Source organism: Calonectris borealis, chromosome 17 (genome assembly GCF_964195595.1).
Source record: "Calonectris borealis chromosome 17, bCalBor7.hap1.2, whole genome shotgun sequence".
Classification (NCBI taxonomy): domain Eukaryota; kingdom Metazoa; phylum Chordata; class Aves; order Procellariiformes; family Procellariidae; genus Calonectris; species Calonectris borealis.
This window is the reverse complement of record NC_134328.1, coordinates 1,441,836-1,509,107: the sequence shown is the minus strand read 5'-3', so window position 1 is coordinate 1,509,107 and position 67,272 is coordinate 1,441,836. Positions and strand designations below refer to the sequence as shown.

At 58.4% G+C, this 67,272-nt stretch overlaps 2 protein-coding genes across 9 annotated transcripts; both read left to right on the top strand.

The window, feature by feature from the left end:
- Positions 1 to 27,285: 27,285 nt before the first annotated feature.
- On the top strand, positions 27,286 to 55,926 carry EPB41L1 (erythrocyte membrane protein band 4.1 like 1). Of its 5 annotated transcripts, XM_075166070.1 has the most exons (22): positions 27,330 to 27,369; positions 28,106 to 28,270; positions 31,147 to 31,251; positions 31,327 to 31,369; positions 32,048 to 32,123; positions 32,410 to 32,628; positions 32,734 to 32,821; positions 33,133 to 33,285; positions 34,075 to 34,172; positions 34,324 to 34,499; positions 34,927 to 35,075; positions 35,666 to 35,701; positions 37,701 to 37,892; positions 39,267 to 39,365; positions 48,779 to 49,177; positions 50,587 to 50,697; positions 51,108 to 51,188; positions 51,371 to 51,433; positions 52,347 to 52,442; positions 53,445 to 53,525; positions 54,472 to 54,588; positions 55,786 to 55,926. In XM_075166070.1, the coding sequence occupies exons 2-22, from the start codon at positions 28,115 to 28,117 to the stop codon at positions 55,792 to 55,794; spliced, it is 2,547 nt and encodes an 848-aa protein (XP_075022171.1). In that variant the 5' UTR covers positions 27,330 to 27,369; positions 28,106 to 28,114; the 3' UTR covers positions 55,795 to 55,926. The 5 variants fall into 5 exon arrangements, with proteins under 5 accessions (XP_075022172.1, XP_075022171.1, XP_075022174.1 ...); XM_075166071.1 differs by lacking the exons at positions 35,666 to 35,701; positions 39,267 to 39,365 and having other exon boundaries at positions 27,286 to 27,369; XM_075166074.1 differs by lacking the exons at positions 27,330 to 27,369; positions 28,106 to 28,270; positions 31,147 to 31,251; ... (9 more) ...; positions 37,701 to 37,892; positions 39,267 to 39,365 and adding exons at positions 45,737 to 46,927; positions 47,484 to 47,591.
- Positions 55,927 to 59,637: 3,711 nt separating this feature from the next.
- AAR2 (AAR2 splicing factor) lies at positions 59,638 to 66,564 on the top strand. 4 transcript variants are annotated; one of them, XM_075166236.1, is made up of 4 exons: positions 59,638 to 60,490; positions 62,001 to 62,230; positions 65,331 to 66,272; positions 66,374 to 66,564. In XM_075166236.1, exons 1-3 carry the CDS (start codon positions 59,734 to 59,736, stop codon positions 65,496 to 65,498), a joined length of 1,155 nt encoding a protein of 384 aa, XP_075022337.1. In that variant the 5' UTR covers positions 59,638 to 59,733; the 3' UTR covers positions 65,499 to 66,272; positions 66,374 to 66,564. The 4 variants fall into 4 exon arrangements, with proteins under 4 accessions (XP_075022337.1, XP_075022339.1, XP_075022336.1 ...); XM_075166238.1 differs by lacking the exon at positions 66,374 to 66,564 and adding an exon at positions 63,547 to 63,714 and having other exon boundaries at positions 59,652 to 60,490; positions 65,331 to 65,420; XM_075166235.1 differs by having other exon boundaries at positions 59,652 to 60,490; positions 65,331 to 66,564.
- The last annotated feature ends 708 nt before the right edge of the window (positions 66,565 to 67,272 follow it).

Below are 67,272 nucleotides of genomic sequence, written 5' to 3'. Positions count from 1 at the left end.
CTGTGGTCTTGCCCCACCTTAGACATGCGGCGCTGTCTGCTCGGGCGGCAGGAGATGGGGCTTTCCTTGGAAGAGGCAGCTTTGTGCTCCGATGGCCGTGCGCTCGCCCAAGTCCTCGGCAGGTCTCGGCGTGGCGGAGAGCTCTGTTCCCACGTGATGTACCACCCTCGCCACTGGTTTTGGCCAAAGGTGTGAAGGGCTGGGATGGGCTCCTGCCTTGCTAAACTGGTGATCCCACCAGGGCTGGGCAGAAAGGAAGAGCTGTCCGCTCTTAGATCCCTGCGGAGGAGGGCTTGCCACACGGGACTGGTGTTTCAGCAGCTTTTTTGGCACAGCAGGACCCAAGGGATGCGAGGCTGTCGGCCGTGTCTGAGCAGGCGCAGTGTGGGGTGGGGATCTGCAGGACTTGCTCCCAAGCGTGGATGCAGAGGCTGGACCACGTGCAGGAGAGCACCTGGCCCTGGCGTGGGTATGCTCCGGGGCATCATCTTCCAACAGACGGGTGCTGGTGGTGGCACCTCTCTGGGCTTCTTCCAGTCTGGCTCCCCCACAGCCCTGGCTGTTCTCGCCTTTATTCTGGGACAGAGGCTTTTGATTTTCCTTTCTTGGCTTTCCTCCCTGTTGCTGAAGGGGTTAAACAGTGTTTGGGCCACTTCCCATCCTCAGCAGCTACAAGAGCTGGTGCTGAGAGCTGCTTGGTGGGAGGCCAACAGGTTCTGTGGGGCATGATCTGCTCCCTTCATTGCAGCTTGCCAGGCTCAGCCCCATCCAGGGTGCAGGTCCGGGGTGCGGGGGCTCGCCTGCCTCCCCGGTGCCTCCCCAGGGGCTGGGTGCTTGTCATGCCTCTGTGTACAGCATCTCTGAGAGGGTCCTCAGCATGGCTGGTATTTTCTCTACTGTGGCATTGTCCAGGGACCTCTGGAAAGGGCCAGTTCTTCATGGAGCCCCATGCTGCCCTGGGACTCAGGTCTTGGCTTGAGTCCTTCCCCACCTGCAAGGAAGGCAGGATGCTTGGTAGGGCGATGGGGAAGCTGGTGGGGCACCGGAGGGAGCTTTGCGCTGCGGTGAGGAGCTTTCGGAGCTTCTGAGGCCACCAAATGTGCTGGATGGAGAGTGAGGTTGTGTCTCCTTGCCACTGGTGTCAACTGGAGGATGCTTGTCCTGCTCCCAAGTGCATGTCGTGGCCCAGGCCATTCGAGGCAGCCAGCATTGAGACAGCGTCCGTCACTCCACATGCGGCTGCTGCACAGGTCCCACTTTCCTCCAGCCAAAAGCCCAGCGGCACCCAGTAAACCCCATGGCGGTGGTGGTTGGCGGGGTGAGTGGGAGTGCTGCCGCTCCCCGTGACCCTGGTGTGATGCTTCTTGTTCCTCACCGCAAAGTTATGTTTTAATGATGAATTTTGGATGGGAAGGGCAGGAGGGCGAGGGAAGGAGAGGGCTGCCGTAATCCTGCTATGGATTCAGCATGGCTTTTGCTGCGCGAGACCGCTCGGCTTCAAGTAAGAAGGCGCTGGTACCCAGGTTGCCGGGGAGACGGAGACGTTCAGATGTGGCAGATGCTGCGGCCTTGCCGGGCGGATTGCCGTCCCACCCCTTCGCTGCCACCAGTGACAGCCCCAGTGGCTGTCCCTGATGCTGTTGCAGGGGACGCAGTGCTGAGCAGTGTGTGTGCTGCCTCGTCCCCAGGGGCGTTGGTGATGGAGCCCCCATGCCGGTGGCTCCTGGTGGCTGTGGCCACACCAGTGCCCTGGATGGATGCCTCGAAGTCAGGGCAGGCTGGGGAGAGCTGGACGAACGTGGGTGCTTCTGGCATGGATCAGGGGCCCACGCTCCAGAGCCACCTCCAAGTGGGTCCCTTGTGCCGTCCCCGGTGGGGTGATGCTGGTTGGGGGTGAGAGGCTGTCTGGGGTGGCAGGTGGCCTTGCTGCCGCTCGGCTCGTCCACCTGGTGACCGAGATGGGCAGCCCCATCTCTTGGAAAGTCTAGACTTTTCTCCTCTTCTAGAAGGCACCCATCATGGGCCACCTTCAGGGCCCTGAGGAGTGACCAGTGACCGGCGAGCAGAGGCACGCAGTGCCGTGCCAGCCGGGGGGTGGGTGCAGCGTGTTGGTGCTGTCAAGGCTACAGCCCTGCCTGTGTCCCTACATGGCCGTCACCCATCCAACGCCTCTTCTAGGCAAGACCACCGTGCCTTCTTCCTGCACACCCAGCCCTGGGCATCCTCCGGCAGCTGCCTGCGCCGTTCCCCCCAGGCACCTTCCTCCCGGCTGCGGGACGGGTGTCCTGCCTACCGTCCGGAGGCCACAGCGGGAAGCGGTGAACCCATCGGGGACGGCTGCCGCCTATAAGAGGCATCGCTGTCTTCTTCCCCTTATGCTGCGGTGAGAGCGCTGGAGCCTCATGCTCGTGGCAGCCGTGGCGTTGCTGCTCCTTGCCCGGCAGCCCTGCTGCCAGCTGGGCTGTGTGGGACAGAGGGGTCAGGCTGGGAAGGACCTGGCTGAGCCCGGATCCGCCTGGGAGCTGCCACTGGCTTTGTGTTCCCAGTCCTGGCTGAGGCTGCCCCGGTTTAGCTGGAAACATACCCTGTGCCCCATGCCACCGCCCGGAACACCATCCTGGGCCTTGAAAAGCAAGTCCTGTGGCGACATGGCACCCCAGAAAGAATTGAGTCAGACAACGGGACTCACTTCCGAAACACCCTCATAGACACCTGGGCCAAAGAGCACGGCATTGAGTGGGTCTGTCACATCCCCTACCACGCACCAGCCTCCGGGAAAATCGAACGATACAACGGGCTGCTAAAGACTACGCTGAGAGCAATGGGTGGTGGGACATTCAAGCATTGGGATACACATTTAGCAAAAGCCACCTGGTTAGTCAACACCAGGGGATCTGCCAATCGAGCTGGCCCTGCCCAATCAAGGCTCTTACATACTGTAGAGGGGGATAAAGTCCCTGTCGTGCACACAAGAAATATGCTGGGGAAGACAGTCTGGGTTACTCCTGCCTCTGGCAAGGGAAAACCCATCCGTGGGATTGCTTTTGCTCAAGGACCTGGGTGCACTTAGAATCATAGAATCATAGAATCATACAGGTTGGAAAAGACCTCTAAGATCATCGTGTCCAACCGTCCAATCACTTGGTGGGTGATGCGAAAGGATGGGGAGGTCCGGAGCCGTGTGCCGGGGAGTGCTGCCGCCTCTGCCAGCCACTTGAGTCCAGGACCTCCTGGACACAAACTTCTCCCTGGGGTTGTGCCACGGTGGGGACAGCTCGGCTGCGGCGATGGGGTCCCTGCTCCCTGCGGTCAGGCTGGCCACAGCACCCTCCTGTGCTGGGAGCAGGGTTTTGTGCCCGGGGTGCCGGGATTGGGACATTCCTCTCCGAGCAGGAGGCACTGGTGGTTACCACGGGCTCTGCCCACCTTGGGGCTCTGCCCTTGGGTGCGGTGGGGAGGAGAGGCTTCATTCAGGTTTGCTTTTTTCCCCCCCTTTTTTTTTTTTTTTTTTTTAAACTTCTCCTCCAGCCCTTCCTTCTGTTGTCATTTAATTGTCCAAGTTCCCTGAATACCCGTCACCTGCCCGGGGGTAGAATTTGAGACACATCAAAGCTAGATGAGCTTCTGCAGGCGCTAAGCGTACATCCTCTGGGAGCTGGAGAGAGATTAAACAGCCGAGAACAACAACTGCTCAGGATTGTCCAAGAGGTAAAATGGAAGGGTCGGGGGAGAGCAAGGGAAAACCAGCAATATTTGCTTACCAGAAAATGTCTGCCTCGTGCCGGGGAGGCCAGCTGGCGTGGTGGGTCCCCCCTGGGGTGAGGCTGGAGGATGCTGGATGGGGGAACACCAGGCTGGAGCAGTTCTGCAGTGGGAGCTGGGGGTCTCCGTGCATCTCTCCCAGTTTTGACCCTGGCATGGGTTTGTACAGCTGTTCGTCAGGATTATGTCTGTGCATCAGCTAAATGACTCTGATCCCTGCCACCCCTCTGGCAGGGTTGGCATCTGGTCGTGTGGAAGTGGAGGAGTGGTGCCAAGGATGCAAAGGGTCAAAATTTAGTGGCAAACTTGGTGTCGTACCTGGGCTGGGTTCCCGCGTGGGGTCTGCGGGGACAGCGTGGGCAGATGTGAGTCCGGGCAGAGGGAGCGGACCCGCGCCCACCCAGCTGCCTGCGTGCAGTGGGGCTCTGCTGCCTGCGACTGGCGGAGACCTGCCCGCGCCTGAGGGGTGAATCAGACATCAACTTTCAGTTGAAGAGGGGAAAAAAAAAAAAAGGAATTTTAAGCTTTGTATTTGGGAATAATACAGAGCAAATGGAATAAATCCCAAGCGGTGGCATTGTTTGTAGTCTCAGGACCAGATCAAGCCAGTGCTTGGAGGGCTGTCAGCGGCTCCGTCTCTAGCAGAAGCCGGCGGCCTGCGTGCGTGCGGGAGCATGGCGTGGGCCGTAGCAGGGCAGCCTGCTGTGGCTCCTGGTTGCTGCCCTGGCCCTGCTGGTGCCTTTGACCCGTCTTCTGTGCCTTATTGAACCTGCATTCAAACAAGAATGGGTTTTTTTGGGGGGGTTGTTTATTTATTTTAAAAAACCTATAGTAGTAGTCATTTTGTTGCATAAAGTATCTCCCTCCCATACCTTAAAAAAACCCAAACAACCCACCTAAGATTTTCTACTCCGCCTCACTGAAAAACCTTTGGTTTTGGTGATGCTGGTGAACGAGCTGGGCGTGGGATGCCGGGCCACGCCAGCCGGTAGCATCTCCCCTGCCATCTGGCATGGCCCTGGGTGGGGGTGCAAGGGAAGGTGGGGACCTTTGGGAGAGCAGCCTCTGGAGACCCAACTGCAGGTATCTTGGGCTACTTTAATGCACGGGGCCATTGCCTCCTGCAGTGCCAAGCTGCAAGGAGGCTGTTACTGTAGGGTTGAAAGCTCGTGGAAGCCCCTCAGCTTTTTTTAATGAGACTTTGGGGCAACGTGCTTGCAGTCGCATTGATTTCTTGCAGCACTGACGATTAATCAGATTTTCAGATGCCAAGTGGAAGGAAAAGCTTGGTTTGCTCTCTAGCTCTGACCCAGGATAGTTTAAGGGGATAGTTTAAGGAAGCCCCAGAAGGTGTATTTTCCAGTCTTGATTTTTCCATGGTTAATATAGCAATTTTCTGCTCCTCTTTCCAGCCAGCTAATCTGTCCTCACTCAGAAGAGAGATGAACAGCAGCATAAATTGCAGGCAGTGTCCGAAAAGATGTTTGCAAGAACAATTCTCTTCCTTGAGCTCCAGCTCCTGCCTGTTTCACTTGATGATCTGCTGCTTTTCTTCCTGAGAACTTGTAGCATTTTCTTCCCTGCAAAGGAATTTTGAGATGTTTGGGGGGATTTTCCTGAGTATGTTGGCCTCTCTTAGTTGGGAAGCAACAGCGATGCTGAGGCTTGTGATTTGCCCTTTGCAGCTTGGGGACTTGCTAGGAGGGAGCCAAGCTGTGAAGGATGATGCTGACCAGAGCACAGGGGGGCTCAGACCCGGCGGTGTCCCCGGGAAAGGAGGTTGTGTGGTGCCGTGGGAGATGCTCGTTCCCGGTCAGCCGGGCTGGCTGCTTGAGATGGGCTGAGTCGGCGTGAAGTCGTTTCCATTTGTCCTTTTCCTTTCCCTATCTAGCATTTATCAGCTTCTGGAGGCAGCAACTGGACTTGGGGTGGGAGGTCTGTCTCATCTAAAAGCGTTGCTTTCCTGTAGGCCTTGGGTCCGAGGCGAGGCTGGGGGCTGAGACGTGGGGGCCGATGGGGTGCAGGGACGGACTGCAGCGGGGCACGGCCCCGGCACAGCCAGGCCCCGGCGCTTCAGCGGGGAGGGGGAAGCTGGCGGATACCAGGTGGAGGTTTCTGGTCTCACCTCTGCTGCCAGAGCTGTTGCAGAGAGCTGGAGCTGCTGGCAGGGACGTGCGGGCGAGGTGGCTCCTGCGGGATGCTGGTCGCTAAGCAACCGCCAGAGGTGGAGCTTTCTGGGTACCATCCCCAGCGCCGCTGCCTGTCTGCTCCGGCATTGCCCGCATCCTCCCCAGGCAGCACAGTGGGAGGTCCTGCTGGCTGCACCACGCTGTCCCGGCGCAGGAGGGCACCCCAGGGTGTCTCTGGGCATCGCTGAACCCTGATTTGGGATTCCTCTGCCCAAGATCACTGACACCCCCACCCTGGGGAAGGAAGTTGTCTGGAAGCTCTGTTGACCGTTTTGTTTGGGGCTTCCGCCTCAGTGCTGCTTCCCTGCCTGGTTCTGCCATTTTGCACCGAAGCAGGGCAAAAAGCGGGCAGCCCCAAGGCTCCTGCACCCTGGGGCTCACGTGCAGCCCCTGGGCTGGGCTGGGCGCTCTGGATGCGGGGTGGGCTGGCTGTGAAACGCTGGGGGAGCCCCTTTCCCCTCTGGGACAGTTGTGCCAATGGAGCCTGGGTGCCTTTGGTCCTGCTGGGGTGGTGGCTGTGTCGAGACAGGGGCGGTCAGGGTGGTGCGGGAAGGCTGGTGGTGCAGGAGGGTTTGGGGAGGTGTCGGTGGCTGCACTGCTCAGGTGTCCCTGTTCAGGGCTGTCCCTCAGGGCGACTGCAGCCCTGCCTGGGTAAGGCCTTGGGTCCCTTTTCTTTACCACCTTCCCAAGGCCGGGTGTTTGTAAGGTGCTTGGAAAGTCTTTGGATCAAATGACACCCCGCAGCGTGGGAAGGAGCTGTGTCGATGGCTGCTCGGGGGCGGGAGGATGGGGAGGTTTCTCTGGGTGGGGGCTTAAACCCTTCAGTGCATCCTCAGGGCTGGTTCGCCATGTGCCATCGCATTGAGGGATCTTGCGTGCTGAATGTTAAGCAACCTGCTTTCTCCCCTGCCCTCTCCTGCAATATTCCTGCCCACAGCCAGTGCTTCTTGCTGGACCTTTGCTGGGAGAGCTGAACGCCCCGGGTGCACCGTCGTGTCATAAATCTCCCGTCTCCCCACTCCGAGTGTGCTCCAAACTCTGCTGACAGTGCAAGCGTGCCTTTTAAAAGGTATGCGTTCGCCTGGAAGAGGCACATTCCTGGCTTTACAGGGCTGCCTGACGTGACAGAGGGGGCAAGCTGGGCAGCCTTCGGTTTTGCAAGAAGCATTAATGAACTTCCACACCCCCCTGGGCTCTTCCCTGGAGCAGCGGGCAGGATGCGGGCAGCCAGCGGAGGTGATGCAGGACAGGGGTGCTGGTGGCTGGACGGTTTCTGGCACAGGGGCTGCCTGGTTCGCCGCTGGATCCTGGTGCGAGGGTCTGTCCTCGCTGCGCCCTTTGCTCCCGAGTGGCTGAGCTGCCGCGCTGCCGGTGGGAGCCTGTGCTCGGGGCTGGGCGTGGGCTGAGCTTTGGGATCCCTGTACGCCTGCGGGCTGGTGTGGCTGCACTGGCACGAAGGTGCTGCACGGCGTCCCCGGGCTGGGAGGGGACCGGCGAGCCGTTCCCTGCCGAGACATGCCCCTGTCCCGGAGAGCCAGCAACGGTGCTGGCGTGGTGCAGCCTTGCCACCAGGCTCTCCCCCGAGGAGGCAGCGAGGCGGCCATCGCCGCCTGCCCGCATCTGCCTGCTGAGCCGCTTTGGAGGTGCTTTGGGGTGGGCGTGCAGCAGGGAAGGCTCTCGGGGAGCAGCGGCAGTGGCTCTGCCTGGGAGCAGGGGATGGTTTTCAGCCGGCTGGTGACAGGTAGGCATTTCTGCTGGTGCTACCGAGCGGCTGTCATCAGGGGAGGGAGCTGAAGTGTGAGGGAGTCGGGCTGAAACCGGAGAGCTCTGGAATAGCATCGGCCCTTTGGCAGCTCCAAAGGCTGCGGAGCTGCTGCCCTGGCCGGGCTGGGCATGTGCAGGCAGGGCCCTGGCGTGGCCGAGGACATCGATTGGACTTGGCTTTTGGAGGGGAAGACGGGTGAGGCTGGAGGGACTCGTGGAAAGCAAAAAAATCCCCAGCGCGCTAAGCAGGCGGGTTGGGGGCTGCCAGGAAGAGGATGCTGCAGCGTCTGGGCTCAGCGGTGGCACGTGGCATGCCGTGGCTGGTGCTGCTCGTCCCATCAGACGAGCCCAGTTCTCACGTGGGCTTCCAGGAGCAGGGAGAGCAAACCTGGGGATGAGGGGTGGCTGGGGGTTGCAGTCTGCGCCGGCTCTTTCATCTCGCTGATGGGTGGTGTCTGGGCTGCGCTTTCATCTGGAGAAGCGCAGGGTGTTTTTGCAAGGGCTGAATCACCGCTCTCCTGACCCACCGGTTGAGAGATCTGCGTTTGCATGTTAATGACATTGTGTGGAAGACGTTTCTTGGCTTCCTGAGCTGTCTGCTGCGAGGGGTCACAGCAATTTATTCCTGAACTTATTTATTCAGCTGGGAGGTGTCACTCGAAAGGGTAGGAGTGAAACCTTGTTTAAAATGGCCCGAAATTGCCCAGGTCTTGCAAAATGACCGTGTGCCGCCGTGCACGGCGGGAGCAGGGCAGCAGGGAGGAGGACGTGCTGCTTTTGCATCCTGGCAGGCTTGGAGGAGGAGGCGCCTCAGCCCCGTCCCCCCCGCCGGGGACGCAGAGGTCGCGCTCCTCTTCCCTGGTTTTTCCTGGTGCCAAAAGGGCTGGGGCCAAAGCACGGAGGGAGCAAGCTGGAAGGAGGGTTTGGTCTCTCGGGACGGACTCTGCCCCGGCTGCTCTCGACGCTGGCAGCTGAGCCGCGGAGGCGGTGAGTTGCCATCGCTGCCTAACTCAAGGCTGACTTGGGGGACAGCCCTGCCCTCTCCCTGTGAGCTCGGTGGCTTCTTAACTTTGCCTTTTTTTTTTTTCCCCCCCCTAACTTTCTCGTGATTCATTTTTGACCCATGGCACGATGCCTTTGGAGCCGCAGGGGAGCTGAGCCCGGCTTCCAGAGTGTAGTTTGGTGAAATAAGCTCAGGCTGCTTTATTAACCCTGGAGCAGGGGGATGCCTCCGTGGGCAGCAGGTCGCTGCCCATCTCCCGAAGGCGATGCCAGTGGAGGACGGTGCGGTTTGTGGCGGGGGAGGCACTTTTCTGCCTGTCAGCTGTGTTTGCAAAAGCCCAGCATCCTGCTCCGGGGTCAAATGTCTCCGCGCTGCCTGGCTCACGCATGATGAGCGAGCAGATGTCCGGGCTCTTGGCAACTGCTGACATAATATAAATACATAATTGCCCAAACACAGATTCAACATGTGTCAATTAAGTCTGAGCTTGCTGCAGGAGAGCAGCTTTGCCAGCCCCGTTTGGAGAGGTGGGAGAGCCCCACACCGTGGGCTCCTTCCATGTGGTGGATCCCAAAGCTTGTGGAGGTGTTACACAGGATCGCTGCCCTCACGTGAGTGTGTTGCCACAGGATCATCTCATCCTTGCTGCCTTTACTGTCATATTTTTCCCCACTTGACCCAATTCATCGCTTGGCAGCTCCAGCCTGGCCGTCGTGCACCCTGTGGATGAAGAGCCACTGTCTGCTTCTCATCGTGGTGCTCAGTAGCTGCTTCAGCCCTGGGTTTGACTCCTTTTCCCCAGCTCAGCATCCCTCAGGAACTCCAGGTCAGGTCAGTGGTTGCAGAGCACGCCAACTCAACAGCCCAAGCTTGCCAGGCTTGCTTGGGGCTGGAAAGCAACCACCTCTCCTGACAAAGGTGTCTGTAGTAGCCATCAAAGCCCTACGCTGATTTAAGGCCCGCTGATAGGGCAGGCTTGGGCCTGTCTTCAGGAAGGGACTGGTCCAGACAGCCTTGATGAGACCTTCCTGCCCTCCGTCGCCAGGCAGGCTCTGAGCTAGACCTGTCATCTCTGCTGGAGGGACGGGAGCTGACGTGTCCCTGCAGTGTCACTGGAGCAGCCTCTTGTGGTTAGTTGGTGGTGGTCATCTCCACCAGCAGGTTCAAACCTCATTGCTCTTCCCTACCTGGAGGCAGGAGCTGTGGCAGGGCCAGGTCCTCCTGACGCTGTGCTGTTGTGTGGTGGGCCAGCCTTGGTCTGGTTAGCAGGACAAGGCAGCAGAGCTCAGCTGGGCCAGTGCGAGGTCTGCTCACAGGCTGGTGAGAAAGGCGTCTGAGGTGAAGAGGGAATGGTCATGCTATCCTTCATCTTCCTAGTGTGACCTACCTGAGCTCACACCATCCTGCTGGGCAGGAGAACACATCATGCTATGTTGGTCTGACATCTCCTTTCCAAATGTTCCTGGCAAGTGGGTGGGAGGGAGCAGGCGTGGAGGTGATGGGAAAAGGGTGAGTTATGGGCAATGTGGCCGTGAGACCACACGCGTATGCAGTGACGTGGATGGGTGTGTGGTGCCAGGCTCATGGGTGGATGGGGGGATGACGCCTGCAAGCACCTCGTGGTTGCAGGGTGGACTGGATGAGGTGGATGGCAGTGGCAGGGGATGGGTGAGCAATAAAGCTTCTCCCAGCACCCCAGTGGCCTGCTGCTTCTGCAGGGTGCCCGTGGGATGTGGTGCCTGCGCTCTTGTGCCTTAGTCCTGCCTGTTTTGTGCACATTTAAGTGCTTGCTGGGCAGAGGAGCCAGGTCATTGGGAATTGGAGGATGCCTTTGGTGTGAGGTGAAGGGGGAGCTGCTTTACTGTAAATAGAGAACAGCAGAAGGGATTGTGATTGTCTCGAGAAAGACTTGGATGCTAAAACATCCATCTGTGTGACTGATCTGAGGAACAGAGAGAAAATAGCAGGACATGAGGAGGGAATGTAGAGAGGGGGCTTGAGACAAGTGTGCGGGCATGAGGGTCTTAGAAAGCTGTGGTTACGCACCAGACGGCAAATAGTGCCGCGATTGCAAAGCCTTGCTGTCCTGGCTAACAGGGATCTGCAGGAGCCAGGCAGAGGCGAGAGGTGAACTCCAAGGCCCATCCAGCTACGGGCAGCAAGGGCACGTGGACTAGACCCTCACGGCACAGCCAAGACCCTGATGGCAGGAGGAAGAACTGGATGGTTTTGGTTTGGACCCAGCAGCGCTCAGCCCATGCCCATGGCTCTGCCAGCTGTTTTCTGCTCTTTCAAGGTTGAGCAGAGAGGAGCTCCTGGGGCTGGTCCTGCAGGGACCTCCCTGGGCAGCTGTCTGTGTCTTGGTTCAGTGGCTCTGTAGACCTGCTGCTCTCTGAGGGCCTCCAGATCGCCTCTGGGAAGGACCAAGGCTGGAACCTGATGGAGCTGAGAAGGCACTTTCCTGTCGGGGTGGCCGCAGGTCCTGCTGGTTGAATGGTGGCCACAGGGGGTTGCTGTCCCTGGGCTGAGTGAGCTACCACGGGTGCTACCTTCTCCTCCGTGCAGGGCTGAGCTGCCACCGGCACCGGCTCTCTGCGGGGCTGCTCCCGTGGAGGGGACGCGGTGGCCTGGGGACGGTGGGGAGCTGCAGAGCTTGAAACGGTGAAGAAAAGCAGAAGGAGCATTCCCCTGGCTCCGCGGGACGGGGACAACCACAGTCCAAAACTACAGGGAAGAAGGTTTGGTGAGATGCTGGAGAATACCGCTCTAATGTGATGAGGATAAAGCCCTGGCGCAGGCGGCGGTGCAGGGAGAGGAGTTTCCACCACAGGAGACTATTAAAGGCTTGTCGGGCTGGTATGGATGGAGCTGCTCCTTCTGTTGAGCCAGGTGGGATTAAACGACCTCTTGAAGCATCATCTCCCTGCTGCAGCGGAGGGCTGCTACGGCCTCCCTGGGGCTCGCAGAGGCGGTGTGGGGACCTGAAGGAGGGTTGTCGGGAGCTCGCTCGCAGGAGGCTGCGGGGACCAGGGCTCCCACGTCAGCCGCATCCGGAGCCTCACCTCTGTGAGTCAGCGTTTCGCTGCCGATGATTCACAGCGGCGCTGCAAGACAGCCACGGGCTGGTGCAGGGCTGAAATTAATTGTCTGGAAGGAGGGCGGCAGCGTGAGAGGAGGGAGAGATGTTTTCCCTCATCTTATCAGCGTTTCCCAAGCCTGGCTGTGAGGTACGCCAGTGCCGAGCTGGAGAGAGATGTGCTCTGCCGGCAGCAGCCGGGGAACAGGGTTTGGTGCCCCGGCACCTGGGTGAGCTGGTGGCTGCATCCAGTTGTCATTGTCCTAACCCGAGAGCACAGTGCCCTGCTTGGTTGGACCTCCTGGCATGCGGCTTCGGTCGCAGGCAGCCCCTGCCCTCCCACGACCCGGCGGGAGGATGAGGCGACCTCCCTCCTCCCCGTGCGTGCATGGGGAGGCATCTCTGGTCCCTGCAAACTGCGCTGCGGGGCTCCTTGCTGAGCAGTGTTTCTGTAATTCAGATTAAAAGTGGGGGTCACCTGCCTGCCTTTCCCTGGTGGGAGGCAGGTGACCCCCAGCACAGCTGGCACAACTGAAAATCCATGGAGCTATTCTGAACCAACTCAAGGGTGACAGGCAGGTACCATTGTTACGCTTCAAAAATATTATTTGGGCATCTTTCCGTGTCCTTTCTGGGCTCAGATACCCTCAGCCGGCGATGTGAATTGTCAGAACTGCCCGCAGCCGCAATCCTCTCGCGAGGCTTGGCCCCGTCCTCGGCGCTGTAGCTCCCAGCTGGGTCGGAGGCTGAAGCACTGCGTCCTCAGTGCACGCGTGTCCAGGTCGGTGCTTTCCGGCCTCTGATTTCCTTCTGAAGGATTTTTGCAGACCAGGTGCCCTTGCAGCAAGCTGAAGCCTGATGGCGGTCTTTTTTTTGGTTGCATTTTGCAAGTCATTGAGGAGTTTTCTGTTTGTCCCCGGTTTGGATGTCCGTAGTGTCTGGCACTCGGATGCCAAAGGACGGATTCTCCCCAGCTCTGCGGGGAGACAAATGTTGTTGCTTGCAAATACATATCGAAGTGAGACTAGTGAAGTATTTTCTTAGCAAAGTAGAGTTGGAGCCAGGTAAGAAAGGTTGTTCAAGGCCGTGAACCTCTTGCTATCCATCTCCACCGAGGCAACCATTTGAAGGTCGTTTTCTGCTGTGGGGCAGCCTGATGGGGGGTGTCTGCCCACGCCATGGTCCTTCCCAGCGCGTGTAACCCAGGCTCCTGGTTGCTATTTCTGGCTCCTGCTCAGCCCTGTGACTTGTTCAAGCTCCTTTGACACCTTGTTGGTCCTTTCGCCTATCTGTGAAATGCTTCAGAGCATGGAAATTTCCAAGTCACAGTTTTCCCCGCAGCAGCTGGAATCCAGCTATGCCGCACGTATATTTTAGGACTCGGGTGTAGGAGCGGGCACTGCAGTGCCAGCCGCTGTGGGCACCGCTGGGACCGGCGTCACGGTGGCTTTGGGACTCGGACCTTCTAAAGTGATGGTGCACGGCGTGTTTGACTGCGTGGTGATGACGCTGCGTTAATGTGTATAATACATACGTTATATATACATCCTGAATATAAAACAGGCAGGGGAAGCAGCCTGGGCAGAGCTAATTGCTGCTGAAAGACAAACAAGGGACGGATGAAGGGTATTAAGCAGGAGGGAATCGGAGTAAATCCGTTCCCGAGAACAGGTTGTCTGGTGCGTGGGTACTCCTCGCGTTGTGCTGCAGCGAAGCCGGGACAGGGCTGGGGAGCGACGACGTCCCAGCTCCTGGGGGATGCGACCTGGTGGGGAGCCGGTGGGAGAGGAGAGAGGGACCGGGAGCATGTGGGGCTCGTGAAGGTGGGCATGGGGCAGCGCAGGGGCTGGGGCAGCTCTGCTCCTGCTCCTCCAGGCTTGCTGGCATGGCCTGTCCCCTCCCTGTCTCCTCCATGGTGGGTGGGGAGGGCTGGGGACCCCTTTCCTCCTTGCCCTTGAGTCTTACCCTATGCAACCGAGCCCCGGTCCGGTGAAGTGGGGTGCTCCCCCCAGTGGGTGCCTGCCAGAGCCCTGGATCCAGCTAGCACATCTCCTGGCGAGCTTTGCATCAGGTCTGGGGGTGCCCAGGGGGGTCTCTGGGGAGCCCGGGCACCCGGGCACTGTCCCGACAAACTGGAAAACGTGAGGATAGGCGGGAGCGAGCCCGGCCCGTGTGGGTTCCCCTGGAGGCTTCCCCGGCCGGCGGGGCACCGCGCAGTCCCGCGGGACCCAGGGGCACGGCCAGCGTGTCCTGCCCTCTGGGGCGGCGGGAGGCGGCAGGACCCCGGTGTGGGCAGCGCTGGGGGGTCTGGGTTGGGTTGGGGTGCACCCCGCAGTGCAGCTGCAGTCCTGGGGCAGGACCGAGGTACCTCCTCCTCAGCACCATTTTTTTTTTCTCTGCTGCAGCCCCAGGTCTGCCCACATGTCCACGAGTCCCCGCTGTGTCCCATGGTGTCCTCTATGTGGAAGGGCAGAGCCGATGAAGGAAGCTGCTGCTCCCCACCCCATTGCGGCTCCGAGCCAACTTGCTTTTTCTTCTCTCCACCCTCTGTTATCCCTTTTCCATCCTTTCTGGCCTTTAAAATATTTGTCTCTTATCTTTGATAATTGCCTGCAAGGCTTGAACATCTTCGAGGCCTCAGAGCTGTCCTTGCCTTGGAAAAGGCTAAAAAGCTCTTTCCTCCTGTGCCTGGGCGCCCGCAGAGGGTGCGTGTCCTTCTCCGCAGCAGCCTGGGAAGCCACTGCACCGGGGGGACCCGGGGGGGGATATTTCCATGCATAGGAGAGGGTTCTCCTCTTCTGCCCTCCCGCTCCTCGTTGGAGCTGCGGACAGGCTGCTCCCTGGTTTGCTCCTGCCCGGCTGCTCGCGCTGCCCCAGCGGTGCCCCCGACCCGGCTCGTTAGCGGGATGTTGAACCCCGAGATGGGCAGGGGGGCTGTGCTGCGCGTGCTCTTGTTATTTAGTCTTATTTGGTGACGCTCTGGGGTTTCGTAGGATCCTGATCCTGCTTCAGTCTGCTGTCACCGGTGGGGATGTGGTTCATGGCTGCGCAGCCACAGGGATGCCGTTGCTCCCGTCTCCCAGACACACGTTCCTCGTGGTTGGGAGAGGATCGGATGGGGAGAAACCAAAGTGAAGCCTGCGCTGGTGTCTTTAGGCATTCTGAAAGCATGAGCCAGGCATCCCGAAAGCAGGGGAATTGGGTTAAAACCCACAAATATTCTAACAATAGCCCCTCCAGCACTTGCTTCAGCCTGTGCGAACCTCCGAGATAGGTGCCAAACTCTTTTTTGCTAATGCAAGGACAGAGCCGAACAGACGGTGACAGGGACAAGTGGTTCAAGTGGGGTGTTTCAGGAAAAGACTCTTTCGGGCATGGACCAGGCGTGCGGTGCCGCAGCCCCTGGCCCCCTGAATCCTCCCTCCTGCTTGGGCTGTGGAGGGCAGCAGGGGCAGGCACGGGCACGGTGTCCCTGCACAGGGCGACCAGCCCCGGGGTGCCTGCGGGCGCCCGCGATGGCTGGAGGTTACAAGTGATGATTAGCCCTCGCTTGGATTTAAAGCACTCTGAGGATTAATGTCGTGGTTTCTCCTATGCCTACCGCTCCCTGCCCTCTCGGGGGGGTGGCAGGCCTGAGTCGGTGGCTGGGTGCAGGCTCTGGGCAGGGGAATGGTTGCAGGATGAGGCCCATCCCAAATGCCTACGTCCCCCACCAGGGTGGGAGGCAGGGAGAGGGCATTGCCGTGGCTGCTGTGTGACCAAGCCCCGTGTGCCTCAGTTTCCCCTGCCGGGATCCGGGCGAGCTCCCAGCCTGTGGAGGGTGCTGGGGGTGCGTGCGTGAAGCCCAGCAGCAAGGCGGTGGCACAGCTCTGCCCCCCCACTTGGCTGAGCTTCCTGGTGTGGTGGGCACCACGTTGCCCTGCTCCCGGTGCGCGGGCTCGGGGCGGGGGGGACGGACCCCATGGCGGGGCAGCCCTGGGGGACGCAGCACAGGGAGGAAGGCGCTTTCGCTCCAGCGCGAGGCAAAGGGCTGGCGCTGCAGAAGCGCTTGGCAAGTCTCCTGATCCCTGCAGCCCCTCGGCCCCACAGTCCCCTTCCCCAGCGGGGAAAGCCATTGAGCCCCGCGGGCCGGAGAGCCGGCCACGAGCGTGGGTTTGGTGCAGGCCGGGGCCCAGCACCACGCTCCCGCTGCTCTGGGCAGCCCTCCGCACCGGCCCCGAGCTGTGCCGACCCTTCTTCAACCCTGGGGCTGCGAGGCGTGGGGGCAGCCCCTTCCCGGGCGGGCTGGGGGTACGGCGGCCCCAGGGCACCCCAGCTGCACCCCAGCGCTGCCCTCGGTCCCTGCGGGCAGGCACGTGTATGCCGGAATACGGGAACACGGGGAGGTTTGTCCTCTGCGAGCCTTCCTGACGCGAGGGATGTGCCCGGTGCTAGCGGTCAAGAAAAGGTACTTGGTTTTTTGAAATGCAAGTTTGGATGAAGTTTTTCAATGGATTTTCCAGCATTTCCACGGCAGCCAGCCCTCCCCCCCCCAAGTTTAGTTTCTACCAAATTTATCTGAAACATTTTGATGCTCGAAATCAGAGGCTATATCTGGGATTGAAGGAAACCTTGAATCAGCCTGTAGATAGAACTGCTCCATGCAGCAGCCACCTCCCTGTCTTCCTCCGGGTTTGCAAATGCCTCCGAAACGATGGTTGGCAGCCAGCTTTGCTAGGCTGGGGGGCGGGATGAGACCGGTGCCCCTCCGCCCCCACAGCATTCTCTGCTGGGATCTAAGGACTTACTGTGGTGCTGAACTAAAACCTAAGCCCAGCTTAGCCCTGACCTCTTCTAAATTTGAGCTGTGTCCCACCGTGGTCAGAGGGAGCTGGCTCCGCTTCAGTGCCCGAGTCACCAGATCGCGCTTCGGGTGGCAGTGGGGAATGCAAACGGTCACCTCCTGTGCCGGGTGGGATCGCAAGGACGTGAGGAAACTGTGTCACGGGGTCAGCAGGGGTGGTGGGACCAAGGAGGGTCCCACCAGCAACCACCACCTTTGCAGGAGCTTGGCTCAGTGGCATGGCTCAGGCTTGCTTGGGGGGGCATCTCTGGGGTGGGTGGGTCCCCAAGCTGCTGCCTCCCCCGGGAGGGATCTTGGTGTGGTCTTTTGGTGGGTGAAGAGGTGCAGGATCAGGGCCAGCTCGTGAGTCACATCTCTGTGGGACGACTCAGGCATTAGCTGGGTCCTCGCTGAGCCTGGTGGCACCGCGGCAGTTAGGGGTGCTCTTCTGTGGGGTGGTTCCGCGGCTGATGTCTTTCTGCTGGCCTGAACCCTGCGCCGAAATGCACGTGGAGGTCTCTTGGGCTCTGCTGGGACTCTGCTAACGCTTTTAATGGGGAAAACTCGCTACATGAGTTGGCCTGTGCCACCCCATGGGGGTCATTTGCCTCTCAGTGAAAAGTGGGGGAGCTCATCCATGGGGCAAGTTCCCCCTGCTCCCAGCAGCGTGTGCCACCCTCGGCCGCTGCCAGGGCTTCCTGCCAAGAGGACGGAGCCAGGCTCTGCTCAGTGGTGCCCAGGTCAGGGCCAGAGGCCGTGGGCACAAACTGGCACACAGGAGGGTCCCTCTGAACATCAGGAAACACTTTTTCACTGTGAGGGTGACTGAGCACTGGCACAGGTTGCCCAGGGAGGTGGTGGAGTCTCCATCCATGGAGATACTCAAAAGCTGCCTGACACGGTCCTGGGCGACCTCCAGAGGTGCCTCCAATCTCAACCAGCCTGTGGTTCAGTCCTTGAGCACAGTGTGGTGGCCTCTGGCGTGGGCAGCGTGCAGGGGGTTCAGCAGAGCGCGGTGGGGTCCTTGATGGGGTGCAGCGCAGGCACTGACGCCACAGGGACCAAGGTGCCAGGAGGACCCCGCTTGAAACCCATTGCTGTTCAGGTCTCCCCAATGCCTTGTGCACCCCGTGGGTCTCACCAGTGACAGATTTTGGAGCCGGGGAGAAGAGCGTTTCCACAGGCACCTCCATCCCTGTTAGTGGGTAGCGGGCACAGTGGGTCCCTTCCAGCCCGGCAGCCTGGGGCCCCCGGCTGGGTGCATCATTGCTTCTTGCTAGGGATGGAGGGAAGATCCTTTCTGCTCTTGTTTTCCCTGGGGTACCTTATGGAGCCAGCACAGGGATGTTTCATGGGGTTCAGCGCCGATCAGAGGGGGGGGACGTCCCATGGTCGTTGCCTGCTCCCCTGGGGCAAGCGGGCACGGGACAGCGGCAGCTCCTGCTGCCTCCCTCCTGCTTCGGGCAGCGCTCCCCAGGGCGGGGGAGTTTGGCTGAGCAGGGGGGGTTGTGCGCGACACGATAAATTAGGTCTTTCCCATCACGCGTCAGGTCCCATCTGAGGCATGGCTCGGGTCTCGGGGTCTTTGTCTGCCGCTGTCTCTCCCTTGCCCCCTCCTTTTCCGGTCTGTGTTTCGCCTCCTCTCTTGGCTCTGGGATGACTCTTCCCTCCGCTCTCTGTGTCTCCTCCTCCTTGTTCATGCGGTGGATCTGGACAAGGAGGTTTTATAGTTGGGGGTGCTCGGAGACCGGTGACACCAGCCCCCACCACGGTGGGAGGGGTGCAGAGCAGCCGAGAACTGGTGGCCCCCGGCCCCACACCCCTGCAGCTGCAACCCCCCGGGATGAGGGGGGGTTCAAGCCTGGAAATGCCATTGGGGATGCTGGGACCCCCTTGCGTGTGGGGCTGCCCAAGTGCTGCTCCCACGGGAGCTGTGGGGGCCCGGTTCTGCACTGCTGCCCCACCGGGAGCCGGGGAAGCTGCGAGCCCAGCTGGTCCCCGGCCCGGCTGAACTCGGGATTGCGCTGCCGAGGTCGGGGTGTCGGGTTAGGGTGCAAACGACCAGGCAAGGATTTCAGAAGAGGGGGGCTTGCTGGGAAGTGTGGGATGACTGGTCCTCCCTTGCCGCAGGCTTCTGCATTTTGCTCGAGCGAGACCCCCCCGGGCTGTCCCACTCCAACGGCTGAGGAGTCCCTGTGCGAGGCCGAGCTCGCCACTTGCCAGCACGGCACGGGCCAGCCTGGCTGAGCGGTGCCCGGCTCCGCAGGGGGCTGTGGGGAGGGCTGTCAGGGCTGCGACCTGGTCCCTGCCCTGCCGGTTCCCCCAGGGCTGATGTTCATGGGTGGGGAGGGTGGTCCATGAGCATCCCAACTCATGGGTACCATTTGGAGAGCTCATACTGGCGGGCGACTGGGCAGTTGGGGCTGAGCGGGGTTGTTTAGTCTGGAGAAGAGGAGGCTGAGGGGAGACCTCATCGCGCTCTACAACTCCCTGAAAGGAGGTTGTAGTGAGGTGGGGGTTGGTCTCTTCTGCCAAGTAACAGCGATAGGACGAGAGGAAATGGCCTCAAGTTGCGCCAAGGGAGGTTTAGACTGGACATTAGGAGAAATGTCTTTACTGAAAGAGTGGTCAGGCCTTGGAACAGGCTGCCCAGGGACGTGGTGGAGTCCCCATCCCTGGAGGTATTTAAAAGACGTGTAGACGTGGCACTTAGGGACATGGTGTAGCGGGCATGGTGGTGTTGGGTTGAGGGTTGGACTCGATGATCTTAGAGGTCTTTTCCAACCTTAATGATTCTATGATTCTCCCTCTGCACCCAGCGTGGTCAGGCTCTGCATGGCCGGACCACGCAGGTGGGTGCCTGCACCCCGATAGCAGGAGCCTGCCAGGACTCTGCCAGCAAGTCGCCAGACTTTGCCTGGCTTCTGCTTCTTCCCCTGGGGCTCCTCATGGCTTGGCGTGCTCTGGAGTTTTCATCAGCATGTGTCCAAACCGGTGGGTGCTACCTGAGCGCTGCTGCTCCCAGCAGGCTGCCTACACCCGGTAAATATTACCTAGCCCCTGCCTGCAGGCTGCCTGCCTGACCTACAGCCTGCCCAGCCACAGCCAGCCCTGCCTGCCCACCCCGGGCTGCCCGGCTGTGGGGTGCTGGGCAGCACCGCTGCCATCCTGCAGCTGCTCTGCCGGTGCCCCTGCCCGGGCTCTGGGATCTCCCGCCGCCCACTGAAGGCAGGATCCGTCCCCCTGCTGCGGCGGTGTCAGCGCTGTGCTTGGGCACTTGGTGCTGTTGCGTTCCAGGGGCGCGAGGCGCCTCTGCGGTGCGGTACCTCGCCCCTTCGCTCTGTGCGGTTGTCCCTCCCAGGGGACAAGGGGGGACAAGGAGCCGCGTGCCCTGTAGGCAGGGACGTGCTGGGTGTCACACCGTGCACTTCGCCGTGGACGGGGGCGATGAAGGAGCTTCTGTTCAGCTCTCGCTGCTGGTACATCTCCAAGCTGACTAGAGCAGGTGGGGTGCTTGGGTATGTGTTCGGGGTATGTGTTTGCTGCCCTAGGACCCATGGAGGAGACTGGGGGTGCAGGAAAGTGCCAGATTAACTTGGGTTAAGTTAATTAAGGGGGTCCAGCTCCTTGCTGAGCAGCCAGTGCAGGGGCTGAGCTCTCTGCTGGTGCAAGCACAGGGAAGGATCCTGGCAGGATTGCAGCCTCTACCGGCTCTCTGGTGCCTGGCCCGGGATGAGTCAGGTGTTTTCGGGCAAGGGGGGCGGATGGGGCTGGCACCAGCACCCACGTGGGACCCTCCTGCCACGCCAAGGGGCTGCGGTGCGGACACAGAGCTCCCGGCGAGGGGGGAGCCCGGCGGTGGGATGGGAAGGCAGCCCAGCTCGGCTGCGGCTGCGGTACACATCAATCACTGCGCGGGGGTGTTGGGGCTGGGGAAGAGGCGGCTCTGCAGAAAGCGCTGCCTCGGACGCGGCGGCAGCCTGGCAGCGAGGAGCTGTGCTGGAGGCATGGGGAGCGGGCACCAAGGTAGGGCCGGCCCGGCCGTGGAGAAAGCAACTACACGGGGTGCTCTGCGGTGCTGCTGGCTGCCCGCGGGACGCTCTGGGCTTTAGCCGGCCGCGGGTGCCCAGTGTGCGGAGCACCGGCCTGGGTGGGATGCGGGTCCTGGAGCGCGGATGGGGGGGCTGGGGCACTTTTCCAGCTGGGGAATGGTTTGGGGCAATGCAGATCTCTGCCCCTGCCAGTCCCGCATGAGGAGGAGCGGTGTGCAGTCTCCAGGAGCTGGGGACACCCTGTGTTTCTGATCCTCTCCCTTCACCATAAACAGGGCAGCTCATCTGATTTTTTGGCCTTGCTGCAGAGCAGCACAGGAGAGCTCTCCGGGCTGCCCGCTGCGCTGCAGAGCGGTGCGGGGATTTGCACATCCCCCAGTGCCAGGGGGTGAGGGGTGGGTGACAGCGGGGCTCAGGGGTGCCGCGTGTTGCCGGGGTGTCGGGGACTGCTTTCCTTGTTTGCTTTTCATGTGTCCCTGGAGGATACTCAGGACTCCCCGCCGGGGCTCCTCTCGTGTTTCCAGGATGGCTGCAAGGCGCTGCCTGTGCTCTCATCCTGCCTGTCCCCTCATCCTGCCTGTCCCCTGCCAGCTCAGCCTCTGCCCCATGGCAGGGGTGCTGGGTGCTGCAGCCCTGGTGAGCTGCTCCGTTGTTCCTGGGGGCTGGCAAGTACCTGGAGCCCCTGCCCGGTGTCACGCAGCCACTGCCACCTCTGCAGGGTGCTCCCTGCGCCCAGCTTGCTCCCCATCTCCGGCTGTCCCACGGCATGGCGCTGGGCTTTGCTGCCAGGATCAGCCCCATGGGGCCCTCGGCAGCTGCCGAATGCAGTGGCAAGGGAGGAGGGCGCTTGTTGTTACCCAGCTCTGTGCTGGAGCCCGTGGAGACCAGTTCGAGCACTCGGCATGGGGCTTTCCACAGAGACTCGTGCCTGCCCGTGTCCGTGATGCTTCGGAAGTGAAGCATCATGGATGGGCAGCGTCCTCAGCAGGGAGCGACGGGGGGAAAGCAGAGTCTGTGAGCAAAGGGGAATGCTCAGCCTTGAAAACCAGCCCAGCAGCAGGGAGTGAATGGGCAGGGGGAAGGGGAAAGCCGGATTGAGTGAAACCCCGTTTGGAGGTGGCAGGGAAGGAAAGGCTCTGGGAGGGGAGTGCTGCGGAGGCTGGAGCCAGGATATGCTGGGGAAATGCGGGGGCAGAGTGTCTGGGAAAGCCGTGAATCCACACTCCAGCTTGAAGAGGGGGGAGAAGAAAACACCAAGGGAAGGAGGAGCAGGCAGGGAGGTGATGGGAGGAGATTACAGGCATGACAAGCAGATCTACCTCTGATCCTGCTAAGGCTTTCTTTGCAGTCACTGTTCCCACGTGCCTGTTTCGGTAGCCTGGAGCTCCAACCGGCTCCTGCCGTTTCACCTGATGTTTGCCCTGAGGAGAGTATCCCCCAGCCCATTTTGGGTCCAGCTGCAGCAGAAGTGAGCCAGCCCTTGCTGAAAACCGGGGTTGTGCTTGGCACGTGGCACCGGCGACCATGGGTGCGGAGTCCTTCAGCCAGCGCCCTGCACAGAGGGAGGGTCTGGGGAGATGGTGCCCGCTGCCTCTGCCAGCCACTGCCCGGGCAGCTGCCAGCCTCGGCCCTGGCTTCGCTCCTGAGGGAACATGCATGAGGAAGGCTAGGTGCTGGGAAGAGCTGGGACAGCCTGGGTAGGCTGCCTGCCCTGCAGGATTGGGTCCTGCCCCTGCTGTGGATAATACTTAGAAACAAATTAAATGATTTGGGACAGCATTTCCACTGGTCTCAATCAAGTTTGCTGCAGTTGTGGTCTAAGCCCCTTCTAAAGGTTTGTGATGGCAAATATGTCAGTTAAATTGTCCCTTTGGCAGCATGCTGCGACCCATGTCCTTTCTCGACCCGTGGCCCCCCACCTCGGGGTCTCCTGGGGGGCTGTCTGCGAGGTGGGGCAGCAGGAGCTGAGTTTTGCATGTGGAAAGTGCTGTGTGATGGCAGGTGCTCCGCAGGACTGGTTTCTTGCTGTCTGAAAGTGTGCTTTCCGCCTTTCAATCAGGGGTAGTTCCTGCTTAAGGCACAGAGGTGGTCCCATAGTAAACATCATCTGCTTCTGAAGCTCTTGAGTGCTGTAGCAAAGTCCATGGGGAAAACATCTGGCTTCCCGTTGGGAGAAGGGGCTGGGACAGGTCGCACTCACCGGGAGCGCTGCTGAGGTCCCTACGGAGTCCTGCAGGTGCCCCAGGGTGCTGAGCACCCCCAGCCTGGTGGAGGGAACGGTCAGGGTGCTGGCGGTCATGCTGGCCTCGGTGGCTTCTCCCACGGCTGGGCCTGCAGCAGCCCTGGGTGGAGGTGACCAGACTGCGGTGGAGGGTGGCAGCGTCCCACTGCTGGGTGGGATGGGGCTTGGTGCCGCCGTGCGCAGGGGCTTGGTGCTGCCAGGCTGAGGCTGACCCTCGGTGCCCAGCCAGCCCTGAGCCCCCCGGCCCCGCTGCCATGAGCAGCGTTGGGGTGAGCAGCAGTGCTGCAGGCAGCCCCGGCTCCGCGCTCCCGGCCTCTCTGCTCAGCTCCACCGTGGGCAGAAAGAGGGCGGGCAGAGAACCCCAGGCAGCAGCACTGCCCGCACGGACATGGCACCGATGCCCCACCAGCTCCTGAATGCGGCCGTTGTGGCTGTGCCCGGGAGCGTGGCGGTGCCAGCACAGCCCCCGCCGCCTGCGCTGCCTGTGCCGGGACTGTGCGCATCTGCAGGGCTCAGCTGCAGCGGTGCTGTGTCCCCGGGGTCGCTGGCTTCCCTGCCAGCCCCATCTCCCTCGGGGCGTCTCCTGGACCCTTTTACCCCAGCAACGAGTTTGCAGCCCCATGTGGGGGGCTGGAGCCTTCCCAGCACGGCTGCAAGCCAAGAGACCCAGGGGCTTCCTGTCCTCCCCGAGCCTGTCCTGGGCTCGTTCCTCCCTCCTCCGTGTTCCACGCTGCTGGGGCAGGAGCAATGCCACAGGGATGGGCTCAATGGGCCCCTTGCTGGGACGGGGCCGTCGGTGCTCTGCGCCCGTGCTGAGCCCCACCTCCCTGCCGAGGCGCGGGGACGGGTGGTGCCGGGGAGCCCGTTGGCACCCGCAGCAGGTGGGGCAGGAGGGAGAGCGTGCGGTGGGGCTGAGTCAGGCTGGGACCGGGGAAAGGGGGCAGTGGCCGGGATCCCAAAGCAGGGTGGCAGGAGAAGTCCGGCCACGGTGGGAGCAGAGGGATGGTCCCTCGGGGCTTGCCAGACCCCTTTGCCGGAGCTCTGCCACCCCGGCGCTCCTGTGTCATGCTCTCACCTGCTTCAGCTGAAGGTTAGGGTCCCTGGATCAGGCTCCTTCCCATCATCAGAATGTTTGAACTGGAGCTTAATATGCAAAAGTAAGGCTGGCTGGGAGAGGTGGGATGAATTCCCAGCCTGCCACCCTTAAACAACTCCCATCATTTCCTCAGGGATTGGTGCTTCCTGGTGCAGGGAAAAAATTGTTTGGAAGAAGGTTTAGAAACCTCGAGTGAAAAACTCAGCATGTTTTAGGCCAAAAGTGGTGGTTGTCATTTTAGAGATTTCACATTGATTAAAAAATTCACACGCTGAGATCCAAACAGAAGCGGTTGGGGATGATCCACGCAGGAACTGGAGCTGGGAGCGTGCAACTGCTTGAATCTGCAGTGGAAAAACAATAGCCCTGTTTCCTCTGCAGAAAAAATAAACCACTGGTGACCTTTGAAATCTTCTCGTGCCCTCAGCCGAGCACTGGGGGCTGTTAGGAGAAGCTGAGCTGATGTTTCTCAGGGGCCGGTGGCAGGTTGTCCTGCCTGTTCTGGCCAGGAGAGCGTGGCCCTGGGGCAGGGGGGAGAAATCCTGGCTCTTTCGGTGTGAACCAAGCCCCTCTGCGGTGACCGCACAGCGCTTGCACAGCCAGTGCGACCAGCAGCAGCGTCACTGCCTGCCGGGCCGCGGGACAGGGCTGCTCCCGGGCAGCTGAGCCCGGCTGCAGGAGGCGCAGGCTGGCTCTGTCTCCTCTGCCGTCCCTTCCCTCGCCTCCCGTCTGTCCCCTCCCCGCCCCGGGAGCCAGTCTTAGCGGTTCTTCTGGGTAAGGTTTCACATCTCCCCATTGTGCTGAGGACACCTGAAAGGCAGAGGTGGGACATGAGTGCGGTGTGAGACGGGTTTTCTTTGTAAAAGAAAGTCAGCAAGTTTGCAGGTGACACCAAGCTGAGGGGTGCAACTGATTCGCCAGAGGGACGGGATGCCACCCAGAGGGACGGGATGCCACCCAGAGGGACCTTGGCAGGCTGGAGGAGTGGGCCCATGTGAACCTCGTGAAGTTCAACCCGGCCAAGTGCAGGGTCCTGCACCTGGGTTGGGACAATCCCCAGTACCAGGGGGACGGATGGGTTGAGAGCAGCCCTGCGGAGAAGGACTTGGGGACACTGGTGGGTGACAAAGTGGATGTGAGCCGGCAATGCGCGCTCGCAGCCCAGAAAGCCAGCCGTATCCTGGGCAGCATCGCAGGCAGCGTGGCCAGCAGGTCGAGGGAGGGGATTCTCCCGCTCTGCTCCACCCTCGTGAGACCCCCTGGAGCACTGCGTCCAGCTCTGGAGCCCTCAGCACAAGACAGACATGGACCTGCTGGAGCGGGTCCGGAGGAGGAAACGGTCCAAGGGCTGGAACACCTCTGCTATGGAGAGAGGCTGAGAGAGCTGGGGTTGTTCAGCCTGGAGAAGAGAAGGCTCCAGGGGACCTTCTTGTGGTCTTTCACTATGGAGAGGGGGCTTATAAGAAAGAGAGAGAGACTTTTTACCAGGACCTGTAGTGGCAGGAGAAGAGGCAACGGCTTTAAATGAAAGAGGGTGGGGTTAGACTGGACATAAGGAAGAAATGTTTTACGATGAGGGTGCTGAGGCAGTGGACCAGGTTACCCAGAGAAGCTGTGGAAACCCCATCATTGGGAGTGTTCGAGGTCAGGTTGGACGGGGCTTTGAGCAACGTGATCTAGTGAAAGATGTCCCTGCCCACAGCAGGGGGGGTGGACTAGATGGTCTTTGAAGGTCCCTTCCAACCCAAACCATTCTGTGATTCTAAAAGTGGTCTTTCCCTGCCTGCCTTAGGTCGTGGTCCTGACCGGGCTCTTGCTCTCCCATACCTGCTAGAACAGCATTTAGGTCGTTGGGACTTACAGGAGGTGATGTCGTGTCACCAAGCAACTCCTCCAGCCCCAGGGTGGCTGGGTCCGTGGCCTGGAGCTGCGCTGGGACCTCATCCCTGCGTTAGTGCTGCCAGGGCTGGGGCAAAGCCTGGGGTTTGGCAGCTCAGGGAGAAGTCAGCTCCCTGCCCATGCCACGTGGGCTGTCATTCCAGAAACGGGGATCAGAAATACCCCGTGTGGGCTTCCACACTTCAAAAAAGTGCAGTTTTTCTGGTGTCGCAGGCATTACTCAGGGCTGCTCGGGTGGCTGCTCTGTGGGCAAGGTGGGTGATGCCACCGGGGGCAGATGCTGCCGATGGAGCCAGCTCGTCCAGCCGCAGCCGCAGCCCTCAGGCACTCCGGTGGCGGCGATCCCAGCTGGTCCCTGCACGGCTGGACACGGCCCGGGGAGCCCAGCGATGGGGAGCTGGTGGAGCCTGAGCAGCTCGAGTGGCAGATGGGTGACGGTCAGAAAGGGTGCTCGATGACCTGTGTGCACGTGGACCGTCCCAGGAGCCCTCGCCAGCCCCATGCTGCATTTGCATAAAGGTTTCAAAAACATAAAGGTTGCAAAAACACGTTGCTGAGCACCCCAGCACGGAAAGTGCCTTCCCCTCCCCTGTTCCTGGCCCCGGGTTTGTTTTTGCATCTTGCATGGGCAGCTGGAGCTGGAGGCAGGTTTTGTCCTGCCGCCGCGCAGGGTCCGGCCACGCCGACCGTGGGAACCCAGCGTGCTGCTGCTGCTGGGAAGTCCAGGGGGAAAAAAACCAGCCATCCCGGATGCAATATGTGGAGTTGTCCATATTTGCAATTTCCTGTGTCAGTGCAGCCTTTAACCTGACTCACAGCCTGGTTTTTCCTTCCAGAATAAATCCTTCCACTCATAAAAAATACTAGTGAAGGTACCGAAGGCCCCAGGGCTGGGGGGAGCAGGGGGTTATGGCCAGCCCCGCTCCCTGCTGTGAGCATGGGGATGGGGCGTGAGCCCTGCGCCCTGACCGCGCTGGGTCCCTGCCACCGATGTCCCTCCCCACACCGCTGGCTCTTCTCCGGCTCAACTGAGTATGAAATCCTGACAATCTGTGCTGCGGCCACCGGCCCTTGGCAAAGCCACCTCCCGGCGCGGAGAGGGAGCCGGGGGCCTGGCAGCGGATCTGTGCGTGCAGGCAGTGGGGCAGAGATGGGCAGGTCCCACGCCTGCCCATGCGGCCGGGGCATCCCGGGCTGCTGGCTGCTCGGCCGGCATCCTCCATCCCCGGGTGACACCTCCTGTCTCTCCTTGTGGGTGGCGGTGGCAGAGCAGGGTGACCAGCGGCCATGACGACGGAGACGGGCCCTGGCTCGGAGGTGAAGAACGCGCAGGAGGAGGCTCCGCAGCAGCAGCTGGAAGCGGCCGCGCACGGCCCCGCCGCCGCAGCCACCAACCCCGCCGGCCGGGACGCTGAGGCCAATGAGAAGCCCGGGGCACCGTCCGATGCCCGAAATACGGAGCCGGTGAGTGGGTGACGGCCGGGAGCCATGAGATGCGGCAGAGAGGAAGGCGCAGCAGAGGAAGGGGACGTGCCACCGCTCTCTGCTGCCCATCGCCGTGTCCTTGCTGCAGCGCGGGGGCTGCGGGGAGCCCGGTGAGGTGGGCACCTCCCCTGTGCTGTCGGCCCCGGGGGAACACCCCGGAGGGGAGCCCCCTACAAAGGGCAGCGGATGGGCTCTGCCGGCTGCCTCCCAGCTGCCTGCCCGGGTCCTTGCGGGCAGGACAGGCAGAAGGAGCAGTACGGCAGGCCGAAGTGCTGACTGTGCTGGAAACGGCACTGCCGCGGCCGCCGGCCAGGGCGGGGGGAGGAAGCGGGGGGCCCCATGTCCCAGGACTGAGCTGCCCCTGGCAGGGCTGGGAGCAGCAGCTGCACCCGATGTCGGCCTCGGAGCTGCTGGGGAGCTGCGCTGCTGCCGGCAGTACGGCGCTGCGCTGGCCCTGCCTGCTGCACCAGGCAGTTGGCAGGGAGGTTTTGGGTGCTGAACTCACCCCCGGCTCACGGGCACCCGTTTTCCAGGGACCCTGGTTGTGCCGGCGGCGTGGGGTGGGGGAACGGGGCTTGGCTGCAGACTCCCAAGAGGTCGTGAGCCTCCCCCCATCAGCTGCCCTCTTCTGCCTGCTGTTGGAGGGCTTTCCCCATCTGTCTGTCCGTCCATCCTGGCAGTGGTGCCGGGTAACCCTGTGCGTCTCCCCCTCCAGGGCACAGAGATGGAGGAGAAGGACTACAGCGAGACGGACGGGCTCTCTGACAAAACAACCCCCAGCAAGACCCAGAAGTCACCCCAGAAAACCACCAAGAAAGTGAAGAGTGCCCTCTGCAGAGTGACCCTGCTCGATGCCTCCGAGTACGAATGCGAGGTGGAGGTGAGTCCCAGCTTCAGGGGGCTGCGCTGGCACCAAGGAGGGACACGTCTCAGCCCGGGGACCCTGCCCAGCCCAGCGAGTCCCCGATGTCAGGGCTCTTCCAAAGACTGCTTTGTAGTACCTCTCTCCTAGGGAAGAGGATCCACAGAAATAGCCATTTAAGTTGAAATTTCAAAATAAGGAAAAAATCTGGAAAGACAGACCCTAGCAGGGAAGTTCAGCCCAGTGAATCCAAATTCGGCAGCTATTCACAATAGAAAACAGCGTTTGAAAAGTAGAAGCTTAATAGATGGGGGATAGAGCTCTGCCTGACAATACGTGCACGACGCATCCACGCGCCAGCCTGTCTGCCGACACCTCAAGAGCGCGGGGTGTTGGCTGTCCACGTGCTAAGGCGAGGGATGTGTGTGCATGTGTTGGTGCGAAGAGGCTGACACGCGCGGACCCTCACGGCTGCCCCAGGCGGGTTTGCGTCCATCCTCTCTGCGTTCATCTTCTCATCCCTTGCTGCCCCTCCCCATAAAGCCGGCAGGCCAGGGACCGTGTGGGGAGGCGTGTCAGAGCCTGGCAGCGTCGTGCGTGTGTGTGTGCACGCGTACGTAAGGGTGATACACGTGCACGTCCTCCGAGCTGCATCCCCGTGTGCGCGGGCAGGGCGGCGGGCCCGGGCAGGCGGCCCAGCAGCCTTCTCTCGGTGTGTGGGCCACCCGCTATTTGTGCAGCGTCGCAAGCGCGTGGCGTGGGCGTGCATGAGCGCACGCGGGTGCGCGCCGGGGATTCCCTGGTAGTGGCTGTCACTGCAGGGAGGGACAGAGGGGCCTGGCTCCTGCCAGGGGCTGCCTTGGCACTGGGAGATGCTGCAGGGCTGCTTCAGCCGCTGTCAGCACGGGGACCTCTCCCTCGTAGGACAGGCTGGGGGACAGCCAGGATTAAATCAGGAGTTGAAGCTGGTTTTTGTGGAAGGGTCCTGTGGCTCTGCCGCAGCGGCAGAGGCAGCTGGGAGGAGAAGCACTTGCCGGGAGTGCCTGCTTCTGTCCCCAGCGCTCGCTGCTGTCTCCTGCCTGCAGGCTGGGGAAGGCAGCGCTGCTCTGACCTGCGGCATCATCCTGGTGGGAGGGACGTTTTTAAGGACTGGCAACATTGCTTAAAAATGCAAAAGCTGAGGTTGTTCAGGAGCAGAAGTCCCAGAGCCTTTGCCAGGGAGACCTTTGCATTGCTGCTGGCGAGTGGGCAGACGGGTTTTTGTTGGCAGCAGCTCGGAGCTGGCTGCGCAGAGCGGACCTGCATCTGTATGCAGGTCCTGCCTCCCCCGGGTCTCGGCTGCGCAGGAGTGATGAACGTAAGGAGCGTGGCTGCCTGGGATGAGTGAGCACCCCGAGGCAGCCGGCGGTGGGGGGGTCTGGCCCCCTGCCCGTGGCACAGGCAGCAGGGCCTTTGATCTCTGTGCTCCAGCAGCCCTGACTGTCGCTTTAGCGGTAAAATTTGTCACAAAGCTGTGGAAAGAGGGGTTGTCACGAAGATTGAAAGCCCTCCCGAAGAAGAAAAGGAGCGGAGCACCCCAGGGACTGCGGGGGCTCAGGGGGCACGGGAGCGGCTTGTGCGAGCCCCGGCGGGCTTGTCCTTCCCCTGGCTCTCCCCGTAGCATTGGCCAAGCAAAACCGGCATGCAAGCAGAAACCCGGGTTGCAGGCTCGCTGGCAGCGAGCAGAGCAATGCCCCTCGCCGGGCGTGGGTAAGGACGAGCTCTGCTGTTGTGGTGCAGAGGATGGGGCCGACTTTTAGAGAGCTGCTGCTGCTCTCTAAAAAAGCCGCCTGGGGCACAGGGGAGAGGGTTTAGTGTGGAAAGGCTGCATTTCTTCTTTCTTTCTCGCAGGCCCTGTGGGAATAGTTGTGCCTTGCCCGCATGCTTAAATAAGGCTTAATTCAGTAAAAATCAAAAAGGGGAGTCAAACCGTTCAGTGTGACACCCCGGCCTGTGCCAGGGGTGAGCCCCTGCCTTCAAAACCCGGGTCGGCAGGAGGAAGGAGACCCAGGAAGGGTGATTGCAACTGCTGGAAAGGCTTTGGAGGGCAGCAGGAGCCCAGGGTTGCAGCTGGGGGCAGCGAGCCGGGGCTGTGCCGCTTGGTGCCCGGGGCTGCCGTCCCTGGGGCGCATGGTGAAGGGGCTCCGGAGAGGGGAGATGGGAGCGGCCAGGCTGGAAGGCTGTAAACAGGGGAGAAACACATGTGGGAGGGGTTGTTCTTCCATCTCCATGAGCGAGCCTGGGCCTCGCTGCCACCAGTAATGAAGGGAGATTCAGGGGAACTCAAAGGACCGGATAACGAGGGTGCCCTCCATCCCTGCGCGCGGCTCGGGCTCTTCGTGGCTCTCGTTTGTCACGCCGTGCTGCGGGACCCAGCCGCCACCGCGGAGGTGGCGGGGAGGAGGTGAGGGGAGGGTGTTGGGAAGGAGCTTGTCCCACGGGCAGCGCCGGCTGCCGCCAGCTCTGGGGCACATTTGTCCCAGCTCGCCGGCCTGGGCTGGACCCCTCTCTGGTTTGGCATCGCTGTCTCCTGGTGTGATGGGGGACGAGCCGGGGCGTGGGCACTGGATGCCCCTGGCCCGTGGGACCTGCTGCCTGCACCGCACTGGCTGGGCTCGACCGTGCCCCGTCCCTGCAGCCCCAGGACCGCCTGGGCATCCCCAGAGCGGTGCTGCCGGGTGAGGGGGCCGCTCTAAGGCAGCGCAGCACTTTTTGGTGGTCGCCAGGAGGGCCAGGGCTGCCCTGAGCCTCCCCAGTGCTCCCTGCCTGCACCCAGCGGGTGCTGCCTGCGCCTGCCGGGTCTCCAGGAGCACAAGGGAGCCGGCTCACCATCAGCCTCTCTATGTCTCCGACAGAAGCACGCCCGAGGCCAGGTCCTCTTCGACATGGTGTGTGAGCACCTCAACCTCCTGGAGAAGGACTACTTCGGCCTCACCTTCTGCGACTCGGACAGCCAGAAGGTGAGCGGGGGGGTCCCTCTGCAGCTGCCCACTCCGTGGTGGGGGCCCCCCTGACCTGCTGTCTCCTCGTTGCAGAACTGGCTGGACCCCTCCAAGGAGATCAAGAAGCAGATCCGCAGTAAGTGTCCAGGGAGGGTCCATCCTCCCCAGCCCTGGGGCGTCCCGCGGGGCTCCCGGATAGCTCGGCTGTGGCTGTCCTCCGGCGGGTCCCCTCCCCACCTGCCCTGAAGGGGACCTTTGGCAGCTGGCCTGGGGACAGGGATGCTGTTGCTCGTTCAGCTGCCTGTTACCCACCTCTCTTCTTACTCATGACAGGCGTGGGGGGCAAAGGACCCCATCTATGCCACCGGAGAGCTGGCTGAGACCCGGTCCCTCTCTGGGCGCCATCCCCACCTGCCCTGAGCAGGGAGGACAGGGATGGGGGGAAGAGTGGGGGACTTGCTGGGACAGGTCCTGGGGTGCCTTTGCCCATGATGTTGCTTTGCTGGGGCAGCAGAAGGGCTGTTGCCCCAGGTGGCATCTTCTGTGAGGCTTTTGCTGTGACATTGGAAGTCACGCTGAGCTGATGGCTTCCTGAAGTTGTGATGCTTTTCTCTCCCCAGCTGTTTGGGGACGATTAACCAAGTCATGCTGGTGTCCCGATGGCTGTTCTCCTGGCAGCTTCTGCAGCCTCCTTGTCCCTGCCCTGTGCCGGGCTGGGGGGGGTCATGGGACCCTTAGTGGATGCCCAGATGCTTGTGCACGCCTGCGTGCAGCCGGCGTGGGTGCTGCCCTTACTGCTCTCTCCCTTCCCTAGGCGGGCCCTGGAACTTCGCCTTCACCGTAAAGTTTTACCCTCCAGACCCTGCCCAGCTCACGGAGGACATCACAAGGTGAGGACCACCCCTCCATGGGCACAGCTGCCGGGGCAGCTCCCAGGGGACCGGCTGGGAGCATGTGGAGGGGCAGGGCTCAGGCAGGACGCGGGCTGCCCTCCCGCTGCATGCGGCATGTCTAAATCATGCAGAGCGGAGCCAGGAGGGTGCCCGTGGGAGGTGACAGTCCCCGTGGAGAGCAGTGCAAGGTGGGGTGCACGCTGCCGCTTCCCGGGGAGCCCCAGCCTGCTCCGGAGGGCACGCGCCTCTGCCCCGCTCTCACCCTCTGCCCTCTCTCCTGCAGATACTACCTGTGCCTGCAGCTCCGTGCGGACATCATCACGGGGCGCCTGCCCTGCTCCTTTGTCACGCATGCCCTGCTGGGCTCCTACGCCGTGCAGGCCGAGCTGGGCGACTATGATGCTGAGGAGCACGTGGGCAACTACGTCAGCGAGCTCCGCTTCGCCCCCAACCAGACGCGGGAGCTGGAGGAACGCATCATGGAGTTGCACAAGACCTACCGGTGAGCCCCAGGAGAGGATGGGCTGGTGGCGAGGAAGGCACCAGACAGCTGGCCCACGCCCGGTGGGGCGCCCGGCCACATGTCCCCCTGTCTGTCTCCCTGCAGGGGAATGACCCCCGGGGAAGCGGAGATCCACTTCTTGGAGAACGCCAAGAAGCTCTCCATGTACGGGGTGGACCTGCACCACGCCAAGGTAGGGGGCCGTGGGGCTGCCAGAGCGATGGCCAGTGCCACCCCATCCTGCCCTACTGCCTGCAACAGTCCCTTCCTCCCACAATGAAGGTTCAACAAGGACACGGTCCTCGGCAGCCGGCTCTGGGTGGCCTTGTGTTGGACCAGAGGACCTCCAGAGATCCAACCTCAACAGTCTGTGATTCAGTAACCTCTCTGTCAGCCGGTCCCCTGTAGCAGAGCACTGAGCAGGAGGGAGCGTGGCACTGCTGGCCGGACTGGTTCTTACTGGGCAGCTGAGCAGTGCCCTCCTGTCCCTCTTGCCTCCTCCAGGACTCGGAGGGCATCGACATCATGCTGGGCGTCTGCGCCAATGGCCTCCTCATCTACAGGGACCGGCTGAGGATCAACCGCTTCGCCTGGCCCAAGATCCTCAAAATTTCCTACAAGAGGAGCAACTTCTACATCAAGATCCGCCCGGGTGAGGTGGGTGCCATGCACCAGAGCGACCCCGGGGCACGGCAGGGAGCCTGCTCGGCTGGACTGGGGCTGCCTGGCAGGGAGGTCCTCGCCTGGCTCCAGCCTCTGCCCCAAGGGTCCCAAGTTAATGTCCATGCTGGCCAAGAGAGCACATCTTCTGTGGCGTATGGAGGCTTTCAGCAAGTGCTTTCTTGTTCGTGCTCTCATTTTCTTGCTGGCAAAGTGACTTCAGCAGGCTGAGGGCACCGCGGGCTCCTTTCCCCACCAGCCAGACACCGTGACCCCGCTGGCGTAGGGGGGTCACCCAGGAGGGGGGGTTGAGGGCCATTTTTGATATGTCTTCCATGCTTCACAAAAAAACATCAGGAGGCTTTTTCGTTCCCTTTCTGACTTTATTTTCACTCTTTTCACTTTTATGTGCACTGATGGGAGAATGCATTTCCACCCACGTTTTCCAGCAGGCAGGAGGGCAAGGACAGTGCATCTAAAATGGAGAGTGATGCCCTCTCGCCAAAATGAGCTGTAAAAGGTTTTTGTTTCTTGAGGGAATTTATCTTGCACTGAAAAGCCATTTACAGTTGAGGAAAGTGCTTAGGCCAAAAGTGTGGGGGTGTGATCCCACCACCCAGTGGGGCTGGGCATGGACCTTTCCAGCACTGCTTTGAAGACGACTTTTTTCTGCATGGTCATGGCTCCTGCCAGGGGAACCTGAGGGCCTTGGCAAGGCAGGTCCCATCCCATCATGTCCTCTAGGGCAGGATCTGCCTGTAACGATATGTCTCTGTCTCCCCCAAGTACGAACAGTTTGAGAGCACCATTGGCTTCAAGCTGCCCAACCACCGCTCTGCCAAGCGTCTCTGGAAGGTCTGCATAGAGCATCACACCTTCTTCAGGTGAGGAGACCTTCTCCAGACCTTCTCCAGGCCTCCCTTCTCGGAGGCAGACATGCTCCTGCCTCTGCCACAGTGGGTACACGTGGGGGGCAGTGCCGGGGGGCACGGCTGGGGCTCGCTGATGGCACTCCACCACCTCTCTCACCCCTAGGCTGGTGTCCCCAGAGCCACCCCCCAAGGGCTTCCTGGTGATGGGCTCCAAGTTTCGCTACAGTGGGCGGACGCAGGCGCAGACGCGGCAGGCCAGCGCCCTCATCGACCGCCCGGCTCCCTTCTTCGAGCGCTCCTCCAGCAAACGGTACACCATGTCTCGCAGCCTTGATGGAGGTATGCCCCAAATTGGGGAGGGGGAGGGAGATTGGTCCGCTGGCGGGAGCGAGGGGAATGCTGTTCGGCTCGTCTCTGCGAGCTGTTCGGCTCGTTTGGCAGGGTCACAGCAGCCGTCAGGCTTCCTTCTGGAGGCTGTCCCCAACCGCATCCCCATGGCAGAGGGTCTGTCTCCACCCCAAGTGATGGCTCAGACTGCGCATGAGCGGGGGGACGTGGCAGGGCTGGGGTCAGGCAGCTTGGGGACGGGGCTCCCCCCGGCTCCCTGTGCCCTGGGACCCCTGGGACCAGCCGTCCCTGCTGCAGGGTGTTCGGGGCTCCTCGGCCCTCAGGTCTGAGCTGGCAGGGTGCGGGGCAGGGGACGGAGGGCTGGGGTGGAGGTTGGGGTGGCAGGGCTGGGGTGACCCGGGCTCTCCCCCACGGGCAGAGTTCTCGCGCCCAGCCTCCGTCAGCGAGAACCACGATGCCGGGACGGAGGGCGACAAGCGGGATGAGGACGGTGAGTTTGGCAGCAGGAGACGGTCCGAGACAGAGGACGAGGAGGTGACCACCCCAACGAAAATCAAGGAGCTGAAGGTACAGACGAGGCGGGCAGAGGCGGGTGGAGGTGGAGGGGTAGGCTGGCTCACACCTGGAGGGGGCAGGCAGGGACCGGGCACAGGCAGCAGGGCTGGGCTGCAGGCAGGAAGGTCACCTCGGGGCACGGTCCCCTGCAGCCCTTTCTCCGCCAGCTGTGCCCCAGGCTGCTGGGACCCTTGGGACAGGGCTCTTGGCCTCACCAGTGGAAACGGGGCTGTGACAGGGGCTCGGCTCCACTCTGATTCCCCAGCGCCCTCCAGGTGGTCTCAAGGCTCGTCCCCCAGGCAGGGCTGGACCTGGGAGCAGCCCCGCTCCGGGACAGGAATGGGGATGGATGGGGATGGGGACAGGCCAGGCACACCGGTGCCCACTCGTGCCCGCCACTGCCCGGGCACAGCCCACCCACTCCCTGCCCCGGCCCCTGGGCTGGCCCAGGGACACCCCAGCCCATTTCAGCCCCACGCTACGAGGGGAGGGGGGGTCCGGTCCTTCCGCGCCCTACCAGCCCATCAGCTTAACTGCGATGTTTGTGACAAGTTCCCACGACTGACCCTGCTGGTTACTTTTAACCCTCTCTTTGCTGCCAGCCGGAGCACGAAACAACCCCCAGGCACAAGCAGGAGGTATTCTTTCTCTGGAGTATCTTAGTCCTCATCGGTGCATCATATTGTCCATCCTTTCCAAAGCAACACTGTGTGTCAGCCTATTTACTGGAATACAAGATGCACCAGGGCGGGGGGTTGGATGCTAGAGAAGCCCGATGAGCAGACAGCTGGGGATCTGCCCCAGCGCGCCCACGGCATCTTCTATCCCACTAAGTAAGGTAGTCCTAATCATACGTGTGAGCAAGAGCCCTCCCAAGGCGCAACGGCCAGGCCCCCGCGCCGAGTCCTTGGCCCGTTGGGAAGACCCGGTTTCTGCTCGTGTTACTGACTCCGTCATGTCCTCGCCTCGTGTCTCCTCTCCGTCCAGCCCTGCGGCCCTAGCTCTTCTGTGGAGGCTGGTCCCATCCCTCCCGCTGGCGCCCCGACCCGTGCTCTGCTTTTGCCTGACGCAAACCGCCTCCGTCACCTGCCCTGCCCGGCGGCTCGGCCCTCCCGCAGCCCCCCGCTCCCGCAGCGGGGCTCCCCTCCGCGGAGAGCCGGGCTGGAGCTCCGCGCAGCGCTGCGGCTGCCATCCCGCCTCGCCGGGGGCAAATGGGTCTCTGAGCTTCCTCCAGCGCCCGCTCAGCTGCCTGTGGGGGCAGGCACTGGCACCCCCCCTGTGCCAGAGGGCAGCTGCCTGCATCTGCCCGGCCTGAGAGCGAGAGAAGAGGGAGGCTGTGCCCTCCCCTGCACAAACTCCCGTGTCCACGGTGGCCCCCCATCAGGAGCGATTCATCCCAGCCTGAAATCCATGGCTGCTCCCCGGGGGTTCCCCCTCTGCTCTCAGTGGGACGTAGATCCTTGCTGGAGCTGTCGACGGGGGCAAACGCAACCGGGCGATGGGGTTTGCCGCGCTGGCACCACGCAGCCCTCACCGTCCCGCTCGGCACCGCAGGGCAGACCCTGCCGGGGCGGCGGGCACCGGTCCCGGTCCCTCCCCTGCCCGCCTCATCGCTTGCCCCGCTGCATGTGCATGTGCTGCTCCGCCGGCCCCCGGCACGCCCCGAGCCCAGAGGTGGGCAAACCATGAAGCACTTCTCCACGGCTCAGACACGCAGGTCCACGGGGGGAGTTTTTTCATGAGCTGCGCTGAGCCTTCAGGATCTGGGAAATTTGGTAGGGTTTTCATGGGGGTCTCTCAGGTCTCTGGGCTGTTGCTGAGGAGAAATACCAGGGAGGTATTTTAGGTGACTCCTTTCGAACCTCAGAAGAGGTTTGAGTTTGAGTTTGAAGCAGAAGCCAGGGTTCTTGCTTTTGCTGGTTCTTGCTCTGAGCCAGTTTGCCCACCTCTGCGGCAGGACGAGGGGAGCCACCCTGGTGCCTGTACCGTCACAAAACGATGCTCTAACGCCTAAACCCCACCTCGCACTTGAGCGCTCTGAGCTGTGCCCTCTCCACAGCAGGCCAGACCCCACCCCACCCCAGGCTGCTGTTGGGCCCAGGCTGGTCCACGGTGGTCCAGACTTGGATCCATGCTGGACATCTCTGACCAGCCCTTGACCTCCTGCCCTTTGGCAGAAGCCCACGTCGAAGGAGCTCCGTTGGAAATGCCGGTTTCCTGCCCTGCTGGGACTGAGGCTCCGGCTGCCTTTGTGCCTGGCACGAGAGAGCAGCAGAGGAGGCTGCTGGTATTTCCAACAGGGCCCGATCCCTCGCTGGTCCCAAGGGAGAGCCCACTCTCTTCCTCCAGGTGGCTTAGCTTGTCCTCAACAGGCCGAGCTGGAGATGCCGAAGGGGCACGCTGTCCCCTTCATGGAGGGAAGCCTGCCACGCGCGTTCAGCCCCGTGCTGCCTTTTTGCTGCTCCCTGCAACGGTCTTAGTGAGAACTGCAGACCAGGGTGCTCTGCCATGCTGTTCATTTGGCTCTTGAGACCCTAAAGTCAAGCCCAATGTGAAGCAAACCCTCCCAGTGCCCCTGCTCATCTCTTTTGCCTTGGCTGGTGCTTTAATCATAATCTTCCTCTCTCCTTCCCCAAGTTTTTAGACAAGCCAGAAGATGTTTTGCTGAAGCATCAGGCCAGCATCAATGAACTAAAACGGACCCTGAAGGAGCCCAACAGCAAGCTGGTTCACAGGGACCGGGACAGGAGGCTGCCTTCCTCACCAGCCTCTTCCTCACCCAAGCATGAGGATGAAACACCAAAGGGAACCCCAGAGAAGGCCAGCGAGGTTTGTTCCGCTGCTTCTCTTATGGAGGGGATCAGGTTATTCGCGGGGAGGTGTTCCTCAGCTGTTGGGCTCTGGGTCTCTGCCTGCTGTGCCACCCTGGGGGACCATGGTGGAAATTATGTGGTGGGGACACGGAATGGAGGGAGGGGGCCTTTGGCCAAGCCGTTGTCTCTAAGTTTTGTAACGAGCTAATCGTTTTCACACTGCTGGTAGTGATCTCCCCTTGTGCCCAGGCACTGCATGGGGTTGAACTTCTCATCCTTCTCCAGAGGGCTGTGTTTTGGGGGCACCTGAGAGTTGGGCTGTGGCTTTGTTGGTGCATGAGATGGGGCTTTCCTCACCCCTCGTACCAGCAGGGCTGCTGCGTGGCAGTGCCCGGTGCAGCTCTTGCCCGAGGGGTGTCCTCAGCAGAGCAGGACCAGGCGCCTGTGCAGAGGTGCCCCGTGGTGCTCTCACAGGCCGGGACCTGGATGGTGGGAGTAGGCGGAGGGGTGAGCGGTGCCGACTGGCATCCTGCACGCACGTCCTCCCCTCCTGACATTTTGCCTGCTGGCTTTGCCGTGGGACTGCGAGTGTGAAAGAAAGGCGCCTGGGGAGCTGGAGTTGGGGGTGCCAGGACAGGCAGAGCCCCCGGTGCTGCATGAGGGGTGCAGATGTGGCGCAGCTGGGTGCTCTGCGGCGCTGGGTTCCTGGTTGGCTCGGTACAGGCAGCGTGTGGCAGGGGCATCCCTGCTGCCAGGATGCTCCCTGATGCCCTCTCCCTGCCCAGGACCCTCCCTGCTTGCTCTTCCCTCCGCGGGGTTCTCTCCCCCACAGAGGCTCTGGAGCCAGCCTGTGCCCGCACCAGTGGGCATGGCTCCAGGCAGGGTGGACGCCACACACGGGGCCCGCTTTGCCCTGGCTCCCTCCCGGGACAGTCTTGCAGAGCAAGTGAGGACGTGGGGCTGGGTGAGGAGGGTGCGGGGCGCTGGGGGGCGGCCGGGCCAGGGGCTCTCTGCGGGAGATTCGTGATGTGCATGTGCGCTGGCCCCCAGCGCTGACCGGAGAGCCGGGGCTGCGGGGTGACCCGGGCAGAGGTGAGCTCACAGCCCCTCATCAAAGCACTGAGCTGGGAAGAGGAAGAGGGACTTCACCCCGCATCTCTTTTACAAGCAAATATATGAAAGTGCAGAGATGTAAGTGGAGCATCTAGAGCTGGCATAGCTGTGACCTCTGCTCATCCACCCCTCCATCCACCCATCCATCCGTCTACCCATCCACGCACCCACCTACCCTCCATTTGTTCCTTCATTCCTTCTCATGTGCTCTCTCTCTCTGTCTCTCTGTCTCTCTCTCTCTTTCCCCGTGGGTGCTGGGGTTTCCGTGCTGGCACAGACGATGGAAGAGGACACCTTAGACGATTTTGCATCTGAGCACGGAGCTTCCCTAAGCATGGAGTCTTTCACGCAGAAAAGCCTTATCTCCTCTCCTGAGGTTGTCACCTTCTCTCCCCACCCCTCGCTCTCACAGTTTGTCCCCCGTGGGGCCCTCCGGCCTGCCGAGGTGGCTCCTGCCCTCTGAGCAGAGCTTGAGCCGTTTGCTGGCCCCCCTGGGTGGATCCCCTCTCCAGCGGTGGGCAGGATCCCTCGCCAGGACAGGGCTGTTGGTGAAATCTGCTCCTCCGGCTCTTTCTTCTGGGCTGTGAGGCAGGAGAGACCTTCCAGCGGAGCCCCGCTGTGCACCCCCAGGGCTGGCTCTGTGGGTGAGGGGGCCGTGCTGGAGGCCGGTGCTGGGGGTCCCGCGGCAGTGCTGACCCTCTGGCACAGGCACTCTGCGGGTGTCTGCTCCGGGTGTAAGCAGGTGGGCAGCTACAAGCTGTCTTTAGCAAACCTTGTGCTTTCCATTCACTACAGTTACAGTTCCCCGGGCCCAGGCACCCTGAAATAGGGCATCTCTGGAGGCATCAGAAATGTTGGACTTATGCCTGTGCAAGGCAGGGTCATGCTGCCTTCGATGTCCTCGCGCAGTGCCCACGGGTGAGGAATGTGGGCTCTCGGCACTGCTTGCATGCAGGGTTTATCTCACGTGATGGTGGTTGTTTCCCAGGACAGCCAAGAGAAGATACCGCTGAGCAGAAGAAAAATGGTCTTTGAGACTTGGTTCTGGTGTGGTTGGACCCAGCCACGCCGCAGTGTGGTGCCCAGCGGTGCTGGGCTGCACGTCCTGCCCGGGTGCCCCCAGGGAAGGCAGCGGAGCAGGAGCAGCATCAGGCAGGGGGGCAGACGAGGCAGGGGCAGGGGCAGGGGCGAGGCTGGTCCCACTCTCCCTGTCATCTCCCTCAGTCAGTGCAGAAGTTGCCAGCGTCGGCAGGCTGTGCCCTACCAGCATGGCGGGAGCCTGAACCCGGGCTGGCTGGAGCGCGTGTCCCCAGGAGGTAGTATGGGGGTGAGTGAGGGCTTGGGCACAGCCTCGGGCTTCAGCAAGGACACAGGCACCTTCAGTGGCGCTTGGGCTCTGCAGCAGCATCTCCCGGTCCACGCTGGGACCCTCTACGTGCCACTATTTAGGAGCTGGTGGACAGAAACAGCAGAAGTGAGGTGTGCACACAGCTCTTGATTCAGAGAATCTTCCCCTCTGCCCTCCGGAGACCCTTGGGGTGCCAGGTGCTGAGGTGGCCTCACTGGTGATTCCTCTCCAGGCGTTAGGGGCTGAGGCTCAGCAGTTGATATATGGGAACTTGTCCTCTCCTGGCCTGTGGTTGCCATGAGGAATTCATGGTCCTGAAAGGGTGATGACATGAGGACAGCACATCTGCAGAGCTTGGAGCTCTCATCACGCTCAGCCAGAAAGCCCCTTGGTGCCCGTGGGCTTCAGACCCACTGAGGTTGGGTTATCTGTCACCCCCAGCTACACGTCTCCACCCTCCCTTCCATCCCTCAGTCCTCACTCCTGCTGGAGGACCAGAGTGCTGGGAGGTGCCAGGAGTCTCTTCAGCTTCGGCTGACAAAGCAATCCAGTGTGTTATCTCAACGTCTCAGATTCATTTATTCTCCCCTCCTTGTCGTGAGGCTCATGCTTTCCTTTCAGGTGAGCTGGGTCTCCCTGAGGAGCAAAGAAAGATGGCAGGGACATTGAAGGATGCCAAAGGAAGAAGCCTCCTGCCTGCCCCGGGCTCTACTAAAGTTGTGGGCTTTGCTGGCAGGGGCAGAAGGTTGTCTCTGCTCCATGCCGGCATTTCTTTCCTTTCTACCAGCTTGCTCTTTCTTGCAATGTGTAGGCCAGGTGGCCTTCCCAAATGCTCCTGTTGCTAGAGCAGATGCATTGGGTGTGGGGGTGAGTATGAAAGTGATTTATCCCTTGGGAAGTCAAGGTTACTCTACGGACAGACCCTTCCCAGCATCATCACTTCTTAGACTCAGGTCCTGCCTTGGCACGCACTCTGTCCTGCCAGCCTACTGACCTCCAAAGCTCCAGAAATTCTCTTCTTTCCTGGAGGACATACCCACGTATCCATATATTTACACCGAACATCCTCGAGAGTCCTCAAGCTCTGGAGACACAAGGACTGCCATGAGCTGTGGAACCAGAGCTGTGGCCAGAGCTGGCGTTAAGTGCTCTGGGGCAGAGTTCAGGACACACCACAGAGTAGTTGGCTGTTCCCTTGGAGTGGGCTGTGCTCATCCCAACAAAGTTTCAGGAGAAGGAAGCTGGTTTGGAAATAAATCTGGAGCTTTTGGGTTTTCCTTACTGGTTAAGAGGTGCTGCCATGGATGAACACATTGTTCCAGGCTTCAGAAGACTTGTCTTAAGACTTTTTGCTCTACAACATATATCTCAAGCCTTAAATCGGAGAAGGAGCCTGAAGAAACTCATCATCTTTGTCCAGGGAAGGTCTCCTCCAAAGGACTCTGGTTTGCAGCCAGAGAATGGGGACGAGAGGGCTTCTCTGAAGAGATTTGTACATGTGCTCACAACCTGTCCATCCTGTCCTTGGCTGCAGAAAGGGTTCAGCAATGAGACCGCAGTGCAGGAGCAGAAGAGAAGATGCTGTAGCCTCAGGAAAGTAAGCAGACTTCTGGTCGAATTGCTCACAAGCATCGCTACTGAGCAGGAAGACTGGTGTTGAGGCAATGCCAGAGACCAGCCTGGACTTCCCGGCAGACCCAACGCAGCCCCCGAGTTAGTGATAATGTTCCTTTCATGAGTCAAACCCAACTGTGAAAGACCTAAGTGCAGCCTGGTGCTCCTGGCAGTCACCGACTGCCTCCGTTGCCATTTCCATGGACTAGGAAGAAATAAAACCTGCAGTGGAGGCAGGTGTGGAGGAAGGGACCTGGAGACCAGACGGTGCTTGGGAGCGCAGGGTAAAGGGGTATCAGAGAGGCTTGTGCGAGCGATGCCGTAGGGAGCTGGCGTGGGACAGGTCTCCTGAAGACCTGGCTCCTCCAGCACGGGTGCGCAGGGCTGCCTGGCTGTGGCAGGGTGCAGGTGCCACGGCAGAGTCCGGGGCAAGGATCCGTCTTCCATCTGTGGAGGAGGGTGCCTTTGCTGCCATGCGTGGCGTGGCTTGCCCGTGCACGTGTGCCATCCCAGGGGCTGTCCTGGCAGTGCGAAGAGCCTGCACCCGCCCCTGCCCGCGGGTGGCTCGGCTTTCTCGCAGGGGGCCAGCGGCGGGCCGTACCCGTGCGCAGCCCCCGTGGTGCCTCCCACCCAGGCACAGCCCTGCTGGCACTGGTGGGGGATTTTCAGGGGGCTCTTGCCAGAGCCCGGGGCAGGGGGGCAGGCATGAGGTCTGCTGCTTGCCGCGGTGCTGCCAGGGCAAGGCCTGGGGCACTGTGCCTGGGGAGCTTTGCTTTCTTTGGCAGTCTGGTAAAGAAGGCAGGAGCTGGGAGGTGGCATTTTTCTGCCGGGCGCTTTCACCAATGTCTGATTCCGCACCTTGTGGAAGCCCTTCCACTAGTAATTGGTTTTCCTCCTTTCTCTCTCTCCTCTAATCTCATCTTCTTTTCCCTTCCCTCTCGCTCTGCTTCCCTCTGCCCCCCTGTTTCCCCTTATTCAATATCAGTTATTAGATTTCCATTTTGGGTGCAATTGCTCCAAACATTCACCCTGACCCCCCTGCGTGGGGCATGGCTCACGTTTTCATGGATTGTTTTTCCTAGTTTGAGCGGGGAGCGGGCAGCCAGCCCCCCACTCACTGGGGCTGGAGTGCATCCTGGTGCCACAGAGGGTCAGTCGTGCCCAGCCTGCAGAAGGGACGCTGGCTCTGCCCGCAGGCTGCTGCCCCTTCGCGCGTGTGCTGCCTGCAGTAGGATGGCTGGGGAGGCGGCTGGGCTTCCTCATCGGCGCACATGTTCTCCTGCTGCTCTCTTCTCGTGGGTTATTTTCTACCTTCTGTTCCAGAAGTGGTTGAATTTTAGCAGTGCTTTGTTCTTGGCACTTGTGAAGTCTTTAGCTGTCTTGCAGGACAAACACGTGAATGTACAAAGCGTATGTCGTAACAGTAACTGGCATCCTCCCCTGCGCAGCAGCACAGATGCGCTCTGTGGTATATCACATACCCACTTGCTGCAGGATGCTCCACAACCTTTGCTTGGTCCTTGCTGCAGTACCCGTGGCTGTCTCAGCTGCCAAGCCCGTGGTCTTCTTTTACATTTCACAGGTAACCTTTTACAGGTTACATTTTCTGAACTGCTTGGTTTCAGCATCGCTAGAAACCTCTGCTAAATAATTGCTGCAGCATCTGGTAGGAAGGGGAAAGGGCCTTTCTGATACCTAAAGGTGGTTTCTTTTCTTGCTCATGCTCCTGGCAGTCTGACATAGTCTTAGGGCACGTGGATGAAGCTGAGAGTGAAGCTACTCGAAACACAGACCATTGCCTACAGTGAAATCTCACCCTTTGCTCATGGAGATTGCTAGAGCCAGCTGAAAACAGGAGTCAGATGGGGAGCCCCGGTTGGGTTCAACCAGCTGTGTTCCCCTGCCTCATGAGAGATGCCTCAATGGCTGTCAACGTGTCTGCTGGGAGTATTGCTCCCACTTCTGTGCTTCCAACAAAGCTGCAGATATTGCAGGTATGTCAATGAGCCACCGCCCAGAGCAAAACGTGGTCCCTGGAGAGGATAGAGGCGCTTAGTCCCTGTCACAGCATCAGTCCCCTTATTTTCAGTCCTTTCTCTCCATTAGCGAGTTGCCAGGCTCTTTGTATAGACCCTGCCTCAACTCTTGCATGAATAATAATAATAGTTTAGTCAGCCCTGTCCGAGGCAGATCAGCTTTCTGTTACTCGTGACAGCAGTCATCAGCAGTTAGGTAAAGTATGTTTGATGCTAACTCTTCTTGCTCCAATTGCAATGCAGGGCTCGGAGCATTGGGTATTTATAGAGAGAGAAACTCCTAGGCTGGAAGCGGTAGCTCTAAAGAAAGCTCTGGGAGGCAAGAAAGAAGAAGCACATGCAGGTACCTCAGAGGTGAAAATGAGTGCGAGCATATCGAAAGCGAAGATGGCAGTAGGGAAAGCCGAGGAACTGGCAGGCCAGGAAGAGCCAACAGACGCAGCCCTGGATACCCGGACGAGAGCAAAAATGATCGCTAGTCCAGAGGATTTTGAGTCTGTCTGGGAGGATGAGATCTATGAGAAGGAAACCCGGGGGAAGCCCAGCCAGGAGGCAGAGCGCCTGCCAGCTGAGAGCGCAGAGGAGGAGTCCCAAGAGCAGGGCGAGGAAGCAACCACCAGTGAGCCAGGTCTGCCCGAGCCATGTCAGCAGCCTGAAGAGAGGCAAAGGGCCAAGATTTTGGGGCCAGAGCCTCCCCAGGGAGAAAGCGAGGTGGTCTCCAAGGAGCGTGCTTCTGCAGCCCCCAGGAAGCAGGAGGCCAGGGTGCTGGCTGCAGCCACAGAGCTCGTTAAAGTTAAAATGAAGGCTAGTGACGACAGCTCAGAGACTTCTGCGACCCAGAGGATCATCTACTTAGGAGATCTAGAGGGAGAGGAGAAGAACAGTAAAACACACCTGCTCTTGGAGACTGGTGGATGGCTTGGCTTGGCAGAGAGACCAGAAGCCCCTGTGAACACGTCCGAGGAGGGACCCGGGCACGCGGCACCTGCGGCAGAAGGGTTCCAACCCCCTTCCTCAGCAGGTCAGCAACACAGGGCAGTGTCTGGAAAACCTGCCGAAGCACCGGAGCAGCCCGGGGCAGGCTGTGATGGGACCAGCTTGGCAGGACATCCCACCTCGGGGCGGGAGGAAGGGCCGCCCCTACAGCAAGAGAAAGCACCTGCTGAGCTGACAGGCTATCAAGCACCCGAGGGAGGTGAAGCCCTACCGTGTTCCCGAGAGGTGGGACCAGAGGAGATGGATCTGCAAAGCCCAGTGGGAGGCTTGAAGCCGTGTGGCCTGGCAGAGGACGGCCGTGGGGCTGAGGAGCACAGAGGGAGCCCAGTACAGCGCCCGGACATCTGCATGGCAGCGGAGGGGCTCTCAGGAAGGATTGGAGCAGATGGCGACAAGGAGGAAACTGCCAGAATGGTTCTTCAGATGGAAGAGATAGAGACCAAGTCGCCTCCGTCCGCTGTGCTTTGGCAGGGCCACCCTCACCCCACTGTGGGGTCGGAGGGGGATAAACCCAGCACTCCTGCCCCTACGCCCTTTCCCCAGCAATCCAGCCCTGTCCCTGCAGAGCCAGCCCCAGGCACTGAGCCTGAGGGCAGAGACCTGTCCCAGGGCACCAGCCCCGTAAGAGGTGTGGGCATACCCAAGGACGTGAACCCCTCAGCGGAGGTGGCACGCAAGGAGGCAAGCCCTGTATTAGGCAAAGGAGCACCCAAGGACGTGAGCCCTGTCGCAGAAGTGGCGATACCCAGGGGCGCCAGTCCTGAGTCTGAAGAACAAACCCAAGACATGGGCTTTGCTACATGGAAACCACACCAAGGTGCAAGTCCTGTTGCAGGAGGACCACCCCAAAACACAGACGCTGCAGCAGAGCCAATCCAGGTCAGAGACCCTGCCACAGGAGAGGTGGCCCAGGACATGGACCTTGTCACAGCGAGGGCAACCCAGAGCAAAGTCCTTGCCACAGAAGAGCCACTCCAGGAGGAGAAGACCATGATAAATGAGCTCTCTCAGGACATAGGACTCACATCAGGGAAGCTGACCAGAGATGAAGGCTGTGGGATGGAAGAATTGTCCCATGACAAAAGCCCTTGCATGGAAGAGCTGCCTCCCAAGGCAGAAGAACTAGAACAGACTGAGGCCATAATAAGAGACCGGCCCCGAGAGGGTCCCGTGGCTGGACGGCTGCTGCACACTGCAGATCCCAAAGCGCAAGAGCCACCCTGGGACTTGGAGTTTAATGTGGGACAAGATCTGCAGGGCAAGAGCCCTACAGTAGGAGAAACCGCCAGGGAGAGTGACCTTGCTCCGGGGCAGCCACCGCAGGATAAGTCTCCTCCCAAAGAAGCTGCTGATGTCCCACAGTCCCCTGTAGCAGGATTGTGTCAAGGAAGCAAGATGTACCGGCTCTCTACCTTGATCTATGAAGGTGGGGGAGAGCTGCAAGCGAGCAGTGGGACACATCAAATAGAGCCTGGGTCATTGATGTGCGTGGCTGGGAGGACAGGAGCTGTGTCCCAGGAGCATGGAGATGTCACTGTGGCCCCAGGTAGCTGGCAGGAGAGCGAGAGCTACGGGAAAACCTCAGTGGCCTCTAAGATTAAGATGTTCGAGCAAAGCGAAGCGGAGCGAAGGGCAGCCCAGGAGGGACAAGAGCACGTGCCTGAAGCTGAGACATCAGCAAAAGCAAAGGGGAAGACGAGTCTGGCACAGGACGTGCTTTTAAACACAGGCCTCGCCTCACTGCCGGCGGTGCCCGTCACGCCGGTGGGACCTGCGTCCAGTGTGGGCTCCTTGGCCCTCGGGCAAGGGGCTGGCTCAGGAGACACCTCCCAGCCCCTCTCTCTGAAAGAAGATGTTTCTGTTGACCTGGAGCACGAAGGAGAAGACAGTGGTGACCTGGCCTCCCCCGACTCTGGCTGCGAACTCACACTGGCAGAAGCCGTGGTAACTCCTCCAATGAACTGTCCGGACGGAAAGTTCATGCGCATGTTGTGTGGCTCTTTATTATCATGTTCAGTGGCTCCTCACACATCCATTGACTGACAGCAGTCGCTTTGCATCCCCTGTCCTTTTATGTATGTGTGTGTGGTCAGGCTTATTTGCTGAATGCAGACCCGCTGGCCAGTTGGTTCATCAGCTTTTGTTTTGTGACCCCCCCCAACATTTTGGCTCCCTGGAGAATGCCACTCGCTAAACCCGAGAGCAGGCACCCAAGCTTCATGTCCAGGAGCAAGAAAGGGAGACGGGGGGTGGCTGAAGGAGCTGCGACTGTCACGGACACGCAGACACACCTGGCAGCAGCGTGCCCACGCTTCCAGCTTCACCCTTGCATTTCTTACGTTGATATCCCTTCTTGCTTAGCTCGCCGGCCTCACCCACCCTCCCCTGTCTTCAGCAAGCTGGTGGCTGGATGATGAAACAGCTTTCTTCGCTCTTGTAAGCGCTAGATCAGCTCCTGTAGAGTTCATTTCCTTACAACTAACCATTTTCTCTAATCCAGAGCAAATCTCAGGAACCAAGTGGGGAAGAAAAGGATTTATCTGAACCGTCAGTAATATCCAGCCTGAAAGAAGAGAATTTAAAGACTGCTGTTCCAGTGGTCTTCCAGGTCTCAGTGCTGTTTTACTAACTGCTTACTGTAGTATGAAAGCTCTCCTTAACCAGCTGAGGGCTGTGTGCTTCCAGCTCCTCTCCCCATTGCAGAGCTGTTATGTATATATTTATACATACACACACACACGAATACGTGTACGCAGGTGTGTTCCTCTTGAGTTTGTCTGACACCCTGTTTCTCATACCTCTCAACCTCCCAGCAGTGCCAAGGGAAGGTTGTGCCGGCACAGCCTGGCCCGTTGCGGGGATGGCTCTGGCTGCAAATGCTGGGACCAGAGTCCAGGAGGTGGGTCTCCTCTGGCATCAGTGGGCTTAGAGCTGTTCCTGAGGGAGGACTCTCTAGAGCAAGGTGCAAAGTCCAGCAATGGGTCTAGGTTTCCCAAAGTCCAGCACGGGTCTAGATTTCCCATGGCTTCATGGCAAAGCGTGGCGAGGGGAAACGTACCCTCTGACGGCGGAGTTGAGAGGTATGTCCATGGCTGGAGAAGAGCTGACGGAGGGAGGTCATCCCTTGGCTCTGATCGTGCTGTCAATTACACTGACCAAACACTCAACCAGGTCATCCCCAAGACTCGCCCCCGGCTGCGTGAGGGGGAGCGTTGTGTTGGTGGGGCAGATTCACCCCCCGGCGCAGGCAGGTCCTCCTCCCCCGGGGCGATGCTCCGCAGGGCCCACGCAGATGCTCAGTGGAATTGGCACGCTTCTTCGCTTCTCCTTCACTGTGCGTGGCTGGTGGGGCCCTTTTCTTTCAAACTCTGCTCTCTTTCTTTCCCTTCGTTTGTTTTTTTTTTGAGTGCCCAACCTTACTGACATACGATAGCACCGGCGTCTGAGCTGTCTGAATGCCTCTTAACAGACCTGTTGTTTTGCATACATCTGCTTCCACCGGGTGCACTGACGTGCCTCCAAGCTGACCCTTTTTTGAGATGATTAATTACCAATAGACTTTTGGCAATATCAGATGGAATAACCCTTCTCCCCTCACCCCACCCCTGCAAAGTCGCTGCTGTCAGAAAGGTTTCAGTCTCCATGCTTGAGTTGTGTTTGACTCTACTCTGTGATGTTTGCTGCAGCCTTCTTTCTCCTCCTCCTCCTCCCCTCTCCCCCGTCAGCAGCACCAGCGCTGCCGCGCCATGCGGTGCTCACTGTCTCCGTCTCTCTCCGCCATTGTGTCTCATTCAGAGAGCGGGCTTGAGGGAGGGCGCCGAGGAGAAAGCTAAGCCGCCTCGGCACAGGGCTCCCGAGAGCGACACCGGCGATGAGGAGCAGGACCAGGAGAAGGACTCGGTCTTTCTGAAGGACAACCACCTGGCCATCGAGCGCAAGTGCTCCAGCATCACGGTCAGTTCAACCTCCAGCCTGGAAGCAGAGGTGGACTTCACAGTGATCGGTGACTTCCACGGCACAGCCTTTGAGGACATCTCCCGGAGCCTGCCCGAGCTGGACAAGGACAAGAGTGAAACGGAAGACGAAGGCCTGGTTTCCTTCCAGCACACAGACAAAGTAGTTCCCAGACTGGAAGAGGATGTCAAAGGCGGGGAGAAGGTCTCCCAGCCCAGCCCGGATGTCTCCCAGCTAGAGGTACACAGGGACGCCATTCCACCGAGACTGTCTCAGTGCCACCACGCCTCCATGTTCCTTGTCCTGGTGCCTGGTATTGCCTTGCTGGTGTGCACTCCCACGTTGGTTTGGAAGAGCATGCTAGCTTTCAAACATCCCCAGGCTCCTGTCCGGTGTAGCTGTTTTCCCCCGATGCATGCTGTCGTCTGTGTTGCATGGCTCTGTCGTGTGTTTTGTGCATCTGCTAACCAGGAGAAGTCGTCGTCCTCTCTTAATCCCCCACGTTTGGCTGCCTACCCCGTCCCTCGCACCACTACAGCGTGGCAGCAGCTGGGAAGGGCACGTGTCACTAACCAACGGCTCTGTCCTTGTGTTTTGCATGAAGTCAGAGACCAGTTCGTGTAGTGAAGAGAAATGTGCTGCCAACTAACCGCTGGTCATGCCGGGACCGGGAGGGATTTGCAGAGTAGCTTGTGGGAGCCGCACCAAAGCTCGTGGAGGGTCACTCCCGTGCCGGGGGTGATTATAACGGGGCTAAGAAAAATGCATGTGGCATGCGTGTGGAAGTTGGGTGTATGCCACGGGGAGAGAGCTGTAGAGCCAGACCCAGCTCGGACGAAACGTAGCCTTGCCTCTGCGCCGGGCCAGGGCCGTCTCCCGCCCGGTCAGCGCCGGGGCAGCCCTCCAGCCCTGGCAGGTAAGTCCCAACACTGCCTGGAGCTGCCAGGGCGAGTCCAGACTGGACCCAGGAAAAAGCTGCAGAATTAGCCTGAGCTTTCTGTGAGCCAGCCTGGAAACCCTTGTGCGGAGCATCCGACGCCATGGGCTGCAGGGTCAGGGGCCGTGGGCATGGGTGATCAGCTCCGTGGTGCCCCATAGCCGGCGCTGGGCAGGGGAGGCCGTTGGCTGGGGAATGCTGAGCACTGGCTAAGCATCCCAGGTGCAGGAGCCCTTGGCAGCTCCAGATTCCTGTAGTGGGGGAGTGCTGGAAACCTGTCTCCATTCCCCCGAGGTTCTGACACCCCAGATGTAACCACAGCCGGTGCAGACCATAAACCTGCTGCGGACACGAGTGAAATGGATTTGGTGGGTCTCGCCCACCCTCTGAAAACCAGTTTCGCCTAACCCGTGGTGTCTATAAATCCATCCAAAAAATCCCTGAAACCCCCAGGGACAAAGCGTCAGGTCTGATTTGGGGGGTGTCAGTCCCACAGGGCACTTTGCACGTGGCCGTCTGCCCAGGGCAGCAGCCTGGCCTCTGCTCTTTGCCCAGGTAGGGCTCGGCGTGACGCTTGCAGGACGTCACACGTGTGTGGCACTGGCAGCGGAGTGGGGCAGGGATGCTCTGCTCCTGGGGGCTGGTGCACAAGGAGCACTCAGGGCTGTTGGCATCGTGCCCCAGTGCCTGACTTGCTGTGTTTCTTCTGCAGTCATCAGCTCCGAAAACAGATGCTGTGACCGGTGGCCTGGGGCTGGGCATGAAGAAGCCTGAAGCAGACGGCTCCACTCCCCACCGGGTCGGCACCACAGACACAGCCCAGGTGACATGGTGGCTCCATCCTCCTGTGCCCCGCTCCCCGATGGCTCTGCCGAGCCTCAGTCCAGCAAAACCTGGCCCCAGACAGCAGCGCTGGGAGGGCAGGCGGCTGAGTGGGGTGGTCGGGGGCCTCTGCTCAGCCTTGTCTTGCTGGAGTCCCCAAAACATCAAACCAACGCCCACCCAGAGATATTCTGTGTGCGTCCCTGGCCCCATCTGCCATGTGCTGGGCAGTGCTGGCACATGGGGACATCTCCAGAGGGTGACGGCCACCATACATGCTGCACCATGCCTGTCCGTGGCCTCATGGCCCTCCCCCGCTTCCTCTGGCAGCAAGGACGGCCACACCGTCCCTGCGAGTGTCACCCCCTCCCTGGCACCTCCAGGCTCACCAGGTTTCCTTTGCCCCGGCAGGCGGAAGGAGGCACCCCGGGCAGCAGGGACGCCACAGCCGCTGCTCACGCTGGCACCGCAGAGACGGCACTGGCGACCTCAGTAAGCGGGGCTGGCCCCTCGAGAGGTGGGGGAGCTGCTGTCCCTCTGCTCCGGCGAGGGCGACTGGGGCCGGCTGTGCTGGGGGGGGACCCTGCCCCACCGGGGGTGTCTGCGGAGGGCGACCTGCCGTGTTTGCCCCCGCATTGCGTCCCAGCCAACGCGCCCGTCTGCTCTTCTTTCAGGATCACAGCACCAAGGCTGGGAAAGGGGCCGCTCCCGCGACAGACCTTCGCTCCCTCTCACCGGTGAGGGGGGGACGTGGTGCCACCAGCCAGGCCAAGTGGTGGGGAGGGAGCGAGGCAGCCCCGCGGGGCTGGGGGGGGGCTGGGGTTGGTCGCACGGGCCCCCTCCTGTGTTCCCAGCACTGGCACCCTTGGCTGGTGTGTTGGTACTGGGAAGAGCAGAAGGATGGGGAGCGAGATGGCAGGGGACCCCCGGCCCGTGGCCTTTCTCCTGTGCCAGATATGCACCTTGAGCATCTGCTGGAGGAGGATAATTCCTAAAAAATAGCCTAGTCCCTGGTGAAACCTCAAAGCAGGCTGAGGTATCTTTAGCCCTGGGTGTCCTACCTGGCCACCCAAGGCCACACGCAAAGTCTCCTGTCTCCCAGTGGAGGTGACAGCCATTAACAACCCTGCCCAGCAGCAGGCCTTCCTGCGTAAAGTGTTTTCCTACTCGATTGCCTGGTTTCGACGGAGTCAAGCCTGGCCAAACGCCACGTGCTGCCCCAGGCTTTGTGCAGCAGGGAGAACGTACCCGGCGCTGTGTGGCTGGGGCACCAGCGCAGCCTTCCCAGCCCTCGCCACGCAAAGCGGGACGGGCACAGCTAGAGGTAGCCTGAGAGCTCTGCACTTAGGGCGGCCCTGAGGATGGATGGGGAAGAGCAAAACGCAGCCATGAAATCATCTGCCCGCTGCAGAGACCCTTTCCTGCAGCTCTGGGCTTGGGGTAGCTGTGGAAACCTCTCCCTGGCCTCCCCCAAAAGCCGAGGTCCAGTTGGAAGCACAGTGCAGTGTGGTTTTTTCCCTTGCCGCTCTCTCCCCTCCCGTGCTTGGCTGAGTAGGTGCGTCCCGGTGGGAAGGTCCCAGCTCTTCGGGAGCCAGCACTGGGGGCTCCCCCGTGGCGGCCCCGCTGATGCCGCTGCTCTCTGTCCTGCAGATCACCAGCGGCTCCGCTGGGAAGGAAGTGCTCACCAGCATATTCAGTGCCACTGCGGAAACCCTCTCGACTTCCACCACTACCCACGTTACCAAGGTAAGAGCAGCTCCAAAGGAGGCAGCCGGGGGGTTCCTGATGCAAGCCACTGGAATTTGCGGATGGGTGGATTTATGTTGTGGTTGGTACAGCAGAAAATGCCCCTCTCCTCCTTACAAGCCGAAAAAGCGTGTGCTGTCCCATGGGGGATGGCGAGCCAGCACCGCACCCCATGCCTCCCTCTGAGCGCCCCGTGCCTGGTTCAGCCCCGCTGCGCTGCCTGTCCCATCCAGCCAGGCGTGACCGCAGGGGACTGCAGGCAAGGACAGCCAGGCATCGGGTGTTCATCACCTGCGTACCACCCACGGCGACTGTGACACATGCTGTGCCCACCTCTACTGGTTGGTAGATTGGGCGGGCAGGGAGTCGTTGGGGCGAGAAGGAAGAGCGGCGCGCAGTGTCGCTGACCTCCTGAAGCCAGCTGCAGGGTGGAAGGGACTCCGAATTCGGCTGCCAGCAGCATGCGTGCGAGTCCCTGCCCGTGCAACTGGGGGGAGTGTTCCCAGATGTACCTAGAGCCAGACCCCGGGTCCCCCTGGCCCACGAAGCCCACAGCAGCCGTGCTGGAGCATCTCGTCTTGTGTCAGCTACGGCCGCGTTAGCGTGGGGTGTGTTGGGTTTATTAGAGCTGGAGTGGGGCAGGCAAGGGGGAGTGATGGTAGGAAACGAAGGAGACGAGGCTGCATCGGAGGACCTCACCCATGGCCATTTCATTCCCGAATTAAGTGCACGTAAAGGAAAGCAGAAGCACAGTGAGGGACCTGAGCAGGAAGGAGGGGTGCTTGGTACCTGCCACCCGGCCCTTTTCCTTGCCCCCCCACTGTGGCCAGCTGTGTCTTGCCGGTTCTAACCATGCACCGAGTCCAGCGTAGTGGGAGATACACTAAATTACGGGGGAGTTGTAAGGTGATGCTGGCGTTGTCCCTCCTCCTGTGGGCAGAGCTGCATCCGCAGCTGGCTTGTCGGAGAGCTGTGGGTGAGCGCTTTCCTCTTGTTGTGCAGACTGTGAAAGGAGGGTTTTCCGAGACTCGGATAGAGAAACGCATCATTATCACAGGAGATGAAGACGTGGACCAGGACCAGGTAGGAGCAGGACGCCCTGGCTTTGCCTGGCTCTGGCTGCCCCCAGCTGCAGCACCGCATGCTTCTGGTTCTGGCTCGTAGCTGTTTACTCCTTCTCTCCAAAAACTGACCCCCGAGGCCCCAAACCTACCAGCTCTGTCTGGCAGTGCAGGTCCCACGGGGTGCGGTGGCACCCACGTGAAGCCCCAGCCCAGCTCCCATCAGCGCCCGCTGCAGCAGTGAAGCAGCAGTAAAGGCTCCAGCCCAGCACAGAGCCCAGTGACAGGACCACCTTTTTATTTTCTTAAAACACGTTTCCAGTTGCCCTTTCTCTGTTGAAGTACTCCAAAGTGACCCAGGTTCTTCCTCTCTTTCCAGCACAGTCTCACTACAGGTTGACTCACTCCAAGTGATGGTGTTTTACATCTGCCTCTGTGATAGAGGAACAAAAAGGAACAAACTTTTACGATGAAATAACAGAGATTGACACAAATCTCTAGGGCCACAGGGTCATTTTCCTGTGGCCTAACCCTTTGGGATTTGTTGCTTAAGAAGAAAAATTAAAGAGCTCAGTATTTAAAAGGCTCTAAAATAATTTTTAGATTTTTTTAGAATTATAATAATAAATTTAATTAGATTATTATTGTAGATTTTTCTAGGGTTTTGCTGCAGTGAGGATTGCTGCTGTTCCTTTGCTTGGGTTTCAGTAGGGAGCCTGGGACATAGCGCATCTCTACAGAAAAAAACAGCAAGAGAAAGACAGTGCACGAGGCATCCCAATAGTGTACAAATTCCCAGCCTCTTCTGCCAGGCTACTATGGGTTCAGCTTTGAACCTCTGCATCCATGTCCTCCTCGAATCCCACTCAGCTCCAGCTGCTTTCTGTCCACTGGTTCTGTCTGGCTGAGAGCAACGTGCCAGATTTCGGGGAAGTGATGATAAATGCTTTCATCCTTCTGCTTTCTAGGCACTGGCTTTAGCAATCAAAGAGGCAAAACTACAGCATCCCGACATGCTGGTAACCAAAGCTGTAGTATACAGAGAAACAGAACCTTCTCCAGAGGAAAGGGACAAGAAACCTCAGGTAGGTGGAGAAATTACCAGTGGAGAAGCTACCGGTTACCATCGGTAAGGGGTGGATGTAACTGGGCAAGCGTCTCTGATCCCCACCAGCTGCAGGTGCTGGTAGGTGTTGCTGCTCCTCGGCACTAAGGGTGGCAGCTCTCAGCCAGCTCCAGGCATGGCCACGTGGTTGTGGTCAGAAAGCCCGTGCCGTGCCACCTAAAGCAATTCTGCAGATGTCACCTTGCCGTGCTGCTCAGCAGAGGGGTCAGAGTCATTTGCATGTAAAGAAGAAAGGACGTGCTTTTCCCCCTGGGGCGGGGAGGGAAAGAGGTGATACCAGTTTTGTGGATGGGCTGAGAAACTAGGCCACAGGTTCTGCAAAGCCAGTCCAAAGTGTTTGCAAAAGCAGAGGTTTCTTTAGTCCCATCGAGATCCCCAGGTTCTGACCTGCACATGCAGGTGCAGGCAGCAGCACACCAGCTTTGCACCTCCCCGCAGCTGCCCCAAAGCAGTCACAGCCCCAGACATTTTTCTTCAGGGCAAAGCTGGCTTGAGGAGTCCTGCCCCACTCTCGACCCCCTACTCTGACCCCCTTGCTCCCCCACCAGCCGGGTTACTGCAGCTCTTCGGGGGTGGCGCAGCCCAACAGACCTCTGTGTCAGAGCCGCGGAGGGGCAGAGGAGCATGGTGGAAAGGAGAGGGGGAGCTTCTGACGGCAGCTTCGCTGCTGAAACCCGTATGAGGAGCTCTGTCACCAGCCAGCCTGCAGGTGCATTTCGAGAGGCCTCTTTAGAAATGCGATTTTGTGTTTCTTTATCATATGAAGATTTTGACTGGCAGCTTTTAAGCTTGGAAAAGCGCCCAGCTCCGTGGCAGCTTGGAAGGTCAGAAGAGGCTCTTGCATCTGCCTCATCTTGCCTCCTATCGCACAGTACAAACGAGCAAACCCAGGCACTTCTGCATCGCTTAGGGAGCCACCCAATTTTAACTGAATGGCTTAAAGTAAGGGAGCAGTGACTCACCGTTATCTCCCCCATACACCAGCACCAGCCCAGTGAATTAAGAGTTCCTGCTAATTACCAGAGGTAATTAAGTGCAAACTGTGGCCCCAAGTGTTTGCAAATTTACTGTCCAGTGCCCTCATACAAAGAGGAGCCCTTTTATAACCAAAGAAATCGGCACCCCATGACTGGTCGTTTCCATCTGCCTTGTACAGGAATCTTGACCAACATGTTCATGGAAGTCGGCATCTGTATTCAAACCTGGAGAACAGCGGAGAAGGAGCCTTCATGCTGGATTTGTCAGCACGACATAGACATCCTGGCTGCAATGTTCATGGCGAGAGACAAAAATTTTTAAAAAAGGAATAGCAAATATATTATATATATATATACATACATACATATATATATATATATATATAAACAGGAAACAAAATGCATCCTTGCACTGCTGCTATATGCTGGAAATGAATAGCAAACAACACCACCAACAAACAAAGCCAACCCTCTGCAGATAAATTGAAGAATTTACTGGATTGGTGATAAAATAAGATCTAAAATATCATCCTAATAATAACAATAATATTGTTAACAATACAATAAGCCACCATCTTGCATGTTACATTAAAGGATACACAATCATGAGTTCATTTGTTGCACACTGAATGGAAAGGAAAACTGCTTTGCAACAAAGCAAGAAATAAGCAAACTGAAGTTAAAAACCACAAGCAGAAGCAAAACCATTCCCCACCTCTGGAAAGAAGAGAGAAAAACATTGAATTTATTACCTTAGAGTTATTTTCCAATTTGCAAGTGTCTTTTCGCCCTTCTCCTCATTCCATGCTGGTTCTTTTGCATCTTTTGGGGTTCTGTTAACTCTTCCCCTTCCGTTCCTTATCTTCTTCTCTGTGCACTTGTCCAACCTCTTGTTCTCTGAAGGTATTTAACAATGGATTTCATTTCAGACAAAACAAATGATATGTATATGGTTTCTCATTTATAAAAAAGCAGCTTGTAGGGGTTTCATATGGATGTGCATTTAAGTTATGTATATTATTATATATAACGAGGGGGGAGGGAGGGAACAATACTGAAATAATTCAACAGTGCTGGTAAATATGATGACGACATTTTTAAATTATTAACTCTTTGATTGACTGTGGTTGGTGTATTTTGAGACTCTTAGATCACACGTGGGACTCTCAGTCCTGCAAGAAGAGAACGGGGAAGGCTTCAGCCGCTGCTGTTCTGGGGGGGAAGGGGAGGGGGCGAGAGACAGGGGATGTCCTGCCGGCTGATCTGCAGTGTATGGTGGTTGGATTTGGAGGGTCAGTGGTGACTTGGAGGGGCAGGGAAGGAGGTTGAGGCTGCGGCTCCAGCAGCTGTAGGCAGGATCGTCTCCCCAGCCCCCACGCAGAGCCACGGGAGTCAGCTGGGAGCAGGGTGGCAGCCGCAGGACTGCGTTCATCGCTCCTCTCCAGCCCACTGAGCCGTGCCGGCGGTTGGGGTGGTTTTGCTTTGTCTCTGGATCCCAGTAATGAAGTTACTTGAGCTTTGTAGTAGGGTCGAAGGCAGCGGGGTTGTCTCTGCCCTGCCTCCCCCGCGGCCCGGGGTGTGATGGCGAGGGCTGCCCGAGGCGCTGCGGGCTGGTGACAGCGATGGCGGGGCGATGGCAGTCCTTCCCCCCACCTGCCTAGGGATGGGCAGTGGAGAGACTGTCTCCGTGGCTGCAGGGCGTCCCCAGCACCCCAGGCTGGACGAGAGAGCCCAGGCCCTCAGCATAAGAAGGCGCGTGTCAAGGAGGTGTCGGTGGAGCTGCCTTCCCCCAGCTCATCCCAGCTCGGCCTTTAGCCACAGAGGCTTCCTCTACGGCTGCCTTTGGAAGGGCATGGGCCAAGCCCAGGGCCTCGTACACTGTGAACCAGGCAGTTAGGGTAGACTTGGAACCAAAATCGGAAAGGAAAGGAAATAAACGGGTTTCCTTCTTGGAATCGTCTCTAGCTCCTGCGGAAACAGAAGGGCCCACGATTCTGCACCATTTTGCCTTTAGTCTCCCACCCCTCACACAGACTGTGCCCAGAAATAGGTGCGTTTTGCCAGGTCCTGCAATGGCTCGGAGGATGGCAGCGAGCAGGAGAGCCTGCGCCGGGAGGACGTTGTGGGCAGACCCCGCTCACCGCCTTTGCTGTCCTAGGAGAGAGCCTGCTCCCTGGCAGCCGCGGTTCACCAGTTGCTTGCTAGTATGGCCCCACGAAGTCTGTTCTCCTTCTGGCAGAGAGGTTTCTCCTGCAAGCCTGAAAGGCGTGAGCACAGGCTGCTTGGCAAGCGGACAGAGCTGCTGGCTGGCGCCAGTGCTGCCAGGTCGTGAGGGTCTTCCCAACTTCCATCCGAGCGCCTTCAGCTACCTTTAGAGACCAGACCCCCTACCGAAAAAGAGTTAAGGCAGTTGCAAGGAGGCTACTTTCCTCTCTTTTCAATACACCCAAGCCAGCTGTCATCAGCAGTGGCACTTCAGAGAGAGGCGGGGTGGCGGAGGACTTGCGGTCTGCGCACGGAGCTGGTGTTCATCAGCGCACTGCGTGTTCATACGCAGAGGAGCCCACCTGGCTTTGACACCTTTACCACCCGCCAGAGGCTACTGTGAAACTAGATACTGGCTTTTGACATTGTGTACAGTTATAAAATTGAAGGTTACTGTAAAAATTAGTGGCCTTACAGAGTTAGACTTGGTGTGCGCTTGGACTGAAATGAGTTACGTTTGGAGTGAGCAGATCCAGTCCCTGGCTTCCGCAGCGTGTTTAATGGGTGGCAGTGTTTAAAAACTTTGGAAAAAAAAAAGAAAAAAAGGAAAGAAAAAAGCTCACTGCTTGTCAACCTGGTGAGGTGTGGGTTTCTGCTGCTCAGCAACAGCTGAGGCCGCCGCGGGCTCAGCTCCCCCAGCCTGCCCATCACCTCGCTCCGTTTCAGATAGCTGATCACTGCTTGTTTTCTTCCAGGGGCCTTTCTGTTGAAAGGGGTGGGAAACACGAGTGCCTGTTTTTACCTGATCCCACAAATTCATTCCAAACCTGGCCTGCGATTGCATGAGTAATAATAACAGTAACAATAATAATAATATTTATTTTTATTTGAGAAGCACCTTACCAACCAACTGCAAAGCTCTGTTGTTCCTTCACTAACTCTCCTTTTCTCTTCCCGTGTTCTCCCTCTCCCCCCTTCAGTCATACTCCTTTTCAGTGCTCGGTGGTGTATGCGTGTGTGCTCACTGTTCTTGTATTCAATAAAAGTGAAATAAATGTGTTTGATGCTACATCAGCTTGGGGCCTCAGTGGACTCTTTCCTACCAAGAGGATGGAGAAGTGAAGGGGGGACCTTGCAGCCGGGGTCTCGGCACATGGAAGTACTGGACTCTGCTCCGTCTAAAGCGAAGGTGCCGCCAGGTTGGGTGTTGTGGCCGGTGGAGCTGGGAGCGGCTTCACGCGGCGGCTGCCGACCCTGGTACGCAGGCGTGGGGCAGGAGGGTGGTTGTGAGGGTGCCCAAAACGCAGCCAGCGGAGGCGGCAGCTGTCCCTGAGGAGCCCGACTCTGCCCGTCGTCCTGGGGGGGAGGACGCGGTGCTGCGAGGGCATCGGTCCCGCTGCGGGGTCTTGTGCCGCCGAGAGGTCTCGTGTGTCTGTCCCGCTGTGAGGCTCGCGGTCCATCTGTCCCCACGGCAGGGCTCTTGTCCGTCTGTCGCGCTGCAGGGCTCTCAGTCCCCGGCTGGCAGGACTGGCGGCCCAGGGGAATGGCTGCCAGCTGGGGGGCCCAGGGGGGTGAGGCTGTCTGTTGGGTCAGAGCGGAGCAGCCGCCAGCCATGCAGGGCCCTGGGAGGGCAAAGGGGAACAACTGCCGGGGTTGGGGTCTTGGGAGCCAGGGGGGATGAGCGGGGGGGCCAGGGCACCCCTGCCCGCTGGGGCCGTGGGCACGACCGCCTGCAGTCAGGGCCCGGGGCCCGGGGAAGCCACCTCGGGCCCTGGGCGGGGCCGGGCAGTGCCCGGAACGGCCGCGCCCGGAACGGCTGTGCCGCCCGGGCGCTTTTCGGGGAGGACCGGGCGAGCTCGGCGGAGGTTCCGGGCGGTGGGCGCCGGCTGTGCCGGCAGCGGCCTGCCCTGCCCTGCCGTGCCATGGCGGGCCCGCGGCTGGAGCCCGAGCTGGCCAGGCAGCTCTTCTTCGAGGGCGCCGCCGTCGTGGTGCTGGGCGTGCCCGAGGGCACCGAGTTCGGCATCGACTACAGCACCTGGGCCGTGGGGCCCAGGTTCCGCGGCGTCAAGATGATCCCGCCGGGCGTCCACTTCCTGCACTGCAGCGCGGGGCGGGCGGGCGGCGGGCGGGAGACGGGCCCGCGCACCGGCTTCTTCCTCAGCCTGCAGCGGCGGGAGGTGCGGGTGCTGCGGTGGGACGCCGCCAGCGAGGCGGTGGGCCTGGCGCCGCCGGCCGCGGGCGAGGCCGAGGCCTTCAGGGAGAGCCTGCAGGAGATGGACGCGTTCCTCGGGCCCTATCCCTACGAGACCCTGAAGAAGTGGGTCTCCCTCACCAGCTTCGTCAGCGAAGCGGCGATGAAGAAGCTGCAGCCGGAGAGCGGGCGGATCTGCGCCTTCTCGGAGGTGCTGCCGGTCGTGGCCGGGAGGCACACCAGAGACCGGGCGGAGCAGCGCCTGCCCCGCTTCGACGCCGAGTGCCGGAGCTACGCCGAGGGCCTGGCGCGGCTGCCCCAGATGAAGCCGAAAGCCGGCACCGAGATCAGGTTCACGGAGCTGCCGAAGCAGATGTACCCCGATGGTGCTACTCCGGAGGAGATAACCAGGCACAGCATGGACCTCAGCTACGCTCTGGAGAAGGTGATTAGCCAGCGGTACGCCAGCCAGCCTCTGGATCTGCTTGGTGAGTACCGCGTACCGCCCGGCAGGCCGCGGGTGCTTTGGCAGAATAAAGTCGTTTCTCTGTAAAACGAGAGCCCCGGGATGAAACCCGCACCTCTTCTGTGGGCCCCGTTCCCTGGCGCCCTGAGGCATCTCTCTTAATTGCAGGACAGAAGTTTGTGGAGTTTTTAGCAGCTACAGGGCCTGTTCCAGTTGCACTGGTGTGAGGACGTGGTGCCCGGTGGCCGGAGCTGCCAGCCTGCCACAGTTGCCTCTCTCGCTCCTGGGTGCTGCGCTTGGAGCCCAGATTGCCTCAAATTAAGTCAAAAGCAGCAATCGCAGGTGGCCGCGAGCTGCATCTCATGCAAAGGAGGCCTGTCATCTGGCACCGGCCTGGCAATTTGCCCGTTAAGTGAACCTCTGAGGATGGAGCTTACGGAGTCCTGGGAGCATTGGATGGGGCTGAGCATCGTGATTGTCAGATTCTTGTTCCCGTTTGGGTGGTGAGGTGGTACCAGGTCTCCCAGCAGGCGGTTCCCAAGGCAGTGGCCGGTCCCCTCCCTGGCTGGAGCGGTGGCAGCTCTGCTGCGTGCTGCTGGCGGCTCTCTGTGGCAGCATCTGGGGTTTGCCAGCCCTGCTGCAGGAGACAGCCACAGCGAGGGCTGTGGCTCCTGGTCGCAGGGTCTTAATTACTTGCCAGCCTTTTTGACAACTTGTGATATGAATAAATATCAAATCAGTGGAGGTCCTGAAGTGTGGTTTTGTTTCGTGGCAGGATGGAGGGAGGGCTTGGGAACCCAGCCGAGCTGGAGCCTCAAAGCTACTGAGATTTGGAATAAGCCTTTGTTTTCCCCTTCTTCCATTTTTTCTATATTAATGTTATACAATTTATTCTTTATCAAAATTATCAAAGACAACTCTAGGATATACAAAGAATGAACTACCTTAGGAAATGGTGACGCCATCATTCTGGCAAAATAGCTGATGCTAAGCGTCTGGTGAGATGAACCCTGGCTCTTAATTCAATGAGGAAAAAGCATTTGTTAATGTACTGCTCCCCTCTCCCAGTGTTCCCACAGCCCTTGCGTTCAAGGGCACCAGTATTTGCACTCTCGTGTGGCTCTGGAAACCCGGGCATAGGCAGAGTGAATGCTTGCAGAATAACAGCAATGTCTGACTTCTTATTTGAGCGTCATTTTGAGAACACGGATGACACTGGAAGCCCTTAAGTGGCTGTGCACTCTTATTGCCACTAAAGTCACTCTGCAAAGATGATAATTACAGTTATAGGTGGACCCTGTAATTACGCCCGATTATGCTTTACCTTTTCTCCAGCTGAAGAGCATTAGGAAATAGTGTTTGGAGTATTGATTGCTATCAGCAGAATCGCTGCAAGGGCAGAATGCATGTGCAGAAGGCAAACCCAGAGTTTTGTGCAATCATTTACAGAGTTTTTGAAAGGACACATGCCTTGGATGTGTTTTTAGTCTTATGTGTGTTTTCTTTTGTTTTCCTTTGCTGAATTTGTACAGCTGAGTTGCAGTTTGCTTTCATCTGCTTCCTGATTGGGAATGTGTATGATGCATTTGAGCACTGGAAAAGACTCTTAAACATCCTGTGCCGATCTGAAGATGCCATCGGGAAGTATCAAGACCTTTACATCAATCTCATTTCTGTGCTGTATCACCAGCTCAATGAAATCCCAGCTGATTTTTTTGTGGACATTATCTCCCAGGACAACTTTTTAACCAGCACCTTACAGGTACGTTTGCAGCTATCTCTTGAAAAATGGGAGTGGGAGGAGAGGGCATACAGGATATCAGGGCAAATTCAGGGAGATGCTGCAAAAGGAATTAAGCTGCTGTTGAGCTGTGTGGGAGAGTGTGAGTCTATTTAGGCACACACGTATTTTCTTTTACTTTTTCCCTGTGTTGTTTGCAAAGAAATGCCATTTGCTTGTCATCTCAGAGTTTGATCTGCTCAAGTATGCCGAGAAGAGTCTAACGCAGTATAAAATTGAGTTAGTCCATGTGCAGGGAGGCCAGCAAAGTGAGGCAACGAGAGGAGGGGCTAATGAAGATGGCTGCAACAGAGAATGGGGACTGTTTCTTTTTTATTATGTTTTCCTTGCAAATAGCGCTGAAAGTAGCCTGCTACATTGACATGGTTTTAGAGTTCTGGAGTGGTGCATCTAATGCATCTGGACTGTACCAGCATACTTTTTCTAAAAATTTTTAAGGTCTTCAACTACATTAAGCTGAACAGCTATGAGAGAGACTGAGCAAGTGCAAGATGATGTCTGTTTGTTTATTTTTTTCCAAAATGCCATTCGTTCCTTTTAAAAAAACAAAAACAAAAACAAAACCCCAAAAACCCCAGAAAACCAACTTTGGCATAAAAGACTGATGATGCTGATTTTTGGTCAGCTTGAATGGTATGGTTAGTATGCAGAGAAGTTGCAGTGAAACCTTATTGAGCTTAGGGCATTGATAGTATTTAAGAAGCTTTTCTATTCCTGTTAGCCTTAAGCAAAGCTGAAGATTTCCTATAATCAAGTTCTGATCCAGAGGGAATTTATGGTTAGTCCAAAATGCAGAAAACGCTGCTTCTGCTGAGACAGGCATGGGCAAATCTGTAATTCAGCACTAGTAAAACCAGTTACTCCCCCTGATTGTAACCATGCTAACAGCTCAGCAAACAGACTAATCAAAACTTGGTTGAAAAAAAAAAAGGGGGGGAAAAAAAAAAAGCCAAAACCAGATACACTGGTGAAGCTCAGCAATGGAAACTTAATCCCAGCCAAAACAGTAGTAAGTTATGTTGCAGGTGCTTGATGCAAATTGGTAATGCTTTCTCCCTTCTCACGGGGTGGTTGTATCTCTCTACTTGTAACTCCAAGTTCTTGCTGTAGATTTGGGGAGGGGGAAGGTGTGTGTTTTTAATTTGCTGGGTAAAATGTTACAGGAAACATTGCTTTCATCAAGTGACTTTCTTCACTTTTTTGGAATTTGGATTCATAAAAGTCTCGAATTTTTTGTTTGGTTGGTTTTTGGGTGGTTTTTTTCCATCCCATTACAGGACTGGAAAACCTAGCTCTATTTGCAGCACACTTGCAGAGCAACACTTTGCACTGTCAATTTACAGCAGTACAAAGAATCTGTCAACCAGCCAGTCTTTCCATCTGATGGGCATTTTGGAAGCACCCTGTCTTTCTGGTTATCTTTGCTTTTTGGATACCTGAGTCTTGTATGTCCTTGGATTTCATCAGTCTCTGTTCTTTACTTAAGTAGTAGAAGCTGGTGCCTTTAGGTGGCTGTGCTGGCTTCAGCGATCACTGTTAAGCCCTAGCAGGAGTCACCACATTCCTGGTAACAAAGAAGAAATTTGCCTTATGGTTGAGCTGAGCCTCTCCTTGCTAAAAGTTCTCTGTTTCTCTGCTCCTGTGGGATTTCCCTGAAGTGCTGAAATAGTGCAGGGGAACCTCTGGGACTTGCCTTACCCAGTCACGTTATGTACGCAGCCGTCAGAGTTAACAGTCTTAACTGGATGTGGGCAGGTGGATCGAAAGAAGTGCAAAATGGTGTGTGTGGGGGGGAGTGTATTACCTGTGTTAGCTTTTGCTCAGCTTTGAATACAGCAACTTTATTTTTGGAGTTTGATCTAAGGCAAGAAGAGTATAGCGTAACCTCTACTGAATATGCACCCCTAACAATGTTTAAAGAAAAAAAATGTTGATGAAATAACTAATTTAATGTGCAATTCATCAAGGAGAAGTGGGAAGCATAATCTTTTAAATTTTTTTTCTTTTTAAATAGCAGCCTTGCTGTGTAAGGGAGTTCTGTTATAAAGAGGCAGTTTCGTGCTAGAATGAACAAGGAGAAGGCAAATGATCATAAACAAAGCAACAAACTTTGCTGCTCATTGTCAGTGTTTTATCCAGCTGTCAGTAGGTCTCTCCCAAATAGGAGCCTGCTTTTTCCCCAGAGGGCTTTCCCTTCACTTCCATTGTGCAATGATTTTTTTTTTCCTTTGGCTTTGAAATATAAGTTTCTTCCTATGGAAATGAATTCTGGATCACAAGTTCAGAAGAGGAGCAGAAGCAGCCTGACGAGAGATGGGCTCTGAGGCTAAATGCCATGTTTAATCATACACAAGTGCTTTAACTCTCAAAGTGCTAACAGAAGCTGTGAATTTGTGAAAAGTTAATAGATTTGTGTGTGTTTGGATGATGCAGGGGAGCCACCCTTAGAGGTCAGTCCAGATTTCGGTGCCCTGTGCTCAAGGGAATGGCTGTGCTGGGGATAACTGGACTTTTTCCAGAGAGCTCCCATTCTTCTCTTACCTTCAAGGTCATTTTATTAAGTTTCCTCTGTATCCTAAGGTATTGGTGATACCATATTACAAAAAGATGAGTATAATTACCTGTTGGACTTTTTGACACATGCTGTAAAATTGGCTATGTGGCAAATGAAAACTGATGGTTCTCTTTTTTTTTTTTTTACCTTCTGCTCAGACATTTTTCTTTGCTCACACTTAAGAGTATTTCAGAATTCTGTAGTACATATTTAATTACATATATACTCTTGCTTGAAACAAAGTTATTACCTTAGCGCAAATATTTCTAACGCTGACTCGGTGGAGTGAAGGCAGGATGTCTGTCTTGGCTGTGGGATGAGAGGAGAAGTGTAGGCTTCGTTTAGGTAGCCCCAAAGCTGGAGTGGTTTCCAGGGTAGTGGATCCCTTACCAGTGGCCTAATCTGAAACTTTTCCTGGTGCACCCTGTTGGTGATGTCTTTGTAGGAAAGAGATGCACAGCTTGTGCCATGGCTGAGTTCTTACTAACCTCTACTCTGTTCTTTTAGGTGTTTTTTTCCTGCACATGCAGTGGTGCTGTTGATGGGACCCTAAGGAAAAAGGCTGAAAAATTCAAGGCTCATCTAACGAAGAAATTTAAATGGGACTTCGAGGCAGAGCCTGATGACTGCGCTCCTGTAGTGGTAGAACTTCCTGAGGGCGTGCAGGTGGACTAAGCAAAATGGTCACTTAGAAACAAACAGCTTGTTAAAATAGCTCAGATTTCTCCACATCTTCTCCAACCTTGCCAGCTTCCTAAAGTCTGTTTCTGAAGCTGACTCCTCTTTCTGCTGTAGAAGCAGATGTGGAAAACACAGGAGGATTCCTAACTTTGCAAGGAGACCAGAATTATTGGAGGAGTTTGAGTATTGTCACATGGCTACTTTGGACACCTTGTTTTTTTCCCTAGCTCTTCTGCAGCATCTCCTCGTTCTGTACTCAGCTGACCTCTAGATCCCTGGTCCCTTCCGTCCTCCTGGGCTGGAGCTGACACCCTGGTTGGAGAGCATCTGTGGTTTACACTTGAAGCCTTTGCTGCTCCGATTTGATACCTCCTGAGCGAGGAGTGTAAGCCCACATGACTGGTTATTGCAGTTTTGGACAGCCTGAACCCAGGCTGTGAACTGAGAAATTCTGCTCTTCCTAGGCTTGCGTTACAGGGATGTAAGCACAACTGTTTCAAAACTGTGTTGGATGCTTCTGCTGCTAACTGTGATTTATTGCAATGATCTGTTGTGGAGGAGGACTCAAAGCCACAAGAAAATTCCTCCCATTTCATACCCTTAATACTGAGGTACCTTATTCCTCCCATTCTGTTAAAGCCCTTTGTATTTACTAATGACACTGTTTAGCCTGATGTAAAAGAAAGTTAACAGTTTGGTAACAAGAAATAGAATTATTGGACATGAGTCACCCAGGTCTTGAAGAAGATAGCCAGCATGAGATAAAAGGTCAGACTTTCACATGAACTGGATCCTCTGTTGTGTTATCATTGGAAATCTTTACATATTTTCACTGGTGACGGTCTCTTCTTTCTCCCCATTTCCCACAGGTAGGCTGTAAGAAAACTTGTGGTGCTCTTTCAGAGCTGCATGGGGACTTACTCCAACCACCTGCTTGTTACTTTCTCGGCTGTTAGACTCCTTCAAGAATTTGTCTGTATGTATGTCTAACAAGATAACACTGTTTGTTTGTTAGTCTTTTATAGTTCAAAATAAATCTCAACAGCCTTGCCTACAGAAAGCGTCTGTACGAATAGTTTTTTAGTTATTTAGCCAAAACTTATGGTACTGTGACACTGCCGTCTCTCATTGGGATGTCCAGTGTCCCCAGAAGTACCATCATAATGGTATCTGCGACATCCAAGGACAACTCATAGTAAAATGGTACATGGCATAGCACAAAGCGCAGCGTGTTCTGGGAAGAAGGTATGTGGTGAGGTGTTTCCAGATAATCAGGAATTACCGCAGGAATCGGCTGTCCGAAGCGCTTGTCTACTGCTCGGTGCACTTTCCTCCCTTTCCTCAAGGGCGCTGCAGTCCATTACTCTGGTAATGGTCTTGGTGTGTCCATTTTAAATGCACTCCGTATTGACCACAGGCCCTTGGGGGAGGTTACTCCGATTTGGCAAGCGTTCGGTTCTTAAATCTTTCTTTCCATGCTTTCTTGTCCTTCACACCCTTGAGATGTTTTGTACAGTGCTTTGACTGTGCTCTCCTCTTGTCTTCTCGCTCTTTTTTGTATCCACAGGCAGCGCTGTCTTTGCAGTTGCCAGTTGGACAAATCATTTGTAATAAATGGCCCCAGCATTGATAAAGGTGCCTTTTCGGTTTGTTGGCTCTTTGCACCAACCTGATGACTGGTTCTGTTGCTTTGGAGCAGAACACCAATCGCTGATGTAAGTAGTGAGTAGCGAAGGTAGCATGGAGGCCGGGGACCTGCCCGTCTGGA

Bases quoted from the DNA above. Each gene is read 5' to 3' on its own strand.
- EPB41L1 (XM_075166070.1), top strand. From the start codon at position 28,115: ATGGAGGAGAAGGACTACAGCGAGACGGACGGGCTCTCTGACAAAACA. The intron at 28,271-31,146 runs GTGAGTCCCAGC...TGTCTCCGACAG, and splicing joins AGTACGAATGCGAGGTGGAG to AAGCACGCCCGAGGCCAGGT. The intron at 33,286-34,074 runs GTGGGTGCCATG...GTCTCCCCCAAG, and splicing joins TCAAGATCCGCCCGGGTGAG to TACGAACAGTTTGAGAGCAC.
- AAR2 (XM_075166236.1), top strand. From the start codon at position 59,734: ATGGCGGGCCCGCGGCTGGAGCCCGAGCTGGCCAGGCAGCTCTTCTTC. The intron at 60,491-62,000 runs GTGAGTACCGCG...GAATTTGTACAG, and splicing joins CCAGCCTCTGGATCTGCTTG to CTGAGTTGCAGTTTGCTTTC. The intron at 62,231-65,330 runs GTACGTTTGCAG...CTGTTCTTTTAG, and splicing joins TTTTAACCAGCACCTTACAG to GTGTTTTTTTCCTGCACATG.